The sequence below is a fragment of the Anomaloglossus baeobatrachus genome, chromosome 3 (genome assembly GCF_048569485.1).
Source record: "Anomaloglossus baeobatrachus isolate aAnoBae1 chromosome 3, aAnoBae1.hap1, whole genome shotgun sequence".
In the NCBI taxonomy this organism is placed as follows: domain Eukaryota; kingdom Metazoa; phylum Chordata; class Amphibia; order Anura; family Aromobatidae; genus Anomaloglossus; species Anomaloglossus baeobatrachus.
In genome coordinates, this window is record NC_134355.1 from 494,367,710 (window position 1) to 494,439,798 (window position 72,089).

The window sequence follows — 72,089 nt, forward strand, 5'->3', positions numbered from 1 at the left end:
TTTATAGCAAACAGTGCTGCCAGTTTTAGGGCCATAGTTGCATTGTCAGGGATAGTCAGTGTTGATTCTTCAGCTGTCAATAAAGCTAGACCACCTCTGCAATCTACACAACCTCTCAATTTTTGATACCACATTTTAAGTGTCCAATCTTGTCGCTAGCAAAAAGAGTGGCAAAAGGACAGATGCTGGTAGAAAGGGGAACAGGTGTGTTGGAAAAGGAAAAAAAGTTTGTGTCCGTGGGGAAGGTGGGAAAGGTACATTAACATCTGCTGAAGATAGGCCATCTTCCAGCAAAAGTAAGATGTCTACTACTTTTCGTGGACAATCTGATGTGCTCTCTTTTTTACGGAACAAAACAACTGGAACAAAGGTAGATGATGCACAAAAAAAACACATGCTTGAATGAATCTCAAGTGCTCCAACAAGTGGCCTCTCCTCCACCTCGACTTCAAAATCCAAAAAACAACATTCTTCTCAGTTGTCATCCCAATCGCACTTGCTTTCTCCTAGCTCTCAAGTCTCCATCCGCCCTGCACAGTATGGTGTAACAGAGATGGCTGAGTCTGCAGAGCTGTTCAGTCACACTATAGGCTGGAAATCAGAGGTCTGCTCCCAAGCTACAGTGAGTACAAACCAGGAAATGGTCAGCAGTGATGCCCAGAAGCTTTGTGAGTCAGATTCAGGCCCTGATGACCAAGTTTCTGTGCATAATGTAGACCCTCATTCCCAAACTGTAACACCTGTTGGTGGAGAGAATGATGAACATACTGATGACGATGAGATGCAGATACCAGAGTGGGATGACAACTTAACTATTCAGTCAGGGCAGGAAGAGGTTAGGTCTTAGGGTGAGGGGAGTGCAAACACAACGCTTGATGATGAAGTTCTAGATCCCACATACTGTCAACCCTCAGTCGGGCACTCGAGGAGGTCACCAGAGGAGGTAAAGGAGGATGCAACTGATGACAAAGTTACCTTGCGCCTTGCCGGACAGAGTCGGAGTACTGTAAGCATGTCTACAAGTGCATCCTCAGCCACCATTCTGCCTCTGAGCACAAGTCGGGTAGCTCTGCAGGTCACATGTCCTCTAAGCCTTGCCTAGCCTGGTCCTTTTTTGACCTTGCAAAGGATCTCCCAAATCATGTGATCTGTAAAATTTGTTGGCAATCTATAAGTAGAGGCCAAAACCTCACCAGTTTGACAACTTCTTCCATGAATCGTCACATGAATAACAAGCATAAGTCCCAGTGGGAAGCTCCCCGTGCTGCAATGCGGCCTAGAGGAGTGGGCCATCCACCGCCTGCCTCTTCCAGTGCATGCGCGCGCTCTTCATCTTCTATGACTGTGGGGACAGCTGTCAGACCTGTTCTTCGACGCAGACCTTTCACCACTTTAACCACAACAGGCAGTTTGCTTGGAAGGTTGTCATTTGGTTTGGAAGGGGAAACAAGTGCTGGTGTACAGCTCTCTCAGACATTGAGAGCACCAACTTTGGATGAAGTCAACATCATGTCACCGCCTGCACTTTCCTCACAGTCCTGCAGTATTTCAGGGACACCCTACTCACCACCGTCTACACACAGCAGCCAGATCTCGGTCCCTCAAATGTGGACAAATAAAAGGCCATTTCCTCGAAGCCATGACAAAGCTAAGAGGTTGACTTTATCCCTCTGTAAGCTCTTGGCTACGGAAATGCTGCCTTTCCGCCTGGTGGACACAGAATATTTTCAAGACCTTATGTCCGTCGCAGTGCGCCAGTACCAGATGCCCAGTCGCCACTACTTCTGTAAGAAAGGTGTGCCTGCGCTACACCAGCATGTCGCGAACAACATCACCGCTTCCTTGAAAAACTCTGTGTGTGACTGGGTGCATTTCACCACCGATATTTGGACAAGTAAGCATGGACAGAGGAGTTTCATGTTGCTGACTGGTCACTGGGTAACTATGGTGATAGATGGAGAAGGGTCTGCTGACCAAGTCTTGCCGTCCCCACGACTTGGGCATCAATCCTCTGTCTGTCCAAGTTCCGCCACTGCTTCTGCCTCCTCAACCTCATCTGGGTCCTCCACCTCCACCCCAAGCCTGCCTGGTCAGGAAACCCGCGTTGCAACTGCGCACAAGGAATCCTGCACACCTCCTTACTATGCTGGCAGCAGAGCTCAATGGCAACAGGCGGTCTTTAGCTTGAAATGTCTTGGAAATAAGAGTCACACAGCGGATGAGTTGTGGTCAGCTCTGCGGTCTGAGTTTCGTAAATGGTTGTCTCCACTCAACCTGCAGCCAGGGAAGGCCGTGTGTGACAATGCTGCAAACCTGGGTGCGGCCCTTTGCCGGGGCAATGTGACACACGTGCCTTGTATGGCTCACGTTTTGAACCTTGTTGTACAGTAATTTTTAACCCCCTATCCCAGCCTAGATGAGCTTCTGCACAGGGCACGGTCACTCTCTGCTCACTTCTGCCATTCAACCGCTTCAGCTGAGTATCTTGCAATGCTTTAGAAGTCTTTCGGCCTGCCGGTTCATCGCCTGAAATGCGATGTGGCGACATGCTGGAATTCCACTCTCCACATGTTACAGCGACTGTGGAAGCACCGCCGAGCCCTGGTGCAATACGTTATGACGTATAGCCTGGGCCAACGAGATGCAGAGGTGGGGCAGATCACGTTGATGGAGTGGTCTCAGATCAAGGACCTATGCACCCTTCTGCACAGTTTATAGATGGCGACGAATATGTTTAGCGCTGACAATGCCATTATCAGCATGAAAATTCCAGTCATTTACATGCTGGAGCACACGCTAAACACTATTTGGAGTCAGGGGATGAGATAAGAGGAAGGAGAGGAAGTACAGGAGGATTCATATGCGCAAGGGAAACCAACATCTACAAGGTCCAGACGTTCATCATCACCAAGGCGGCAGGCATGGGACGGTGGGGGAGAGGGATTAACAAGGGAGCATGGTGGCATCCAAAATGTTGAGGAAGGTGCAGGAGACCAGGAAGAAAGGGAGGACAAACTCTGGATGGACATGGAAGACTCGGCAGATGAGGGAGACGTTGGTCAAATTTCTGTTGAACGAGGTTGGGGGGAGATCTCAGAGGAAGAAAGCACGGTTAGCACCTCTATGCCACAAACACAGCGAGGACTTGGTCCGCATGGATGCGCAAGACACATGAGCGCCTTCTTTCTGCACTACCTACAACATGACCCTGGGATTGTCAAAATTAGAAGTGATGATGACTACTGGGTTGCCACACTATTAGATCCCTGGTACAAGTCCAAATTTTGTGACATAATTCCAGCCATAGAAAGGGACGCACGTATGCAGGAGTATCAGCAAACGCTGTTACTCGATCTTAGCTCGGCTTTTCCAGCAAACACCAGTGGTGCACGGAGTCAATCTCCCACTTGTAGCTTGACAAACATGGGACTGACTCGTCATCAACAGTCTAACCATACCAGCAGCACCGTTTCTGGTGCTGGTAACAGCAATTTTATTGAATCGTTTCATAATTTTTTTAAAACTTCCTTTGCAAGGTCACCAGAGACAACAAGTCCGACTCAAAGTCAATGGCTGAAGAGGATGATACAGGAGTATCTCCAAATGAAAATCGATGCCATGACTTTGCAACTGGAGCCTTGCTCATTTTGGGCTTCAAATCTTGAAAAATGGCCTGAGCTTGCCACTTACGCCTTAGAGATCTTGTCGAGTCCCGCAGCCAGCGTTGTCTCTGAACGTGTCTTCAGTGCTTCTGGGTGTGTGCTGACAGATAAGCGCACGCGTCTGTCCAGTGACAATGTGGACAGAGTAACATTCATCAAAATGAACAAGTCATGGATCCGCAAGGACTTTACTACCCCTGTGTCATCCTGGAGTAAAGGCTTGTGGATTTGGAATGTGCTTGATGCTAATGTACTTGTCAAGTTTGCAACTTGGACACAAGTGCTGCCACTTAAGTGGTGTCTGTGTGGCCCAATTTTTTTGAAAAAAGGGAGACTCTGCTTGGAGTCTCCTTGCAGTGTTTTTAAAAATGATCCAAGATGAACAGATCAGGGATCAGCAAAGACTTTGCTACCTACCCCGGTGTCATCCCGGGGACTGTTAAGGCTGGTGTATTTTTGAATGTGCTTGATGCAAATCAACCTGTCCAGGTTGCAACTGGGGCACAAGAGCTGCCACTGAAGTGGTGTCTATGGGGCCCAATTTTTGGAAAAAAGGGAGACTCTGCTTGGCGTCCCCTTGCGGAGTTTTTAAAAATGAGCCAAGATGAAATAGTCATGGTTCAGCAAAGACTTTGCTACCTACCCCGGTGCCATCCTGGGGACAGTTAAGGCTGGTGTATTTTTGAATGTGCTTGATGCAAATCAACCTGTCCAGTTTGCAACTGGGGCACAAGTGCTGCCACTGAAGTGGTGTCTGTGGGGCCCAATTTTTGGAAAAAAGGGAGACTCTGCTTGGGTCCTGCTTGGTGTGTTTTTAAAAATGAGCCAAGATGAACAAGTCTTGGTTCAGCAAGAACTTTGCTACCTACCCCGGTGTCATCCTAGGGACAGTTAAGGCTGGCGTATTTTTGAATGTGCTTGATGCAAATCAACCTGTCTAGTTTGCAACTGGGGCACAAGTGCTGCCACTGAAGTGGTGTCCGTGTGGCCCAATTTTTGGAAAAAAGGGAGACTCTGCTTGGAGTCCCCTTGCGGTGTTTTTAAAAATGATCCAAGATGAACAAATCATGGATCAGCAAAAACTTTGCTGCCTACAACAGTGTCATCTCGGGGACAGTTAAAGCTGGCGTATTTTTGAATGTGCTTGATGCAAATGTATCTGTGAAGTGTACAACTGAGACACAAGTGCTGCCACTGAAGTGGTGTCTGTGGGGCCCAATTTTTTTTAAAAAAGGGAGACTCCGCTTGGAGTAACCCTTGCTTGCTGTGTTTTTAAAAATGAGCCAAGATGAACAAAACATGGATCAGCAAAACCTTTGCTACCTACCCCGCTGTCATCCCGGGGACAGTTAACCCCTTAACGACCTTGGACGTACTGAGTACGTCATGGTGACATGGTGCTAAAGGACCCATGACGTACTCAGTACGTCCTGGCGAAATCGCGGTCCCGGAGCCCCGGGGAGTGAAATTTATTTACTTAAACGGTGGATTCGGGAAGGAGGAGACCTCTGCCTGACGTCAGGAGGGGTGGTGCCTCCTCCCCGAACCTACAGAGGCTGTGATTGGCTGACGAACGCCGCTCAGCCAATTACAGCCACTGTAATGTTCCAGCCATTGAAAATGGCTGGAACATTGAAATCCAGCCCTGATCAGTGCTGCTGTAGCACTGGCCATTGGCTGGAGCTGGGTGATCGATGCTTCACCCGCCCCCAGCTCTGATTGGAGAGACCGGTCTTGTGACCGCTCTCTCCAATCAATGTGGATCTGCGGCCTGTGACCGTCCCTGGAAGCCGAAGCTCTGCGGGTGCCCATCGGTAAGTTGCTGCCCCCGCTCGCCCGCCCGCCCGCCCCTGTCCCAGCCGCTCGCCCGCCCGCCCGCCCCTGTCCCAGCCGCTCGCCCGCCCCTGTCCCAGCCGCTCGCCCGCCCCTGTCCCAGCCGCTCGCCCGCCCCTGTCCCAGCCGCTCGCCCGCCCGCCCCTGTCCCAGCCGCTCGCCCGCCCCTGTCCCAGCCGCTCGCCCGCCCCTGTCCCAGCTGCTCGCCCCTGTCTCCGATCGCCCCGCCGCCACGCTCGATTTACCGCTGTCCCCGCCGCCGCTCCGATCCACCGCTGTCCCGGCCGCCGCTCCGATCCACCGCTGTCCCGGCCGCCGCTCCGATCCACCGCTGTCCCGGCCGCCGCTCCGATCCACCGCTGTCCCGGCCGCCGCTCCGATCCACCGCTGTCCCGGCCGCCGCTCCGATCCACCGCTGTCCCCGCCGCCGCTCCGATCAGCCGCTGTCCCCGCCGCCGCTCCGATCCACCGCTGTCCCGGCCGCCGCTCCGATCCACCGCTGTCCCTGCCGCCGCTCCGATCCACCGCTGTCCCCGCCGCCGCTCCGATCCACCGCTGTCCCCGCCGCCGCTCCGATCCACCGCTGTCCCGGCCGCCGCTCCGATCCACCGCTGTCCCGGCCGCCGCTCCGATCCACCGCTGTCCCCGCCGCCGCTCCGATCCACCGCTGTCCCCGCCGCCGCTCCGATCCACCGCTGTCCCGGCCGCCGCTCCGATCCACCGCTGTCCCTGCCGCCGCTCCGATCCACCGCTGTCCCTGCCGCCGCTCCGATCCACCGCTGTCCCGGCCGCCGCTCCGATCCACCGCTGTCCCGGCCGCCGCTCCGATCCACCGCTGTCCCGGCCGCCGCTCCGATCCACCGCTGTCCCGGCCGCCGCTCCGATCCACCGCTGTCCCGGCCGCCGCTCCGATCCACCGCTGTCCCGGCCGCCGCTCCGATCCACCGCTGTCCCGGCCGCCGCTCCGATCCACATGTGGGGGGAGGGTGGCTTGCAGTGCTCCACATGTGGGGGGAGGGTGGCTTGCAGTGCTCCACATGTGGGGGGAGGGTGGCTTGCAGTGCTCCACATGTGGGGGGAGGGTGGCTTGCAGTGCTCCACATGTGGGGGGAGGATGGCTTGCAGTGCTCCACATGTGGGGGGAGGATGGCTTGCAGTGCTCCACATGTGGGGGGGAGGGTGGCTTGCAGTGCTCCACATGTGGGGGGGAGGGTGGCTTGCAGCACATGTGGGGGGGGGGAGGGTGGCTTGCAGCACATGTGGGGGGGGAGGGTGGCTTGCAGTGCTGCAAGCCACCCTCCCCCCACATGTGCTGCAAGCCACCCTCCCCCCCCCACATGTGCTGCAAGCCACCCTCCCCCCCCACATGTGCTGCAAGCCACCCTCCCCCCTCCCCCCTCCATGTTCTGGGGCCCCCCCCTCCTCCATGAGCCATCTCTCTCTCCCATCAGACTCTGCCCCCCTCCCCGATCTGCTGCCTGCTCTCTCCCATCCTCTTCATCTACTGCCCCCTCTCACCCTCCTCAATCTGTTGCCTCCTTCATCTGCTGCCTCTTCTGTCTGCTGTGATCCTGCTGCCTAGATCCATCCTGTAAGGTAGGTATCCCCATCTCACCTCCCCCGCCCCCCCATCCTCTGCCGCTCCTCCACCCGCTGCGCCATTTCCCATCATCCATCCGTTGCGCCCTTTCCCATCCTCTGCCGCTCCTCCATCCGCTGCGCCATTTTCCATCTTCCATCCGCTGCGCCCTTTCCCATCCTCTGCCGCTCCTCCATCCGCTGCGCACTTTCCCATCTTCCATCCGCTGCGCCCTTTCTCATCTGCCGCCCCGCCCTCTCGCATCGCATTATCCAGCGCAGTTGCTTGCTTCCAGACTGGAGTGGATGATGCGATGCGAGACTCGTGCATTGCTCTCACGTTTGGCACTGGTCTTAGTGGCAGGCGCTCATATTTTTTTTTTTTTTATTCATTTTTTTTTTTTTTTTACTGATGTCTGTATTTTTTATTTCGCCAAACTAATTTTTTTGTATGGGGGGGGGGTCTAGTTTCCAAAATGGGATCACATGTGGGGGAGCTCCATTGTTTAGGCACCTCAGGGGGTCTCCAAATGCAACATGGCGTCTGCTAATAATTCCAACCAATTTTACTGTGAAATGGCGCTCCTTCTCTTCTGAGCCCCGCCGTATGCCCAAACAATTGATTTCCACCACATATGAGGTACCTGTGTACTCAGGAGAAAATGCACAATACATTTTATGGTGCATTTTTTCCTGATACCGTTGTGATAAAAAAAGCTACCTGGTTGAAGCAACAGTTTTGTGGTAAAAAAAATTTTTTTTCTTTTCACGGCTCAACGTTATAAACTTCTGTGAAGCCCCCAGGGGATCAAAGTGCACATCAAACATCTAGAAAAAATATTTGAGGGGTCTAGTTTCCAAAATGGGGTCACTTGTGGGGGAGGTCCATTGTTTAGGCACCTCAGGGAGTCTTCAAACCCGACATGGCGTCCGCTAATGAGTGCAGCTAATTTTGCACTCAAAAATTCAAATGGCGCTCCTTGCCTTCCGAGTCCTGCCGTGTGCCCAAACATTTGATTTCCACCACATATGGCATATCTGCGTACTCAGGAGAAAATGCACTATACATTTTATGGTGCATTTTTTCCTGATACCGTTGTGATAAAAAAAGCTACCTGGTTGAAGCAACAGTTTTGTGGTAAAAAAAAATTTTTTTCTTTTCACGGCTCAACGTTATAAACTTCTGTGAAGCCCCCAGGGGTTCAAAGTGCACATCAAACATCTAGAAAAAATATTTGAGGGGTCTAGTTTCCAAAATGGGGTCACTTGTGGGGGAGCTACATTGTTTAGGCACCTCAGGGAGTCTTCAAACCCGACATGGCGTCCGCTAATGAGTGCAGCTAATTTTGCGTTCAAAAATTCAAATGGTGCTCCTTGACTTCCGAGTCCTGCCGTGTGCCCAAACATTTGATTTCCACCACATATGAGGTATCTGCGTACTCAGGAGAAAATGCACAATACATTTTATGATGCATTTTTCCTGATACCCTTGTGAAAATACTAATTTTTATGGCTAAAGTAACATTTTTGTGTTAAAAAAGTAAAATTTTCATTTTTTCGTCTACATTGCTTTGGTTGCTGTGAAGCTCCTAAAGGGTTAATAAACTTCTTGGATGTGGTTTTGAGCAGAGTGAGGGGTGCAGATTTTAGAATGGGGTCACTTTTGGGTATTTTCTGTCGCCTAGGTTTCTCAAATCACTCCAAATGTGATGTGGTACCTAAAAATTTTTTTTATGTAAATTTTGTTGGAAAAATGAGAAATTGCTGATGAACTTTGAACCCTTCTAACTTCCTAACGGAATTTTTTTTTTTTTCAAAAATTGCGCTGGTGTAAAGCAGACAAGTGGGAAATGTTATTTAGTAACTATTTTGTGTGACCTATCTCTCAGATTTATGGGCATAAAATTTCAAATTTTGAAAATTGCGAAATTTTCAAAATTTTCGCCAAATTTCCGAAATTTTCACAAATTAACGCAAAACATATCGGCCTAAATTTACTACTGACATGAAGCACAATATGTCACGAAAAAACAATCTCAGAATCGCCAGGATCCGTTGAAGTGTTCCAGAGTTATAACCTGTCAAAGTGACACTGGTCAAAATTGCAAAAAATGGCCGGGTCTTTAAGGTGAAAACAGGCTGGGGGCTGAAGGGGTTAAGGCTGGCGTATTTTGGAATGTGCTTGATGCAAATCTACCTGTCAAGTTTGCAACTGGGGCACAAGTGATGCCACTGAAGGGGTGTCTGTGTGGCCCAATTTTAGGAAAAAACGGAGACTCTGCTTGGAGCCTCCTTGCTGTGTTTTACATGATTTTAGAAGGGCATGTCATGCCGATATCTGTGTCTCCTCTTTTTCCTCGTCCATCTGTTTAGTTTTTACATGGGTATTTGTCCTTGTCACTTTCCCATGTGTTTGTTTTGTCTTGGGAGTTGTTTGTCACCTTTTGGACACCTTTGAGAGTGTTTTCCAGGTGTTTTTAGGTGTTTTTGATTGCCTCCCATTGTTTTCAATGGGGTTCGAGAGGTTCGTCGAACGCGGCCGCTGTTCGACGAACCGAAACAAACTTGAGCTTCTAGAAGTTTGCTCATCTCTAACCATTACCTGAGTTAAATGAGGTGGCTATGCAAAATTTTGAGATTGTAAATATGTTATGGTGCGGAGTCCTCTAGATGACACACACACACATACACTCTGCATTATATATTAGAATTATAAATTAGAGCTTACTCTGTAGTATTGACCATTAGTTTGAGAATATCTCCAAAGGCAAACTGTATGCTAGCAAAGATAATAATTGCTAATTAAGAGAACCGGAAGCCAAGGATAGAAATAGATGTGGTATCATCTGGGCGCTGCCAAGGATAAATTAACACAGACCCACAGTAGGCTAAGAGACTTTATTGGACTTCCTGAAGAAGGTAACGGATTGTCCCTCAAACAAGTAGTCCAATAAAGTCCCTAAGCCTACTGTGACTCTGTGCCAATTTATCCAAGGCATAGGTCAAATGATACATCTCTTTTTCTCCTCAGTTTCCAATTTCAGTTTCATACTTCAGAAACTAGTGGTCAGTGAAGCAGCCTTGGTTGTTCCAATACAGCTTTCACAAGGGTTGTGCCTGCCCAACACAACTACTTAAGGTGAGAAGTACCAGTACTATACTCCCTTGGGTCTGCTTTCCAATACTGTTTCACATTGAGAGAACATTGTTTCTGTCTTTGGCATCTTACGAGTACTGGGTTGAAATAGTCTTGTACCCAAATGAACACTGTGTGAGCTGTCATTGTGGTTAGGTGGGCTTTGCACATGTAAGACCTGAAACTCTAAAGGCTGTTTCACACATCCGGCTTTTCGCCAGATTGCCGGATCTTGCGCACTCCAGTACAGTGTGATACAGTACAATGGCAGCGCGACAAGCTCCGGTCACATGCTGTCATGTGACCTGAGCATGTGACCCGGAAGTTTCTGCGCTACCATTGTACTGTATCCCACCGTACTGGACTGCATCGGATCCAGCAATCCAGCGAAAAGCTGGATGTGTGAAACGGCAATTAGAGATGCTTATCTAGAGGAGAATCAACATGGTTTAGGTTGTAGTAGGTCTGAATCCTGAGGTAGGTTATTGTTGAGCCAAACAGTGAACGTGTGGGCCAAATCTTTTGGAAGAAGTCTAGCAGTCCATTGTTTGTTCTTAGAATTAACCTTGATGTCATCCTTAATTGAGCTTGGTAAGATAAGTGTCTTCACAAGATATTACTTTTTATAGCAGCTTTTCTGTGAGGGCTACATCTGAGAAGAGTTTTCGAGACTAATGAGGGATAAGTTAATTCCAGTTGTTTTTTGTGATTGAAGTGAAAAGCAATGTTATAGTCCCTAAAATGTAATATCAACTTTTCATCTCAACCTTTTTTCTTTTCAATCTGGCATCAATCCTCTTTTAGTTTATTTGCTGTTTAGTTGCCCAGTTATGTCTCTTCTGTACCTATTTTAGTGAATAAGTTTAATTCAATTAATTTATTAGCACTATAATTAATAGCATCACTTTTTTATATTGTTAAAAAGATTGTTTAGAAATCTAAAATATCTCACATTCCTTTTATCTACACCCATTTATAAGAAATCTAGAAATAAACTAATAAAGGTAAAAAAATAATACAGATATGATGGTGTCTAAGATATTACAAATTTTATGTATTCCATTAATTTAGGCAGACAACTTTAGCTAAAGTCAATACAGCAGCTGTAATGTTTTATTTTATTATTCCAAAGATGGAAAACAAGTTTAGGGCAATTGTTAATGCATTTACATGGTTTGGTACATGGTGTCTAACAGAGTTAACATATGCCTCCAGTTTTAGTTCTGACTTTTGATATAATCAAATAGATTGATGACTGTATTAAAAGAATGGACAGTTTGTACTGTGCTAGTTCCCCTGGAAGAAATGTTAAAACTTTGGCTTCCTGCTGAATAAATGAAAGTAATCAACAGTGTAGGGTCACCGGCTCCTACTACACACACAGAACTACACAAAGTTCAGCATATTCTTTGAATGTAACTAATTAACATACTCTCATTTATCATGCATCAGACGAAATCTTTACAGTAAGCAAACCATAAATGGGAATATTATTATATTTTTCATTCTGTTTTTCCCGTATATTTCACTGTCACTGCAGCTACCTGACTTCACTGTTATTTATGGCTCCTTTTTACACCATAAGAAAAATGTAGCATATTATTAACACCTGATAAAATATTTCTCAATGCTATCTACGCCATTACAAATTATATGCCAGTTTCCTAATGAATTCAAGCAACGGGTTTACAATTTGTTTGAATGTAATTATGATAATACATAGTTGAGGGTCAGTGTCACAAAATGTACATGCTCAACTATTTAAAAATGTGGATAATTATCAAATTAAAAGCACATTTTTTGAATGAATAAATGAATGAATGAATGAATTAATTAATTAATTTATTTGTTAAATTAATTACACTGTATTATAAAGCTTTGGAAAATTGTTACAAATCCATACTAAAAATAGGAAAGAAATTAACATGTCTACCTTGATTTATCTACAGTAATTGCATTGCAACAAAGAGAGCCTTAGGGCGGCTTTGCACACTACAACATCGCAGATGCGATGTCGGTGGGGTCAAATCGAAAGTGACGCACATCTGGCGTCACTTGCGATGTCGTAGTGTGTAAAACCTTTTTGATACGATGAACGAGTGCAAAAGTGTCCTTATTGTATCATCGGTGTATTCTCCGACATTTCCATAATGCCGGTGCAGCGACAGGTACGATGTTGTTCCTCGTTCCTGTGGCAGCACACATCTCTGTGTGTAAAGCCGCAGGAGCGAGGAACATCACCTTACCTGCGTCCCGGCTGCTATGAGAAGGAAGAAGGTGGGCAATATGTTTACGTCCCGCTCATCTTCGCCCCTCCGTTGCTATTGGCCGCCTGCCATGTGACGTCGCTGTGATGCCGCACGGCCTGTCCCCTTAGGAAGGAGGCGGTTCGCCAGCCAGAGCGACGTCACAGGACAGGTGAGTGCATGTGAAGCTGCTGTAGCGATAATGTTCGCTACGGCAGCTATCACCATGATATCGCAGCTGCGACGGGGGCTGGGACTATCGCGCTCGGCATCGCAGCATTGGTTTGCGATGTTGTAGTGTGCAAAGTGCCCCTAAATGTTCTCTCTGGTCATCGGCTGGTCATATAGGTCACATATTACGAATATAGGGTTTATTTAATGTGCATTTAAAGCTTTATGATTGTCATTTGTCCTTCTGTTTGTCAGAACCACAAATAATCGTAGTGCAAAAAGGGTTAGTCCTTGAGAACAGATTTAAATATACTAAAACTTTGAAAATTTGAATTTGTTTGTTTTCACACATTTTCAAAGTTAATATGATTTGCTGAGAAGTTATTGTCAGTGCATTTAATGTCTCTTATTATATACTGTTGACTCTACAAACTCCACAGCATAATAAACGTAATATATAACAAATAGAAATTCTTATTCTTACTTTACCACTCAAATGTTTGGCACATTTGGTCTTCACCATCATCTGTTTGTTCCTCATTGCATCTTCTGATTTTTGTTGTGATCATTGAAATCACATCATCAAAGTCCGTATTCTCAGCCTTGTGTGAGACATCTGAGCAAGCACATGAAAGGACAAGACAGCAGGACAGTTGTCATAAAATTATGCGTACATGCGTCAAACTGTTCTGGGCCTTATCAGAACTGGCCTAGCATTTAGTCATGCTAGTCATGCTAGTTATGCTATTTCAGTGCTCTTGGTGGTGATCAGAAGATGCAATGAAGATCATATGGGGGACAGAGGATTATAAGGATTATTTTTATTTTTAATCTGTCGATGGTGGCCGCTGTTTTGTTGGCTATGCAGAGAGGCAAATTTCAAAAAATAATTTTGGTAATTTGGGATTTTTGCGACATTTGAGAAGAATTTAGGTCCACTTGAATATATTCTCTGATCTATAATTACAACAACAATCAAGGGATGATCATGTGAACACAACTTCTATAATCCACATGATGACCAAAACTTAGGGGTACTTTGCACACTATGGCATCACAAGCCAATGCTTGCAATGCCTAGCACGATAGTCCCCGCCCCCGTCGCAGCAGCGATATCTTGTGATTGCTGCCATAGCGAACATTATCGCTACGGCAGCTTCACATGCACTCACCTGGCCTGCAACGTCGCTCTGGCCGGTGAACCGCCTCCTTACTAAGGGGGCGGGTCGTGTGGCGTCACAGCGACGTCACACGGCAGGTGGCCAATAGAAGTGGAGGGGTGGAGATGAGCGGGATGTAAACATCCCGCCCACCTCTTTCCTTCCGCATAGGCGGCGTGAGCCGCGGTGACGCAGGTAGGAGATGTTCCTTGTTCCTGCGGCTTCTCACACAGCGATGTGTGCTGCCACAGGAACGAGGAACAACATCGTACCGTCACTGCAGCTAAATTATAGAAATGTCGTGCACTACACCGATGATACGATTACGACGCTTTTGCGCTCGTTAATCGTATCATAAAGGATTTACACACTACGATATCGACAGCGACGCCGGATGTGCGTCACATTCGATTTGACCCCCACCGACATCGCACCTGCGATATCATAGTGTGCAAAGTACCCCTTAGATGTGCGTGTGGCTGTGGGAGAAGGACAATTCCTTAATATAGAGCTAATAATCTGCTTGTATTGCTATATAGAATGCATAAAGCTCAACGCATACCGTAACAATACTTCTAGGAATGACTACTTCAAAACTTACAAAGTCCAATGGAACATAAAACATTTTTATTTTTTCTTTCATATTAATAGGTAATCTATCAGAAACAAACCCTCTTTGTATTCCTTAGTATGAAAAGATATAGAGATAGACATTACTTGTTTTTTATTCCACAAAAAGTAAATTTGCACAAATACAAAAGGAGGAAAGCATTTTGAAATCATAAACAAAATTTAAATAACTTTTTTGCAATATACATTGAAGTAGAAGGTATACTTCAACTCTAGAGAGGGACATTGTAGGAGTAGAGCTATTTTAATGGCTGCAAGTGACCTTGTTAAAGCTTCTTCCTGTAAACATCAATCCCTAGTGTCTTATTACACAGAGCACAACTAGGTATTGGGCCTTTTCATTTCCTACAGAGTAGATGTCAATGTTGTGTTTCTTTTACTTGCAGTATGTGCACCTTCTACTTATTTCTCTCTTGTCTATAGACAGTTTAGAGTGGTCTTTTGTATATATTAAAACATGATTTATAGAAATTGTACTTTTCAATGAATTAAACAGCAATTTATAAATCTAATTTCATAATACTACAATTGTTATCAATAATAGGAATAGATAGTCCTATATCGGTGCCTCTGTGGACAGGTGAGCTGGGTTAAAGGTATTGAACAGTAAAAAGAAAAAAAATGTTTTTAGAAAAATCTAGTTTATGGGCTACAGGTGAACCTTCTAATTAGAACATCAGAATTGATTCTTGTATGTGGTTTCACCTTGTTAGAGCTCCCTTCTGCAAGTGTCAGTCCCAGGTGTCTCTTTAACCAGAGCACAGATGCTGGGAAACACCAGGCCAAAGTTCGAAGCCCAGCAGGTACTTGCCACCAGAAGAATAATACAAATAAATATTGCAGGATAATATTTTTTTCTGTCAAAGTTTTAATGGAGGTGAATGAATTATACATTAAGAAATCACAAATAGATGATTTTGATGACATGATTTTTTGAAATAATTAGTAATAAAATGACCATGAATAAAATTATGAATTTTATATAGTACCAGCATGAAAGTGGAAAATTACATTTGAAAAGTGCATTAAAACTGAACTAGACCCTACATATACACTACTCAAAAAGTTAAGGATATTTGTCTTTTGGATTAAATTTATGGAAACCCTAAAGAGTTCACGTTACAGTGATAATTTAAAGTAGGGCATTCAAGTAGAAGGATGCAATTCTTGTTTCCTCATCTCAAATAAGTTATTGAACCAAAAGCCAACAACAGGGGTGAGTTTATCCCCCCCAAAATTTCAATGTTTCTTAACTTATCATGTGGCCTTGAACATCAATTTCTATGTGTTAACCCTTTGTTAAAGTACCCTTTGAAATTTCTACAGATTTCAGTGCATTGTGGTAGGAATCTATTAACATAACACATAGAATTGGAAATCTTTGCCTACACTTCCTTGCAGTAGCTCAAAACCTGTCAGATTGTGATGGCATGTCTTGTGTACTGCCTTCTGTAAAATACCTACAGGTTTTCAATTGGATTCAGGCCTAGGCTCTGGCTGCGTCATTGCAAAACTTTAACCTTTTCTGGTGAGGCCATTCTTTTGTTTATTTAGAAGTATGCTTAGGGTCCTTTAAACACCTCTTAATCTTTAGCTACTTCTGAGAAACTACATGATTTTTTGTTGTAAAATGGTCTAACATTTGGAACTATTTATAAATCCCTACCCTTGGATTAAAGACTCAGTTTAAATTGCTAACAAAACCAACCTTAAAGCATAATGCTGCCTCCCCCACACTTCACAGTGTTTATAGTAAATTTGCTTCTATCTAGACCATTTAATTCTAGCTCTGGCAGTATGTTAAGGGTCGTTGTCATGAGTCTCAAGTTTTTTGAAATGTCTAAAATGTTTTCCTCCAAGATTGCCTGACATTTAGCTGTATCCATTTTCATACCAACTTTGACCAGCATCCCTATCCCTGATGAAGAAAAGCATCCCCACAGAATTATGCTTTCAACACCATGTCTTGCTTTCAAAAATGGCTTTCTTCATGCCACTGTTCCCTACAGGCCAGATTTGTAACATATACATCTAATAATTGTTATGTTGACAGATTCTCTCACGTAAGCTATGGATCTCTGCAGGTCCTCCAGAGTAACCATGGATCTCCTGGTTGTTTCTCTACTTAGTTCTCTCTTTACTTGTGATGTCAGTTTAGGTAGACAGCCATGTCTTGGTAGGTTTGCAGTTGTGATATACTCCTTCCATTTTTTAATGATGGATTGAACAGTGCTCCGTGAGATGTTCAGAGCTTGGACTATTATTTTATAACCTAATCCTGCATTACTCTTAGGCACATCTTTATCCCTGACTATCTGGTGTGTTCCTTGGTTTTCATTAGGCTGTTTCATCCCTAATGTTCTCAAACATCTGAGTACTTCACAGAATAATAGTTACATTGATAATAAATGACACACAGGTAGCCTTAATTTACTAATTAAGTGACTTCTGCAGGCAACTGATCTCTCAGGATTTTATTTAGGAGTGTCAGATTACGAGAGGTTGAATACAAATGCACATCACAATTTCCAGATTTATATTTTTCAAACATTTCGAAAACCATGCATCTTTTCCTGTACAATTCACAAACACTTCCTACTGTATGTTGGTTTATTACGTAAAATTCCATTAAAATACATTTAAGTTTGTGGATGCAAATTGAAAAATATGTGGAAAAGTTCATAAAGTATGAATACTTTTCAAGCCATTGTTGGTTTCCGCAGATTAATCTACTGTATTTTACAGTCATTTGCAATTGTGACATGTAAGTGGTTAAAAAAATAAGGAAAGTGCTCTGTAACGTTATCGGCTTCTGTTGGCAGAAAGCGGTTTATTAAGTTCTTCCCGGTCCTATCAGTTAACAATATACTTGCCCTTGCAAACAAAAATGCAATCTTTTAAAAAGCAAAAAGCACTATTAATGTAAAAATTGAAAATATATTAGTCTTAAAATATGCTGACATAAAGTACATTTTTATTTATTAAAAAACATCAAGCATAAAAATAATAAATAGATTTGCTAATGTCATAATAGTAATTATTTGATGACTAACGTTACCAGGTAATCCTTACTACGCAGTAAAAGCTTTAAAAAAATGGAAACAGTGAAAACAGATGGTTTTTTTCACCATTCCACCCTATGTTAACATAAAAAATTACAAGTTATTTTTCTTGGAAGAGGGAATTAGAAAAAAACAACAAATCAAGGGGGAGGAGGTTGAGATATTTATTTTCCATGGGATGTTTTTTATTCACAAACAGTAATTTTTACACAGCTTAAATTGATTTCAGAATTTTAAACTATATTAATACCATAAAAAATATTTAATTCAAGAGCGAACTGCTGAGATGCCTTGTGCAAAATATGTCCATGGGTACTTTTTTGTTCCCCCATTGCTGGCAAAGTTATCCTTGTCTTCCACTGCTTATGTGGTCACATTAGGAAAATGTAATGCCACCACACTACAGTATGTGTGTGTGTGTGTGTATAAGCGGGTTTTACATGCTGCAACATTGCTAGCATCGGCTAGCGATAGCACCCGCCCCCGTCGTACGTGCAATATTGTGTGATCGCTGCCGTAGCGAACATTTTTGCTACGGCAGCTTCAGATGCACATACCTGTGCAGCGACGTTGCTCTGGTTGGCGAACAGTCTCCTTTCTAAGGGGGCGGTTCGTACAGCGTCACAGCGACGTCACACGGCAGGCGTCCAATACAAGCGGAGGGGCAGAGATGAGCAGGATGTAATATCCCACCCACCTCCTTCCTTCCGCATTGCCAGTGGATGGAGGTAAGGAGATTTTTGTCACTCCTGCGGTGTCACACATAGCGATGTGTTACGAGGGGGACCCGGGGAAGCGTTCCAAGATGGGAAATGGACAGCTTCTGCCGGTCAAGGTCCACTGTGCGGTGTAAGGGACCGCTGCTATGGTGGGTGAAGAGTGAGCGGATTGCTGCTAGCGATCGTCTGGAATGTCACAGACGATCTATGTACACCGGTCTGCCCTAACCCGTGAGGGTTGTATGGCACGGATCTCACAGCTCAGTGTACCTGTTGCACAGGGAAGCACAGAGGTGCCCACGCACGTGTGCCAGTGGAAGTCACGAGAATATGGCACGAGGGTAGCACAGAGGTGCCCACGCACGTGTGCTTTCAATAACCAGGTGAGTCCGGTGGAGACTTGAGGAGCTCACCTGGGACAGAAACACGGCCTGTTGAAGGGGATACTGCCAGAGCAGCAAGGCAGGAACATGGCCTGCAAACCAGGTGCTGCCTAAGCAGCAAGGGCCAAGCCCACAAAAGACAGTAATGCCTGAGCAGTGGTGTGGCAGCACACTGCCAGACATCCAAACATAGAAGGACGGTCGCGCACCGCCATGATGGCAGGGGGAGCTTTTAAGGAGGTGTAGCTCCACCCAAGGGCGGGCGCGAGGCGGAGATGACGGACTTGACCCAATCAGGGTCCACGACGTCCCAGCCTGGCCAGTCAGGATTCACCACGTCACCAGCCTTGTCATCAAGCCGTGTGACGTCAGTGGGCGAAGCAGGACCCACCACCCATTGCACATGCTCACCCTCCTGCCTCTGGGAAATAGAGGCGGGATCCTCGGTCTCACAATGTGCAGAGATAACGGGAGTCTCACTGCTTCCCTGAGCAGCAAACCTCTGCACATTGCGCAACCTCGCAGACCTTCGGGGCTGCTGAGCAGGAGAACCCGTGGCAGGCCAGGAATGGGAGACTGCTTCACTCCTTGTAACAGGAGAACCACTAGTGTCACCCTTCTGCTGCCTCTCTGAGAAGGTATCTCCTGCGCAGTCTGGCAGACCTTCGGTGCTGCTGAGCAGGAGTGCTCGTGGCAGGCAAGGAATGGGAGACTGCCTCAGTCCTTGCCTCAGGATAGCCACAAGGTGTAACATTACCCCCCCGTCTAGGCCCCCTCCCGTGTCCGTGCTCGAAGGCCGCTATTAAACCCGGGGTGCGGATATGATCCTCCAGTTCCCAGGATCTATGCTCCGGCCCACTCCACGAGGTAGTACCTCTTGCCCCGTATGACTTTTGTCTCCTCAAGCTTCGCCACCTCAGGGTCGTCAGACGGGGAGTCGGTTTGAGCCGGCAGGGACCCCGAGAACTTATTAAGTCGTACGGGTTTCAGGAGGGACACGTGAAAGGTGTTGGCTATAGCCCAGCGTGGAGGGAGCTGGAGTCGGTATGCCACCGGGTTTACCTGCTGTAGTACTTTAAATGGACCCAGGTACCTAGGGGCGAACTTGGCTGCCTGTACCCGTAGGTTAACATTCTTAGAGGACAGCCACACTAGGTCACCAGGGGTGAAGGATGGTGGAGGGCGGCGGCGAACATCAGCCGTTGTCACCATCCGGTCTTTAGCCCTCTTAAGAGCCTTTTGAGTGTTATCCCAGATCTCCCGGGACTTGGTTGCCCAATCCTCCACTCTAGTATCGGGTGACGTAATGGGCATTGGAACCGGGATTCTGGGATGTTGTCCGTTATTGAGCAGGAACGGAGTCTGGCCAGAGGAGTCATGGACCGAATTGTTAATGGCAAATTCGGCCCAAGGAAGGGGGTTAGCCCAGTTGTCGTGGTGCGTGGAGATAAAATGGCGGAGGTAAGTTACCAAGGTCTGATTAGTCCTCTCCACCAGTCCATTGGTCTCGGGATGGTATGCGGAGATGTTCAGCTCTATCTGCAGGAGCTTACAGAGCTCTCTCCAGAAGCGAGATGTGAACTGGGGACCCCGGTCACTCACCACCTTGTCAGGCATGCCATGCAACCTAAATACATGCCGAATGAACAAGGTGGCGAGAGCACGTGACGTCGGGAGTCGTGGGAGAGGCACCAAGTGGACCATTTTACAGAAGTGATCCGTGATGACCCATACGACCCTGTGCCCTGCTGACTTGGGCAGATCTCCCAGGAAGTCCATCCCTACCACTTCCCAGGGACGATCCGGCACTGGCAGTGGGTGAAGAAGACCTGCCGGTCTCTGCCGGGACGGCATGCAGGCTCTTACATACTCCTGTATGTCCTGGGGTAGTCTCGGCCACCAATAATGCCTGGTCACAAGGTCTCTGGTCCTTTTGACCCCAAAGTGACCCCCGACCTTGGAGGCATGGGCCCACGATAGCACCTCGTTCCATAGTTCAGGGGGAACGAGGGTCTTGCCAGGTGGCACCTGGTCCAAAGAAGTGGGAGTGACCATCCTCAAGCTGTCCGGGGGTAGTATAAGACGAGGCTCCTCCTCGTCCTCCTCCAACACAACCATACAACGTGACAAGGCATCGGCCCGTACGTTCTTCTCACCGGCCAGGTGGCGGATAATAAAGCGGAACAGGGAGAAGAATAAAGACCAACGGGCCTGCCTTGGGTTCAGGCGTTGTGCTGTCTGGAGGTATGTGAGGTTTTTATGGTCAGAAAATACCTCAAATGGATGCTTCGCACCCTCCAGGAGATGCCGCCATTCCTGGAATGCTAATTTCATCGCCAGTAACTCCCTATCCCCTATGGAGTAGTTCCTCTCGGCCGGAGAAAAGGTCTTGGAGAAAAAGAAACACAGATGCTTCCTTCCTCGTTTGTTTTTCTGGTACAGGACTGCACCTGCATCAACCGAAGAGGCGTCTACCTCCAGTAGGAAGGGTTTGGAGATGTCTGGACGATGAAGGATGGGAGCTCTGGAGAAGTAAGTTTTGAGAGTGTGAAATGCCTCTACCGTTTTCCGTGTCCATGCTTTGGGATTAGCGCCCTTGCGGGTAAGGGCAATGATGGGTGCTGCCACCGTCGAGAAGTTGGGAATGAACTGGCGATAATAATTGATAAACCCCAAGAATCGCTGGATCGCCTTCAGCGAGCTGGGCTCAGGCCAGTTCATCACTGTCTCCAACTTCCCCGGATCCATTGCTAACCCCTGACTGGACACGATATACCCCAGGAATGGCAAGGATTCACGTTCAAAAACGCACTTTTCCAGCTTAGCATATAACGAATGGGTGTGGAGCCTCTTAAGTACTCGGATGACATCCCTCCGATGGGTGTCAAGATCGGGGGAGAAGATAAGAATGTCATCCAGGTATGCAACGACGGAAAGATACAAATCCCGGAAAATGTCATTCACAAAGTCTTGAAATACGGCGGGGGCATTGCAGAGTCCGAAGGGCATTACTAGATACTCGTAGTGACCGTCCCTTGTGTTAAAGGCGGTCTTCCACTCATCGCCCTTTCGGACTCGCACTAGATTATACGCCCCGCGTAGATCCACCTTTGTGAAGACCGTTGCCCCGCGGAATCGATCAAATAGCTCCGTAATGAGGGGCAAAGGGTATTTGTTCTTGATCGTGATTGCATTTAATCCCCTGTAATCGATACAGGGGCGCAGATCCCCTTCCTTCTTCTGCACAAAAAAGAACCCTGCACCGGCCGGTGAAATAGACTTGCGAATAAACCCCTTTGCCAGGCTGTCCTGAATATATTTGGACATAGCCTCCGTCTATGGAGCAGAGAGTGGATACACTCTGCCCCTAGGGGGCTCGGAGCCTGGCTTCAGGTCTATTCGGCAATCATATGGCCGGTGGGGAGGAAGGGTATCTGCGGCCCTTTTGGAAAAGACATCCCTGTAGGCCTCATAAGGTGTCAGTAAATCTGGCCCCCCTGTATTCCCTGAGGACCCAACCAACCTAATGGTAGCGGGTGGTTCGGTAGTCACGAGGTGCTCTCTACAGGATCCTGCCCAGGATGAGATCTCCCCTGTTGCCCAGTTGAGTATAGGAGCATGCTGTCTCAACCAGGGAAGACCCAGTAGGATCTCATCCGTCCCCCCTGGAAGCACCAGGAAGGACACCTGCTCATGGTGTCCCGGTGGTACATCCATCCTGAGAGGGATGGTGATCTGGGCGATGGGATCGAGTAGTAGGTACCCGGACCCTGAGTGGCTTGGGCAACAGAACCAGGGGAACTGAGTATCGGGTTGCCAGGGAGGTCGAAATGAAATTGCCATCAGCGCCCGAGTCCAAGCAAGCCAGGGCAGAGAAGAGAATAGTGCCGAACTGCAACTGGGCGCTGATAGTCAACCTAGAGGGAGAGGTAGCGTCTAGAGTCCCCCCTCTGATAGAAACTGGACGCTGTCTTTTCCCGACGGTTTGGGACATCGGGTAGCTATGTGTCCCCTCTGCCCACAGGAAAAGCAGATGACACAAGACCGAGAACCTGGGGCAGAGGAGACCGCCTTGGACACCTCCATTGACTCCACGGAGTCGCCTACAGGACTGGCTGGGAGACCTGTCTGATGGAAGACGGGAGCCAGACGCTTTTTAGGCCGAGAAGACGTGGGTGCTGAAGAGACCTCGAGCCTCCGCTCCGCCTGGCGGATGTCTATGCGAGAGGCAACCTGAATCAAGGACTCTAAAGTGGCAGGCACCTAACGCACGGCCGGTGCGTCTTTGACAAACCCTGCCAGGCCCTCCCAGAACACAGGGACAAGGACCTTATCTGGCCAGTCTAGCTCTGCGGCAAGTGTCCTAAAGTGTACAGCAAAGTCCCCGACTGAAGCGGACCCTTGCCGAAGTCGTAGGAGGCGCAGCGCGGAGTCGTGGGTGACTTGAGGCCCGAGGAACACCATTCTCATGGCCCCAAGATAAGCTGTTAAGTTATTCACCACCCGATCTCCGCGCTCCCACAACGGCGTGGACCACTTCAGCGCTCTCCCTGTGAGCAGGGACTGGACGAAGGCTACCTTCGCCTTCTCGGTAGCGTAAAGAGTCGCGGACAGCTCTAAGTAGGTGGTAACCTGGTTTATAAAACCACGGCACTCAGAGCTGTCGCCGCTAAAGCGCTCTGGAAGCGCAAGGCGAGGAGACCTTCCGCCCAATAGCACAGCCTGGGTAGCCGCCTGGGTGGCGACTGTCGTCAGAGTAGTCTTATCGGAGGAAGACTGCTCCACTGCTGCCAATCGTGACTCCAACTGCTGCACATAACGCAGCAACTGCTGCTGCTCTTCAGCCATAGCCAGGCCTTTGGCGCGACCGTAATGTTACGAGGGGGACCCGGGGAAGTGTGACAAGATGGGAAATGGACAGCTTCCGCCGGTCAAGGTCCACTGTGCGGTGTAAGGGACTGCTGCTAAGGTGGGTGAAGAGTTAGCGGGTTGCTGCTAGCGATCGTCTGGAATGTCACAGACGATCTATATACACCGGTCTGCCCTAACCCGTGAGGGTTGTATGGCACAGATCTCACGGCTCGGTGTACCTGTTGCACGGGTTAAGCACAGAGGTGCCCACGCACGTGTGCCAGTGGAAGTCACGAGAATATGGCACGAGGGTAGCACAGAGGTGCCCACGCACGTGTGCTTTCAATAACCAGGTGAGTCCGGTGGAGACTTGAGGAGCTCACCTGGGACAGAAACACGGCCTGTTGAAGGGAATACTGCCGGAGCAGCAAGGCAGGAACACGGCCTGCAAACCAGGTTCTGCCTAAGCAGCAAGGGCAAAGCCCACAAAAGACAGTAATGCCTGAGCAGTGGCGTGGCAGCACACTGCCAGACATCCAAACATAGAAGGACGATCGCACGCCGCCATGATGGCAGGGGGAGCTTTTAAGGAGGTGTAGCTCCACCCAAGGGCGGGCACGAGGCGGAGATGACGGACTTGACCCAATCAGGGTCCACGACGTCCCAGCCTGGCCAGTCAGGATTCACCACGTGACCAGCCTTGTCATCAAGCCATGTGACGTCAGTGGGCGAATCAGGACCCACCACGCATTGCACATGCTCACCCTCCTGCCTCTGGGAAATAGAGGCGGGATCCTCGGTCTCACAATGTGCAGAGATAACGGGAGTCTCACTGCTTCCCTGAGCAGCAAACCTCTTCACATTGCGCAACCTCGCAGACCTTCGGGGCCGCTGAGCAGGAGGACCCGCAGCAGGCCAGGAATGGGAGACCGCTTCACTCCTTGTAACAGGAGAACCACTAGGTGTCACCCTTCTGCTGCCTCTCTGAGAAGGAATCTCCTGCGCAGTCTGGCAGACCTTCGGCACTGCTGAGCAGGAGCGCTCGTGGCAGGCAAGGAATGGGAGACTGCCTCAGGAGAGCCACAAGGTGTAACATTGATGTGTGCTGCCGCAGGAATGACGAACAACATTGCTAAAAGCAATTAACAATTTTTTGATTCAGGACGACCTCTCTGTGGCGAACGATTTTTGCAACTTTTGGGATCGACTAAGGTCGCTCGTACGTGTCACATGCTGCGATGTTAACGTCGCCGGATGTGCGTCACAAACACCGTGACCCCGACGATATTACGTTAACGATATCGTAGCATGTAAAGCCCGCTTTACTGTACATATATACTGCAGTCTGGAAAGGATAGGATTCATGCTGGCCTTACACATTATTTAGTTTTGTATTTTTTTTCAACATCCCTGTTTTGATGCTGCAAGTGCTATTTATCACTGGTATCTCAATGACGAAATGATTGAATCTTCCAGGGAAAGGAGTCACTTTTACGCTAAGTGTGCACTAGAAAGTGTCTTTTTATTAAGAAAAAAACGACCCTCTTATAGAATCCCTCACCCGCGGTAAGAAAATGCACCAAAAACGTAACGAAATCTGCATGCAGTTTTACTGCGGTTTGCTGCGGATTTTGTGCGAATTTGCAGCGGATTTACTGCGGAATTTCCGCTTGTTGGTCCCTGCAGATTTTTACCATTATTTATGGCAAAAAACGCAGGTACCTGTGGAAAAGAAGTGACATGCTTGTTAATTTCGCAGCAGAAAATCTGCGGGTAAATCTGCGGGTATAAAAGAACGCAGTGTGCGCACAGCATTTTTTAAAACCCATAGGATTTTCTGGTGAATGACTGCAGCAATGTTAGACTCATTTTCTGCAGCAAATCAGCGGCAAATACGCGGCAAAATCCGCGGTAAATCCGCAGCGTGTGGACATTGCCTTACACTTTCCATTGTGACAGAGAGCATAGCCCTGAATGAGGATTCCCTTCTAAAATGTTTATAGGCCTAAAATGACTGTGTGGATAGAAAAATGTTCAAATTGTTTAAAAAAACAACAAAACTCATCTCAGTCACCCACCGTCAATATTGTTGCAACACAAGTGTTTACTTACTGCTCCAATGTTGACATCACTGTGATAAGGATATGTGACCACTGCAACCAATCACAAGATCTTTGGAGTGATGTGCTGCAGTTCTTGAGTGACAACTGAAGTCTCATGTCATGTGTCAGATGGTTACATTATTGTGTCGAAATACCTGGAAACGTTTGGGACACTGGTAGAATTTGCCAGAAGTGAATGAGTTTACTATTGTTTTTTCAAATCTGTTTAAACCTGAACATAAGCACAACCCAAGAGAGACAAAGGCAAAGCAGTCATGGGTCACAAAAAGGACCACAGGGTCAAAAATCAGTACAACATCTTTTGCAAAAATATAACAAATATTTATTTAAATACAATACATAGCAAAAGAAGTGACAATACAAAGGCATCATCAGAAAGAGTTAATAAATAACACTGATCAGGCTAAAGTTGTCTCACTGGTGTAAAACACGGGTCCACGTACCATATAGGGAGTAAAGGTATGATTATGTCAAATGATAACTCCTCTAAGCAACTATGCAGGGACTACAGATTTGCCCTTCATGGAATACCAAAGCATATACAGGGTTAGGGGGCATTACAGTATGTGTCCAAAGTAACGGGCACTCATTCAGTAAAAAGTTCCCAGTGCTCAGAGGAGCCAAATCCTAGACCATATTATAAACAGCCAGATAGGGAGTAAACAAAAATGAAGGCAAATGGAAAAACTCCCATCTTACACTCACCCATACTGGTTGCCGTGGAAGCCGAGGAAAACGGGGCACGTATATGTAAAACGGCTGAGTCTCGCTAATGTGAGTCTATAGGCCACTTTACATGCTACGACATCGCTAAAGCAATGTCGCTGGGGTCATGGAATTTGTGACGCACATCCGGCCGTGTTAGCGATGTCGTTGCGTGTGACACCTATGAGCTATTTTGAATCATCGCAAAAACGTTCAAAATTGCTAATCAGTGACATGCCCCCTATTCCCAGTTATCATTGCTGCTGCAGGTACGATGTTGTTCGTCGTTCCCGTGACAGCACACATCGCTATGTATGACACCGCAGGAACGAGGAACCTCACCTTACCTGCGTCCGCCGGCAATGAGGAAGGAAGGAGGTGGGCGGGATGTTATGTCCCGCTCATCTCCGCCCCTCCGCTTCTATTGGGTGGCCGCTTAGTGACGTCGATGTGACACCGCACGAACCCTCCCCCTTAGAAAGGAGATGGTTCACCGGTCACAGCGACGTCACTAGGCAGGTAAGTAGTTTGACGGGTCCGGGCGATGTTGTGCGCCACAGGCAGCGATTTGCCCGTGACGCACAAGCGATGGGGGTGGGAACGCATGCTAGCGATATCGGTAACGATATCGCAGCATGTAAAGCGGCCTTATGAGTGTGAGAAAAAAATGAACGTCACACAGACCGTCTGTATGCCACCTATTTTGTGTGGATATATTACCATTCTGTTACGGAAACTACTGTGAATTGTCCTGTAAATGATTGTAGAATTATATCTGATAAGACAAAAAACACATGGCAATTTCACATGGATACTAGGTGAGAAAATAATTGCACTCACAAGATATATGGAATACCAAACAGATTTCACTGGTTCAGCTTTTTATGGATTATAATGAGAGTGATATGTTAAACGCAAGAGTGAGTGAACCCTAATATTGGTGTCACACGAGCATATAAAAAATCTGACCAAATTTCATCTAGGAGATTAAGACAAGTGAAATTCATTTGGTAATCCATATGCCATGTAAGTGCAATGCGAGTGTGCAATTTTTTCTCACCTGGCATCTGTATGACATGCGTATGCCATCAGTATGACATGTGTTTTTTCTCAGCTGCTATTATTGTACAGTCATTTATAGGACCATTTAATGTTCTATGACACAGAATGGTAATGTATCCATAAAAAATGGACAGCATAAGGATGATCTGTGTGTTGTCCGTTCTTTTCTCACACCCATAGATTTGCAAAGGCGAATCTTGTCCAATTTATGCATCCACTCGCAGCATGCTGCAAGTTTCTTTCTCCTACCGAATACACAACAGAAAATAATTGCAGATCTGCTCTGCCTCATTGAATAACATTGATCTGAGTACATTGCAAACTTTTCTAGAATTGTACTCATTCAATTTATACACTCATGTGAACGAGGCATTAGAGTGTATGTGAAGCAAGACACTCCTCTACACAAAGTTTATGTGCCCATGACTTTTGCACTATGGTTATCTCAACAGCATTTGATAAATATTCTCAAATAGATAGAAAAAGAAACAGATGGGCAGATATTGCTTAGATAGATGCATGAGATAGATACTGTAGATACATAAATAGATAAGAAATGTAGGCAGATATACAGTGTGTCCACCGCCATTAAATTGAGAACAACGGCAGCTATAGGAATAGAAGTGGTGTCTAGGTATAGTAAAGTAGCCATGCGCTACGCAATGAAACCATCTATAGCGCCACCTGGTGGATAACAACGGAGTTAGCATTTTTATCTTGAAAATGGAAAAAGATAGAGAAAAAAAAAGAATTAAAAAATTGTAGGGCATCATCAATTCAATACGAATCGACACCTTGCTTACAGAAATGCTATGATATGAAACCCATGACCCCCCCAAACCATTGAATGCTGGTCACACATATGGCGCTCATTTAACTTTGATGCTCAAAGTGGCCACCGTCAGCTGCAATGCACATCTGGACTCTGGACAGCATACTGTATCTTGCTTCACGTTATGCAATATGGTAGGTGACACGTTTGCACAAGCATCTGTGATACGTCATCGTAGGTCCTGCAATGTTCGTGAAGGGGTTGCATACACTTGCTGTTTGATGTGACCTCACAGAAAGAAGTCCAATGGGGTCAGGTCAGGGGAGCGTGGAGACCACTCCATGCAGTCACCATACCCAATGACTTGTAGGAAGGTCTCCATGAGGTATCACTTCACGTCTTATGAGTTTTACACATTATTCATTGCATTTCTGTATGCAAGGTGTCGATTTGTATTGAATTGATGATGCCCTACAACTTTGTAATTCCCTTTTTTTTCTCTATCTCGTTCCATTTTTGAGATAAAAATGCTAACTCCGTTGTTTTCCACCAAGTGGCGCTATAGGTGGTTTCAATGCTTAGCTACTTTACTATACCTAGACACCACGTTTATGCCTATAGCTGCCGCCGTTCTCAAATTAATGGCGGAGGACAGGATATGGGTGGACAAACTGTGTAAAGAGGGATACTATAGACAGCTAGACACAGACATACAATAGCTATATATGTTGACATATGGGCATATATATAATATATATATATATATATATATGTGTATATATATATATATATATATATATATGTATATATATATATATATATATATATATATATATATATACATATATATATATATATATATATATATATATGTAAAGAGAGAGAAAGAGAGAGAGAGTAAAGCGGGCTTTACACGCTCCAGTATATCTAACGATGTGTCGGCGGGGTCACGTCGTAAGTGACGCACATCCGGCATCGTTAGTGGTATTGTAGTGTGTGAAACCTACGTGCGATTGCGATTGAACGAATAAACGTTGATCGCATACACGTCGTTCAAAACCTAAAAAATTGAACTTTGGGTTGTTCAATGTTCCCATGGCAGCACACATCGCAGTGTGTGACACCCCGGGAACGATGAACTGCAGCTTACCTGTGTCCCGCGGCTCCTACCAGCTATGCGGAAGGAAGGAGGTGGGTGGAATGTTTACGTCCCGCTCATCTCCACCCCTCTGCTTCTATTGGCCAGCTGCCGTGTGACGTCGCTGTGACGTCGAACGTCCCTCCCACTTAAGGAAGTGGATGTTCTCCGCCCACATCGAGGTCGCATAGTAGGTAAGTACGTGTGACGGCAATTAATTGTTTGTGCGACACGGTCAATAAATTGAACGTGCTGCCCATACGATGGGGGCATGTCACATCGCATACGATATCGTATGCTTAATTGTAAGGTGTAAAGCCGGCTTAAGTGAGAAAGAGCAGTACTCCAATGTCAGAAAGTGATTTTTTTTTTTTTTTTTAAATCCACACCTACCTTTTTATTAATTTGAGGCAATTTTTTTGTATTTGTATACAAAATGTTTTGGGTGATAAATCTTAAGAGCTTTGTGCCCTTTATTTTTGCATGAAAAGCGATGCATATATCTATTTATATAAAGCATTTTAATGGGCTGCATGGGCTTTTCCCTCATTAAGTGGCGCTATAGGTGGTTTCAATGCGTACCTACTTTACTATACCTTGACACCACTTCTATGCCTATAGCTGCCGCCGTTCTCAAATTAATGGCAGAGGACAGGATATGGGTGGACACACTGTATAAAGAGGGATACTTTAGACAGCTAGACACAGACATACAATAGCTATATATGTTGACTAGAGATGAGCGAACCGGTCGCGGTTCGGCTCTAGGTCGGTTCGCCGAACGGAGGTCCCGTTCGAGTTCGGCTCGTCGAACGTTCGACGAACCGAACTCGAACTGCATAGGAAACAATGGCAGGCAATCACAAACACATAAAAACACCTAGAAAACACCCACAAAGGTGTCCAAAAGGTGACAAACAACTCACAACACAACACAAACACATGGGAAAGTGACAAGGACATATACTCATGCAAAAAACAAAAGAGCTGGACAAGGAAAAAGAGGAAGACACACAGATATATGAGTATATGCAAGGAAACATCGATGCCATTACTGTGCAACTTGAGCCCTGCTCATTTTAGGCTTCCAATCTGGATAAATTGCCTGAGATTGCCACATACACCTTGGGGATCTTGTCGTGTCATGCAGCCAGCGTTCTCTCGGAACCTGTCTTCAGTGCTGCTGGGGGTCTGCTGGCAGATAAGCACACGCGTCTGTCCACTGACAATGTGGACATGGCTCTCAGAGGACTTTTCTTCCCCTGGGTCAGCCAGGGGAGGCGAAAGGCACGCGTATTTTTGAGAGTGCTTCATGCAAAGCATCTTTTTCCTCTTGAAAATTGGGTCAACTGATGCCAGTCAAGTGGGGTGTGTGTGGCCCAATTAGTGGAAACGAGGGAGACTGTGGTTGGAGTCCCCTCGCTGTGTTTCTAAAAGAACCAAAATGAACAAATCATGGCTCTCAGAGGACTTTTCTTCCCCTGGGTCAGCCAGGGGACAGGAAAGGCACGCGTATTTTTGAGAGTGCTTCATGCAAAGCATCTGTTTCATTTTGAAAAGGGGGGTCAAGTGATGCCAGTCAAGTGGGGTGTGTGTGTCCCAATTAGTGGAAACGAGGGAGACTGTGGTTGGAGTCCCCTCGCTGTGTTTCTAAAAGAACCAAGATGAACAAGTCATGGCTCTCAGAGGACTTTTCTTCCCCTGGGTCAGCCAGGGGACGGGAAAGGCACACGTATTTTTGAGAGTGCTTCATGCAAAGCATCTTTTTCTTTTTCAAAAGGGGGGTCAACTGATGCCAGTCAAGTGGGGTGTGTGTGGCCCAATTAGTGGCAACGAGGGAGACTGTAGCTGGAGTCCCCTCGCTGTGTTTCTAAAAGAACCAAGATGAACAAGTCATGGCTCTCAGAGGACTTTTCTTCCCCTGGGTCAGCCAGGGGGCGGGAAAGGCACACGTATTTTTGAGAGTGCTTCATGCGAAGCATCTTTTTCTTTTTCAAAAGGGGGGTTAACTGATGCCAGTCAAGTGGGGTGTGTGTGGCCCAATTAGTGGCAACGAGGGAGACTGTGGTTGGAGTCCCCTCGCTGTGTTTCTAAAAAAACCAAGATGAACAAGTCATGGCTCTCAGAGGACTTTTTTTCCCCTGGGTCAGCCAGGGGACGGGAAAGGCACACGTATTTTTGAGAGTGCTTCATGCAAAGCATCTGTTTCATTTTGAAAAGGGGGGTCAAGTGATGCCAGTCAAGTGGGGTGTGTGTGGCCCAATTCGTGGCAACGAGGGAGACTGTGGTTGGAGTCCCCTCGCTGTGTTTTACATGATTTTCGAAGGGCATGACATGCCTAAGAGGTTGAGTTTTATCATCTGCAACTTGTTGGCAACAGAAAGGCTGCCTTTACACCATTTTGAGACCGAGGATTTTTGAGACCTTATGCCCATTGCAGTGCCCCAAGAGCCGATGGCCAGTCGTCACTCCTTTTCCAAGAAGGCGTGCCTGCGCTACCACAGTAGGTCGCACACAACCTCACCGATTCCTTGAGAAACTCTCTGTGTGACAGGGTGCATTTCAACACAGATACTTTGACCAGTAAGCATGGACAGGGGAGTTACATGTTGCTGACTGGGCACTTGGTAACTATGGTGAGAGATGGAGAATGGTTTGCTGTACAAGTCTTGCCGTCCCCACGACTTGTGTGTCAATCCTTCCTCTGTATGTACAAGTTCCTCCACTGCTTCTGCCTCCTCAACCTCGTGTGGGTCCTCCACCTCGGCCCAAACCCTGTGTGGTCAGGCCACCCTTCCTTGTAACTGCGCCCAAGGAATCCCACACACCTCCTTACTATGCTGGCAGCAGAGCTCAAGGCCATCAGGCGGTCAAATGTTTACTTTGAAATGTCTGGGAAATGTGAGACACCGCTGAGGAATTGTGGACGGTTAGCTCTGGAGAGTGAGACCGAGTTTCATCAACGGTTGTCTACACTCAACCAGCAGTCAGGGGAGGTCGGGTGCGACAATGATGCAAACCAGTCTGCGACCCTTCTTCAGGGGAATGTGACACACGTGCCTTGTATGGCTCACGTGTTGAACCTGGTTGTCCAGCAATTTTTAAAACACTATCCCGGCCTACATGGCCTTCTGACCAGGGCACGGTGTAACGCCTGCCTGGATCGACACACTCAGATGGGCTGTAAAGGATAGGCTAGAGGCAAGCCACTCACCAAGCTGGACACCCAGAACCCTGAAACCCTCTAACCCCTATACAGTGATTTGGAATTACACAGGGCCCAAGTTGATCAATACCTGTGGAAGGCTGCAGTTCCAGAGAATAGTAGTCATGCAGGGTCAAAAACATTAATTGAGGAAGAGGAAAAGAATGGGATGGCCATGACTTAATCAGAAAACAAGCAGAGGTGAAATGCGGATCGGCCAACGAGGTACATAAACAGCAAGCAGGAAACGTAGTCAGGTAACAAGCACACAAACTCATAAAACTGAACTGGGGGTAACAGTAACAAGAGGTTCATAGCTTTGTCTGGCAGTGGTCTACAGACAGGAGGGGCCTAAAAAAGGGTGTGGTGTCTTCCCATTGGGACCAGAGTACAAATTGATTGAGTGGACTACGTTGGTGACTTAACAGCCGTGTGCGGCAATGATGCAAACCTGTCTGCGGCCCTTCGTCAGGGCAATGTGACACACGGGCCTTGTATGGCTCACGTGTTGAATCTGATTCTCCAGCAATTTTTAAAATACCATCCCGGCCTACATGGCCTTTTGCAGCGGGCACGCTGCTATGTGCTCACTTTCATCCTTCGCACCCAGCAGCTCAACAACTTTCATCGCTCTGGAAGTCTTAGGGTCTGGCAGTTAAACGCCGGAAATGCGATGTTCCGACACGCAGGAATTGGAATCTACACATGTTGCAGGGTGTGTGGCAGCACCACAGAGCCCTGCTGAAATACGGTATGACGTATACCCTGGGCTAACTTGATCCAGAGGTGGTGCAGATCACGCTGCTGGAGTGGTGTCAGATCAAGGACCTATGCACCCTTTTACACAGTTTACAAATGTCGACAAAGATGTTTAGCACTGGCAATGCCATTCTCAGCGTGACATTTCTGGTCATCTACATGATGGAGCACACTGTAAGCATTATTCGGAGTCAGCTATTGGTCCAAGAGGAAGGTGAGGAAGTACAGGAGGAGTCATATGCAGAAGGGATAATAAGATCTATAAGGTCCATACGGTAAGCGGCACCTAGGCAGCAGTTATGGTGGGGGATAGGGATTAACAAGGGCGCATAGTATCAGCAAAAATTGGTGAGGACGGTGCAGGAGCCATGAAGAAATGGAGGACGAACTTGCGATGGGCATGGAAGACTCAGCAGATGAGTGAGAGCTTGCTCACATTTCGGTTGTGCGAGGTTGGGGGGAGAGAGCAGAGGAAGGAGGCACGATTCTCACCTCTCTGCCACCAACACACCAAGGACTTGGTCCTCCTGGATGCACAAGACACATGAGCGTCTTCTTGCTGCACTACCTACAACATGACCCTCGGATTGTACGAATTCGAAGTAATGCTAACTACTGGGTTGCCACACTGTTAGATCCCCGGTACAAGACAAAATTTGGTGAAATAATTCCTGCCATAGAAAGGGACGCACGTGTACAGGAGTATCTTCAGAAGGTGGTACGCAATCTTCGATCTGATTTTCCACTAAACACCAGTGCTGCACAGAGTGAATCTCAACGCTTTGTCATGGATAGGAGGAAATGGTCTTTTACTTGTCCACATCTGAGGGACCAAGGGCTGGCTGCTGTGCTGAGATGGCATTGAGTACGGTGTCCCTGCAGAGTTGCACTTTTGGTCATATACAAAATGAGTTGAAAAAGGACAGATGCTGGTGGAAAGGGGAACAGGTGTGTTGGAAAGGGGAAAAAAGTTTTGGTCCCTGGGTTTGGTGGTTAAGCAAGAGTAACATTTGATGAAGAAACACCATCTGTTACGGTGGGACTGGCAGATTTGGATAAGGTGGTATATACTATGTTACCGCTATATAACGAAAATTAATAAGAAAAGAAAGAGAAAGGTATATATCCCCATCAGCAGTAAGTGTCCACCGTGCTCCCAGATGGAAAAGGAGAGGTTGGCAACTGGAAGGTTCGGTGGAGGATACAGAGCTGTGTGGCTATGAAACTAATAGTAGCCTGAACCAAGTTAGACGCCATTCGGATCTTGAGACTGGGAGACCTGTTAGCGTCACAGGGTCCACACGCCCACCCAGCCCAGGAACTCCCTGTTAACATCACAGGGGCCATTCAGTACGCTGACCGTGTGCATTGGGGCCACACCTGTGGACAGCAGGCGCATCAGCAGCAGCAGGCCTGTTAATGCCACTGGGCTGCACAAGCAGGACTTGTAGGACAGGACCTGGTCTTAACCGTTCTGCGTTACCAACTGTGGTGGCGGCCTGCATCGACGCCCTATCCCTGCCTACCTCTGGCCTAAAGCCGCAATGGGTTCAACATATGGAGGTGTGCTCTTTCGGAGCATAATAGAAGACTGCGCACCTCCTTGTTTTCTCCAGCCCCTTTTATAACCTGGGTCCGCCCCAAACCAGGGTGGACCACAATGCACCTCCTGGAGACAAAAGCAGAGTGATACATCATGAGTGGCATAACTAGCATCCTATTTGGAACTGCAACTTCAATGATGACCTCATGGCTGTCATGACCCAAACACCTCACCAGTCATCGTCTGACCATCATGAATGAGGTGACAAGTCATAGGGGCGGGCCTCTGCAAGCCATTTGGGAGTGGCCTGGCCACATCGTCAGGACACCTGATGCCCTGTGGTCTAAATGGGCCCCCCACATCAGGGGCAGGGCCAAAGAGTTCATTACCGGACCTAGTTTCTGATGCAGTAAGTGCCTGACCATGGTCAGTTGCATGAAATACAGTCTCTGAAAAAAGACTATCAGCTTTAGCATGGTGTCTAGGCACAACACAGGACTTAGACCCGGCACAGAGTGCAAGTACCTGTGCAAAGAGGCTTTTCGCACTAAGTGTGGGAGCATGCGCTGTAGCCCGAAATGAAGACTTAGCCTCAGGAATGGCACAGTCAGGCTGAGCATACTCACTAGGCGAAACACTGGAGTTAGGCTGCGGCTGGGGTAAATCGGCACACGCATGCACACTAGCTGCCTCTCCACACTTAGACGTGGAGGAGAAAGCAGCCAGCTGGACAACCCGAGGCACAGGCCTAAATGGCAGCTGAAGCCTGGGTGCAACTGAAACCGCAGCAGGCTGCTTGCATTTAAGGCGTCACCGTTTTGTAACAACAAATACCATCCAAAAGAACAGGTGTACTTCTTCCCATGGATAATCTGATATGATCCCTTTTTTCATGGACACGACCATCGCTAACAAATGTAGATGAGGCCAAAACAGCAGCTGCTTCAATGGATCTGAAGTGCTCCATAAAGTGGCCTCTCCTCCACCCCAATTAAAAGATCCCAAATACTCCATTCCTCAGTGGTGTCAATCCAATCGCACTTGCTTCCTAACAGCTCTCAAGTTTCCACCAGCCCTGCTGAGTATGGGGTGACAGAGATGGTTGAGTTTGCATAGCTGTTCAGTCGCACTATAGCCTGGGAATCAGAGGTCTGCTCCAAAGCTGCAATGAGTACAGACAAGGAAGTTATTATTATTTTTATTATTATTGATTTATAGAGCACCATTGATTCCATGGTGCTGTACATGAGAAGGGGGTTACATACAGAATACATATACAAGTAACTATAGACAGACTGGTACAGAGGGAAGAGGGCCCTGCCCTTGCGGGATTACATTCTAAAGGATTTTTGGGAGGAGACAGTAGGAGTGGTTTAGGTTGAGCGTCAAGTACGTATGGTGGTGGTGTCATTGAAGGTTATAGTCATTTCTGAACAGATGAGTTTTCAGATTCAGTTTGAAGCTTGCGTGTGTAGCAGATAATCTGACGTGTTGAGGTAGCGAGTTCCATGAGACAGGGGAAATGATCTGCGCAGATGGCCAGAAGCTTTGTGAGTGGGATCCAGGCCCCGATGAAGAAGGTGCTGAGCCTAATCTACACCCTCATTTCCAAAAAGTAAATCCTCCTGGTGGAGACAATGGGGAACATGATGAGGAGCACAGATACCTGATTGGAAGGACAACTTTACTATTCGGTCAGGGCAGGAAGAGGTTGTCTCGGAGGACTCAGGACGAGGGGAATGAAAACACACAGAGTTATTGATGAGGTTGGAGACCACACTTACTGTCAAACCAAAGTCAGCCAGTCGATGAGGTCAGCAGAGGAGGTGGAGGAGGATGCTACTGATGACGAGGTTACGTTGCGTCTTCCTGGCCAGAGACAAAGTACTGGAAGCACGTCAACAACTGAATCCTGGACCACAACTTTGACTCTGAGCAGAAGTCGTGTTGGCTATGCAGGTCGCATGGGCTGTAAGCCTTTCCTAGCCTGTGAATTTTTGGACATCGCAAAGGATCACCCAAGTCATGGAATCTGTAAGATTTGTCAACAATCTGTAAGTAGAAGGCAAAAACTCACAATTTTGAGTACTTCCTCCATGAAGTATCACATGGATATGAATTGACAGCATGAAAGTGTATTGCTCAGCTTTAGCAACTGTCAACGCAATATGCTTATTTGCCGTTCATTGCATGCATTGTTGCAGACTACACACAAGGGACTGCTGTTTTTTTTTGGATCTGCCTTTGGTCACTATAGCAATATAAAATTGCTCTTCGGGTGTGGACTTGGAGATGCTGTCTATGAACAGAAGGAAAAGCTAAAGGTGTGTGTTACAGCAAGGAGCCACCGCGGAAACACTTCGTTCAATTGTCAGGGGAGTCATGTTGTACTTTGATGATGAGCCCCGTAATGCCAGTGAGCAGCATCCTGTGCCACAGATCAACATTCTTACAGTACTGTCTATACTGTTTACCGTGAGAGGAGCGTAAAGTCTGTATTTCTGGAAACTGGACATCACAGTACCCGGGTACGGTAGGCTGTGCCCAGACAATAATGCGGGCACGCAACACTTTGTTTTATTAGTAAAACACATATCTGTTCTGGGTAGGCCGACTATATAGACAAGAAGACTTGCTGCCTCTGCACTGTCAAATTGTCACATACAGTTTAAATCATAGAGGGACAGCAACACATGTTTGCATTGACTGTTGCTTTTCAAGATTTCCATGACTGTGTTGCAGAGCTGTGTGGTTTGCATTCACACTGTTATCATCTGCATTATCTGTGAGGCTTCAGCTAACAAGGGTATTCAGGGGGGGTAATGTGTTTTGACTATGTTTAGGTAGATAACTTGGAAGCTCTTGGGATGCGCCACTGGTAAGTCGTGTTCAAACACACACACACACACACACACACACAAACACACAATTACTGCTACACAGAGGGATTAGCAGGTAGTAGGCAACAGAAAAGATTGTTCAATTATTTAAATTGTATGCATGGTTCTTATTGTTTGTTTTGGTAAAGTTAAACAATCATTTATCAACCCAACTGCCTAGAGTCCTTTTCCTGTTGCCTGGTTTTGCTACATACTGGGTAGCCCACCCTGTACACAACTTAAAATGAAGCATAAGTCGCAATGTGAATTTCACTGTGCTACAATGCAGCCTAGCGTGCCTGTGCAACCACCGCCTGCCCCATCAAGTGCATCTGCGTGCTCTTCATCCTCTGTGACTGTGGGGACAGCAGTCACACATGGTTTTTCACACTGAACTTCCACTCCTTTACCAGCAACAGGGAGTGTGATTGGCAGGTCATCACTTGTTTTGGAAGTGGAAACAGAAGGTATTGTTGAGCTGTCAGACATCGAGAGAACCATCATTGGATGCAGCTGCATTATATCCACGCCTACACCTTCATCACAGATTGGCTGGACTACCTGCAGTTAATAATTGCATTCCAGAAATGGAAAGGAGAGTAGAATGCACATGTGTTGTACCTTGCTTGGTAGCAAAGGAACACTAACTTAGTATTCCAGACAATTTTAGGATGGCTGAAAAAGAGTCAGCTCTTTGGGCAAATTAAATAGTGTGGCAAAAGTGGACAGATGGGTACAGTGGCCGTGTTCTGTGGGTACCAGAACAGTAAAAGAAGCCTCACTTTCCATCCCTCCTAATGATCAAATGCAGCAAGGAATTCCCTGAGTTTGCTATAAAATTACCATAGCTAAATGTGCATGAGGGTAGAATGCAGAGGTGCTTGAGATTGCTTGGCACAAGTGGCAAAATAAAGGAGTCCAACAGCCACTTTTTGTATGCCACTAAATGGCAGTATTTTTTGCTATCATTATAGCTTATTAAAAACAGAGCAGGAGGGTGTCCTGCACAGGTGCTAGAAATAGCTTGCCACCAGTGGGGCACTAATGGAATACAACAGCCAGTTCTATGATGCCACTAAATGGCAGTATTTTTTGCTATCATTATAGCTTATTAAAAACAGAGCAGGAGGGTGTCCTGCACAGGTGCTAGAAATAGCTTGCCACCAGTGGGGCACTAATGGAAGACAACAGCCAGTCCTATGATGCCACTAAATGGCAGTATTTTTTGCTATCATTATAGCTGATTAAAAACAGAGCAGGAGGGTGTCATGCACAGGTGCTAGAAATAGCTTGGCACCAGTGGGGCACTAATGGAATACAACAGCCAGTTCTATGATGCCACTAAGTTTACTCAATTTTTGGTATTATAACGTCTTAGTAAGTAACAATGAGTTTGAGTGTGCAATGCAGGCAGACGTGCTGCAAATATCTTTGCACTAGTGGGACTATACAAAAGTCCAATAGCCACGTTTAGGATGCCACTAGGTTCACTGAGTGTTTGCTAGTATAATGGCTTAGTAACAATGAGTTTGAGTGTGCAATGCAGGCAGACGTGCTGCAAATATCTTTGCACTAGTGGGACTATACAGAAGTCCAATAGCCACGTTTAGGATGCCACTAGGTTCACTGAGTGTTTGCTAGTATAATGGCTTAGTAACAATGAGTTTGAGTGTGTAATGCAGGCAGACGTGCTGCAAATATCTTTGCATTAGTGGGACTATACAGAAGTCCAATAGCCACGTTTAGGATGCCACTAGGTTCACTGAGTGTTTGCTAGTATAATGGCTTAGTAACAATGAGTTTGAGTGTGCAATGCAGGCAGAGGTGCTGCAAATATCTTTGCACTTGTGGGACGATACAGAAGTCCAACAGCCATGTTTTGGATGCCACTAGGTTCACTGAGTGTTTGCTAGTAAAATGGCTTTGTAACAATGAGTTTGAGTGTGCAATGCAGGCAGAGGTGCTGCAAATATCTTTGCACTTGTGGGACGATACAGAAGTCCAACAGCCACGTTTAGGATGCCACTAGGTTCACTGAGTGTTTGCTAGTATAATGGCTTAGTAACATTGAGTTTGAGTGTGCAATGCAGGCAGAGGTGGTGCAAATATCTTTGCACTTGTGGGACGATACAGAAGTCCAACAGCCATGTTTAGGATGCCACTAGGTTCACTGAGTGTTTGCTAGTATAATGGCTTTGTAACAATGAGTTTGAGTGTGCAATGCAGGCAGAGGTGCTGCAAATATCTTTGCACTTGTGGGACGATACAGAAGTCCAACAGCCATGTTTAGGATGCCACTAGGTTCACTGAGTGTTTGCTAGTATAATGGCTTAGTAACAATGAGTTTGAGTGTGCAATGCAGGCAGACGTGCTGCAAATATCTTTGCACTAGTGGGGCGATACAGAAGTCCAATAGCCACGTTTAGGATGCCGCTAAGTTCACTAAGTGTTTGCTAGTATAATGGCTTAGTAACTATCAGTTTGAGTGTGCAATGCAGGCAGACATGCTGCAAATATCTGTGCAGTACTGGGACTATACAGAAGTCCAACAGCCACGTTTAGGATGCCACTAGTTACACTCAGTGTTTGCTAGTATAATGGCTTAGTAACTATCAGTTTGAGTGTGCAATGCAGGCAGACGTGCTGCAAATATCTGTGCACTACTTTGACTATACAGAAGTCCAACAGCCACGTTTAGGATGCCACTAGGTACACTCAGTGTTTGCTAGTATAATGGCTTAGTTATAATGAGTTTGAGTGTGCAATGCAGGTAGAGGTGCTGCAAATATCTGTGCACTACTGGGACTATACAGAAGTCCAATAGCCACGTTTAGGATGCCACTAGGTACACTCAGTGTTTGCTAGTATGATGGCTTAGTTATAATGAGTTGGAGTGTGTAGAGGACAGGAGGGTACAGTGCCAGGATTGTGGAGCTCTGGGTAGAGGAATGGAAGCCTGCCTTTCTATTCCCTCCTAATGGGGAAATGCAGTGAGGAAATCCCTGACCTTAGCTACACAGACGCTGTCTCTGTTTTCAGGACCTGTCACCTATGGCTCTGACCCTGCCGGTACGAGCCCTTAAAAGGACTGATAGAAAGTGCTCTCCCTAAGCTGTCCAGCGCTGTGTATGGAGCGCATACAGCAGTATCGGCGATAGGACAAAGGACGGAGCTGCGCCAGTGATGTCTGACACCAAGGACGCAGAAGAGATAATGGCGTCCGGACGGGCAGATACTCGTTTTTATAATGCAGGGACATGTGACATGGACATCCTATCATACATACCGTTGCTTCTCTGGCTAAAAGTCCACTTAGCTGTGTGTGTGTCTGGGATTGGCTGACATAATGGCCCTCCCCACTACACGCGCGCGCTTAGGGAAGGAAGACAAGGAAAAAAAAAAAAATGGCGATCGCCATTATACAAACAGCAGTGATCTGAAGGCGCTGTTCCCACACACTATACACTGAAATGTCATAATAGTGTGAGTCACAGAGTGACTTACACTATTACAGCGGAAAGCCAGCTAGGAATTAGCTGTTTTTTTGCTGCTAGAACCGTTCTCGAACGTTTCTAGAACTATCAAGCTTTTGCAAAAAGCTTGCGTTCTAGTTCGATCTAGAACAGGCCCCAAAATCACTCAAGCCTAGAACTGGAGAACCTCGAACCGCGAACCGCGCTCAACTCTAATGTTGACGTATGGACATATCTATATATATTTAATATATATATATATATATATATATATATATATATATATATATATATATATATATATGTAAAGAGAGAGAAAGAGAGAGAGAGTAAGTGAGAAAGAGCAGCACTACAAAGTCAGAAAGTGATTTTTTTTTTCTTTTAAATCCACACCTACCTTTTTATTAATATGATGCAATGTTTTTGTATTTGTATGTAAAATGTTTTGGGTGATAAATCTTAAGCGCTTTGTGCCCTTTATTTTTGCATGAAAAGTGATGCATATATCTATTTTTATAGAGCCTTTTAATGGGCTGCATGGGCTTTTCCCTCATTAATCCTTCACCAGTTAAGCAGGTAAAAGGTCTGGAGCTGATTCCAGAAGTGTCATTTGCACTTTGAACTTGTTGTCGTGAACTCACGAGATGGTAAAGGCATTGTGCTGTGGCATAGAACTGCACATTTTCGAGTGGCCTTTTATTGTGGACAGCCTAAGGCACACCTGTGCAATAATCATTCTGTTTAATTATCATCTTAATATGCCACACCTTGGAGGTGGATGGATTATTTCAGCAAAGTAGAAATTCACTACCACAGATTTAGACACAATTTTGAACAATATTTTAGTGAAAATGCTTTTTGTGTACATAGAAAAGTCTTAAATGCCTGAGTTCAGCTCATAAAAAATGGGAGCAAAAACAAAAGTGTCGCGCTAATATTTTTGTTCAGTGTAAATATATATATATATATATATATATTTATATATACAGAGAGAGATATGCGATACATGCAAAGATACGGAAAGAGAGTTAAGACATTTGGTAATGAAGACAATGCAACATCTTAAAAATGTGTTAACACCATTACTGGTTGTGCTGCAGTAGGGGAATCTCCTGACTCTACAAGATCAGAAACATTGTTGGTATATTTCCCACAGTGTGGGAATCTAATCTCATGCATCCAAGAACCTCCGGATCTTCTCATAAACAAAAAAAAAATATCAAATAACACATCCACCATAATGGGGGATTGTCTCACATTAAAACTTTTCTGTAAATCTGATTCATAGATTTAGGGAAGAATAGAATACCATTGTTCATTGTTGGCAATAGCGTTTGCCTTGTTGTTTGATTATAGTAATTTTTTTTTAAATCTTTTATTGTTTGTATATTTAAAAAATAGCTCAGCTTTATTGAAATTTACTGCTCTAAAATGCAAAAACACACAAAATGCATGGACTATAACTATATTTGTAAGAAAGCAGTCATGCTTCGTGCTTTCCTTAATCAAGAATCAGCAAAAACACTATTGCATGCCCTCATCATCTCCCGTCTCGACTACTGCAACCTCCTGCTCTTTGGCCTCCCTTCCAACACTTTTGCACCCCTCCAATCTATCCTAAACTCTGCAGCACAATTAATCCACCTCTCCCCTCACTATTCCCTGGCCTCACCACTCTGCCAATCCCTTCACAGGCTTCCCATTGCCCAAAGACTTCAGTTAAAAAAATTATCCATGACATACAAAGCCATCGGGGGCGCCCAGTTACGTTAGGGTGTCATACCCTCCGTTGATAGGCAGGGGTCAGAAACAGTGACATATTAGGGTCACTGGAGTGTAGGTGTGTATTTAATTATTAACTTTCACACCATTATGACCTCTGTCTACAATTATTCTAGATTCGACTACCCCTTATCTATATGATCTCTCCCTTATTTAATTTTTATCTAATTTCTGTGTTTTGATTTTGCGGGTTCATTCACCTGGGCGATTTTAATATTATTAATAAAAATGATTTTTAAAGGGATTTGTATTTTTCACTTGTAAGTCTATTTAAACTTTCCCATAAGTATTTATTGGTTGTTAATTATACAACCTGTCTCCTCCTTACATATGCGACCTAGTCTTCTGCTACCTACCTGCATGCAACCTCTGATCCTCACAAGATCACCTTTTCTATTTCTCTCTTATCGCCTCTTTCCACAATTGCATACAAGATTGGTTCCGTGCCTCCCTCATACTCTGGAATGCTCTACAGCAGCATGTCAGACTATCTCCTACCATGGAAAGCTTCAAAAGGAACCTGAAGACCCACCTCTTCCGACAAGCCTACAACCTACATTAACCCTCAGACCAGTACACCACTGTGCAAACAGCTCTGTCCTCACCTATTGTACCCTCAGCCATTCCCTGTAGACTGTGAGCCCTCACGGGCAGGGTCCTCTCTCCTCTTGTACCAGTCTGTTTTTGTAATGATCATGATTGTTGCATTTGTTTTTTATGTATACCCTTTTCACTTGTAACGCGCCATGGAATAAATGGTGCTACAATAATAAATAATAATAATAATGCTTTTTTAATTTTACAAACTGTTTTAATGGTTGAATTTTGGATGTACTTTTACTAACTCCAATTGTAGTTTATAAGATAAAAAAAACCAAAACTATTGAAGCTATACAATTTCTATCCACCTCTCCGGTCTATGCTTAATGCATTCTTTTGTTTGTTTTCTTGGACTTTTACAGGTGCCATCAATTATAATGTACTTCTGATATAGATTTTTATCTCTGTTTTTTATAGTATTGGTTTTCATCACAGAGTGTATTTTATCAAGAAGTAAATACACCAGTATCACACTGCAAAGATCATCAATCATTCAACTTGGTTTAAAAAAGGTAATCATGCTTCAGATGACCCCTTTGTCAGAGACGGAGCATTGTCATTACATTGAAGGAACTGCGGCTAAACATCATATTGTTTCTTGCTTATTAAAGCAGAAAAGGAAATGGAACACAAAAATCGCTGATAGATTATTTTATATTTGTATTTAAAAAAGTGATCTCTGATGATCTCAATTTAATTGTAGAAATAAAAACGGTCCACTAAAAAAATGAATACTTTTCCTATTGTTATATTTAGTTGAAAATTTCAAAATCAATATGGTATATAATTGAATGTAATGGCAAGTAATAAGGGTTTTTTTCTGTTAAAATATTAAAGGTTTTCTTATGAAGATCAGCCTCTTTTTAAATTAAAGTTTGCATGCAATCAGGGCATAAGTTGGGTTTGAGAAATGCCAAAATGCCTCAGCCCGCTATACATGTGGTCTATGTATTACATGTAAAGTGCTATATCTAGAGTACGCTCACACAAGTGTACGAATAGGATGAGGGCAATGCGAGAAAATCTCGCATTGCACTCGGACCAATATTAGTCAGTGAGGGAGAGCAGATGGTCAACTTTTTTCTCATCCAAATTCTGGATGCGAGAAAAGTCGCAGCATGCTACGATTGTCAGCTAGAGCCATGTCACCTGCACCCATACAAGTCCATGGGTACGAGTGAAACACCAGACTGCACTCAGATGATATTGGAGTGCAGACCTAAAATCACATCAGCTGATAATGAAGGATATGGGGAGATTAACCCCTCCCTCTCTTCCGCAGCTGTGATCCAATCAGAGGATTGGATTACAGTATAATGTCATTCGGCTTACGACGAAAGCAGAGAGTCATTACCATATCACATCCGATGCACTCACATCAAATGCCATACCATCGTGTGAATGAGCCTAAAGTTGACCTTTTTCTATAAATTGGGGGCTTAGACGACTGCAGTAATCACTAGTGAAAATAAATCGAGACATATGAACATCACCCAAAGGATATTAGAAAACGTTCACTTTAATTAAACCATATGTAACTACTGATAACAAAGTTCATCTAAAATGTCTGAACGTGCGCGTACACATCAAACCTTGGAGAACTGTGGTTAAAAATCATGGTTATTCCACAAAATATTGATTTCTTAACTCTTCTGGAGTTAAAACATTAGTGTTGTTGTTTCTAAATAATTATGAACTTGTTGAGGTCTGAAAGCAATGCATTGTTTTGTTATTTTGACCATTTCTCATTTTCAGAACATAAATACAAAATGTATTGCTTGGAAATTTGGAGACATGTTGTCAGTAGTTTATAGAATAAAAAAAATAATTAAAATTTTACTCAAAACCATACCTATAAAGAGAAAAATCAGAAAAACAGACAATATTGCAGTGGTCTCTTAATTTTTGCCAGAGCTGTATATATATATATATATATATATATATATATATATAAATCTAAATCTAAATCTTTATATATATATATATATATATATATATATATATATATATACAGTACAGATATATATATATATATATATATATATTTTTTTTTTTACCCATGTATCTTAAAATCAAGCAGTAATGTAAAAGAGTAATTTGTGATCATAGTGAAAGTAATTGAAAATGAAAAGCCATGATTGTAGGATGAAATTACAATTAACAGGTGAATCCATGCAAAATTACTGTTCATAATTAAAAGAATAACTTGTGTTCATGATTTATGAGCCTTAAAATACTTAGTATGCGATAATGAGTAGAAATAAGCATTTTCCTGTCTCTTTTTTAAAAAAAACAGTATACCGTATTTTTCAGTTTATAAGACGCACCGAATTATAAGACGCACCACCAAATTTGGTGAAGGAATAGAGAATTTTTTTTTAATAAATGGGGTCCGTCTTATAATGCCAGTGTCCGTCTAACAAATCATATAGGGTATATGTCCCTGATAGCCCCCCCATCCTAAAATTAGCCCCCTTAATCTTGATATGGCCACCTTATATTGAATATAGCCCCCTTGTGCTGGCACACGCCCCCTGTGGCTGCCACACACTGCCCCCCTGTGGCTGCCACACACGCCCCCCCCTGTGGTGGCCACACACGGCCCCCCTGTGGCTGAAACACACGGCCCCCCTGTGGCTGACACACATGCCCCCCCCCTGTGGCTGACACACACGGCCCCCCCTGTGGCTGACACACACGGCCCCCCCTGTGGCTGACACACATGGCCCCCCCTGTGGCTGACACACACAGCCCCCCTGTGGCTGCCACACACGGCCCCCCCTGTGGCTGACACACATGGCCCCCCTGTGGCTGACACACATGGCCCCCCTGTGGTTGCCACACACGTGCCCCCTGTGTTAGATATCGCCCCCAGGCTGCTACTTTTAGTAAAATAAACTCCTTCCTTACCTTCTCCAGCACTGTGCTCCCTCGTGTCCCCCTCCTTGGGGTTGAGCTCCGGCCTCCTGCCTGCATTTCCTGGTTCACGGTCCGGTCATGTGATCGGCACAGCAGAGTGAAATCCCTGCGTGCCTGATCACAGCACCAGGAGGGAGACACGCTGGAGGGGGTAAGTAAAGAGATTTTTATTTTACTATGGGCAGCACCTTGGGGGCCATAGCTAACACAGAGGTGCATGTGCGATCAAAGGGGCGCAGGCAGGTATAATATGCGCCGCTGCCGCGGTGCGGTTTCAGCGACACAGCTATGGACAGCAGCTTTGCATATTATATGAGCGGAAAAGGAGATCAAAGATTCCCTCCCTCAGCTTCACCAGCCTCCACCAGCCCCCCCAGCACTGCTCCAGAGTGTCCCCCACCTCCCCTGGACCCTGCAGTATATAATCCATATATTCGGTTTATAAGACGCACCCCCTACTTTCCCCCAAAATTTGGGGGAACAAAAGTGCGTCTTATAAAGCGAAAAATACGGTGTATATATATATATATATAAATATATATATATATATATATATATATATACATTATTACCTTATACATATGCCTTGATCATATTGAAGAGGTTTTACAACAGACAAAGAAAATATTTTTCCAGAAACAGTGTTAGGGGCACTTTGCACACTACGACATCGCAGGTGCGATGTAGGTTGGGTCAAATCGAAAGTGACGCACTTCCGGCGTCGCTCTCGACATCGTAGTGTGTAAAGCATTTTTCATACCATTAACGAGCACAAAAGCGTCGTAATCGTATCATCGATGTAGTGTCGGTCATTTCCATGAATTGGGAAAGACCGATGTTACGATGTTGTTCCTCGTTCCTGTGGCAGCACACAACGCTGTGTGTGAAGTCGCAGGAACGAGGAACATCTCCAACCTGCGTCCCGGCCGGCTATGCGGAAGGAAGGAGGTGGGCGGGATGTTTACGTCACGCTCATCTCCGCCCCACCGCTTCTATTGGCCGCCTCCTGTGTGACGTCGCTATGATGCCGCATGACCCGCCCCCTTAGGAAGGAGGTGATTCGCCGGCCAGAGCGACGTCGCAGGGCAGGTGAGTGCGTGTGAAGCTGCCGTAGCGATAATGTTCGCTACGGCAGTTATCACCATGATATCGCAGCTGCGACGGGGGCGGGGACTATCGCGCTCGGCATCGCAGCATCCTCTTGCGATATCGTACTGTGCAAAGTGCCCCTAAATATTATTCATGAGTATTAATATGCCCTCAACTAATAGATTGCTCTATTTAGCATTGATAACATTAAAAAATTAGTAATGATTGATGCTCATAGGGCAGTTGCCATCTTTATAGTTCAGTTGGTGCCTGCAATTTATGACTCAAGCTCTGCATCTAAGGGGTTTTTTGCACGCTGCGACATCGCAAGCCGATGCTGCGATGCCGAGCGCGATAGTCCCCGCCCCCTGTCGCAGCTGCGATATCCTTGTGATAGCTGCCGTAGCGAACATTATCGCTACGGCAGCTTCACATGGACTCGCCTGTCCTGGGACGTCACTCTGGCCGGCGACCCGCCTCCTTATTAATGGGGCGGGTTGTGCGGCGTCACAGCGACGTCACACGGCAGGCGGCCAATAGGAGCGGAGGGGCGGAGATGAGCGGGATGTAAACATCCCGCCCACCTCCTTCCTTCCGCATATCCTACGGAAGCCGCGGTGACGCCGGTAGGAGATGTTCCTCGCTCCTGCGACTTCACACATAGCGATGTGTGCTGCCGCAGTAGCAAGGAACAACATCAGACCGTCGCGTCAGAGTAATTATGGATTACTCCGTCGCTGTACCGATGATACGATTACGACGCTTTTGCGCTCGTTAATCGTATCATCGAACCTTTACACATTACGATGTTGCATGCGATGCTGGAAGTACGTCATTTTCAATTTGACCCCACCGACATCGCACCTGCAATGTCGTAGTGTGCAACGCCCGCCTAAGTCTACACCATGCATCCACACTCATGTATGTGTCTTACAGTATACAAATGTCAAGTTAAGGTGAATTTAAATTTAATATTAACCACCAAAAATTTCAAAGGCATAAGGTAAAAAGGTTTAAATTCATTACCTATATAAAAGACATCAAAAACAAACACAGAAATCACATAAAATCACAATAGATCAAGGATGTATAGGAGGAGCAAGATCACCACAGGGGGCTATATCAATACAAAAATGAGATATAAAGGTGAGTATCATAAAAACACACCACAGATGATAGACCAAGCTACTATATATATATATATATATATATATATATGTATATATATATATATATATATATATATATATATATTTTTATTATTTTATTTTTTTTTTGATCAAATGAGTTACATAATGAATATAAAATATATTGCAGACATTGACTAGGTTAGACATAATGATTTTTCCTTGAAATAATAATTTTCTCCTTCACACTTTGCTTTCAGCACAGAATGCTCCTTTGCAGAAATTCCAGCTTTGCAGACCTTTGGCATTCTAGCTGTTAATTTGTTGATGTAATCTGGAGATATTTCACCCCATGCTTTAAGAAGCCCCTCCCACAACTTGAATTGGCCTAATGGGCAAGTCAAGCTGCTCCCACAACAGCTCAATAGGGTTGAGATCTGGTGACTGGGCTGGCCACTACATTACAGATAGAATACCCGCTGCCTGCTTCTTCCCTAAATAGTTCATGCTTAATTTGGAGGTGTGCTTTGGGTCATTGTACTGTTGTAGGATGAAATTAGCTCCAATCAAGCGCTGTCCACAGGTTATGGCATGGCGTTGCAAAATGGAGTGATAGCCTTCCTTATTCAAAATATTTTTTAACTTGTACAAATCTCCCACTTTACCAGCAGCAAAGCAACCCCAGACCATCTTATTACCTCCACCATGCTTGACAGATGGCCTCAGGCACTCTTCCAGCATCTTTTCAGTTGTTCTGCATCTCATAAATGTTCATCTGTGTGATCCAAACACCTGAAACTTCAATTCATGTGTCCATAACACTTTTTTCCAATCTTCCTCTTTCCAATGTCTGTGTTGTTTTTGCCCACATTAATCTTTTCCTTTTATTAGCCAGTCTCAGATATGGCTTTTTCTTTGCCACTCTGACCTGAAGGCCAGCTTCCCGTAGTCGCTGGCATTTTGCGGGTACTATTTAATGAAGCTGCCAGTTGAGGACCTGTGAGGCGTCGATTTCTCAAACTAGAGACTCTAATGTACTTGTCTTGTTGCTCAGTTGTGCAGCGGGGTCTCCCACTTCTCTTTCTACTCTGTTTAGAGCCTGTTTGTGCTCTCCTCTGAAGGGAGTAGTACACACCGCTGTAGGAAATCTTCAGTTTCTTGGCAATTTCTCGCATGGAATATCCTTCATTTCTAAGAACAAGAATAGACTGTTGAGTTTCACATAAAAGTTGTCTTTTTCTGGCCACTTTGAGAGTTTAATAGAACCAATAAATGTAATGTTCCAGATTCTCAACTAGCTCAAAGGAAGATCAGTATTACAGCTTCTCTAATCAGCAAAACTGCTTTCAGCTGTGCTAACATACTTGCACAAGGGTTTTCAAGGGATTTCTAAACATTCATTAGCCTTCTAACACAGTTAGTAAACATAATGTACCATTAGAACACTGGAGTGGTGTTTTTTGGAAATGGGCCTCTTTACACCTATGGAGATATTGCATTAAAAAGCAGTTGTTTAAAGCTAGAATAGTCATTTACCACATTAACAATGTATAGAGTGTATTTCTGTTCAATTTAATGCTAGCTTCATTGAAAAAAAAGTGTTTACCTTTCAAAAATGAGGAAATATCTAAGTGACCCTAAACTTTTGAATTGTAGTGTACATGACTTTTGTATTATGTAAGCCAAACAGTGCAACAGTGAACTGTATAAATGAAATCATTGAATATGTGAAATCTAAACTCTGCTACTGCTAAAGAGAATATACAGATAAAATGAAGGTACTTAGCGCACAAGTTGAACAATCATGACAAGCTGACCATTTTTTATGGGACCTTAGGGATTATGAAAATGTGAAAAAGTGCCCAAAAAGCAAAATTTTAACTATAAAAGCCAAATATTGTACTCTTCATTCTGTGTCTTGTAATGTGCCCAAGTTGTAAGGTACAACCACATGTATACATTACTCAGTATTAGAGATGAGCAAAGCTCAGGCTCGAGGCTCGGGTTTTGAGCTCGGAAAATGACGTGAAAAATCACCGTGGTGAGTATCGCACTGTGCTTGTTCATGAGTGATGCCCTGCACTGTGCGCTTTTTTAATTTCTCTGTGAACATTACATCTTAGAATGCAGAATGCAAGTCAAATTTGAGTCGATCACAGGGCATTACTAAGATACCAGCACAGCGCAATACTCACAAGGGTGATTTTCACATACTTTTCTGAGCCCAAACGCCAAGCCTCGAGCCTGAGATTTGCTTAACTCTAATCATAAATTACAGAGAACTTTTTTTTCTTATTAGCCATTGATAAAAAAATGAAAAATATTAAGCTTCTTGCTGTTGTAACAATTTTATTTTTTTCATTTTTAAGCTTCACAGCCCAAAGTTAAAGAAATCTGAGAAACACCTCAGACGTAAAAATGCTTATCACGTCCCTACTCCCTAGAATGATAGTTTTTACTAATAAACCCAAAACATATAGTCCTAATTTAATTATTAATATAAAGTACAATGTGTCATGAAAAGACAATCTCACAATTCATTTAGTATGTAAAACACGCTAAAGTTATCGTCATTTAAATGAACACATCGGATGTGAAATATGGGACTAACGTATTGAATAGGTTACATCAAGTCCCCATATTTCCTGAACATTGAACCTATAAAAAGTGCAAACATAATTGTTTATTTTATTACATTTTATAATTCTTAGGATCCTGGATTTAACAATGAATCCTGGATCTTTGCATAGATGATGAAACATTTCAGCAGTGTCACAATTGAGGTCATTATTGCTTTGTTCAGCGTGCCGCAGCTACTGATGCAAATTTACGTACAGTACTGAAATGCAGGAAAGCAGGAAACAATTGTATACCTTGGCACGTGCATAGAATTTTATTTTAGCAAGATTTATTGACTGTAATAAGTCTCTATTGAAGTATTTTCATTTTGTGTACTGTGGGATTAGTATTTCAGATTTAGGGTTTCTTGGATATTACATCATTAAGGTATTGCTTTCCAGGAATCTTCTTTTTCTCAAAATCACAAATAGACCTGCATAACCTGCGGATGGAGGATGTAGCAAGGTTACTCTTGCTGTTTCTTTTACATGAAATATATTTTTAATAGGTTTTCTTGGCAATGATAGGTGAGGCTTCCTAGATCCATCTTCCCTAATGGCATGTAGCATTTGTAGTTGATAAATAGGGTTCATTGGGTGCAGAAAGGGGACATTGAGCCATTGTGGATTCCAATCTCATACTGCTGTATAGAAAAGTATATTAAAAATAAAAAACTGAACTAGCAGTGTTAATAATATGGCTTTAAACATACCAAATTTAACATTTATTTTTTGGCTCAAGCTTTGAATATATACATTGACTATACCACCGATTTCCATGTAACATGTTAGCTAATGTCCATTTCCTGGTTTAATAATTAATGTTTTCTAAATTACTTTAGCTCTGGACATTATATTGCCAGCTATGTATTCTGCAAGAATTTCAAAGCCTGCATATGTTTGACAGGAAAAACACAAATATTAATAGTTCTGGCCTGTTTAATATCCTTAGAGATATTGTTACGGTTGCTGCGAGCACTGGAGACTATGTCCAGATTTCTTGCTACTGCACATGTGCGAGCGCTGGAGACTAAGTCCAGATTTCTTGCTACTGCACATGTGCGAGCGCTGGAGACTAAGTCCAGATTTCTTGCTACTGCACATGTGCGAGCGCCGGAGACTAAGTCCAATCTTGGAGCCATTGCACATGTGCGGGTGACATCATCGCTGACACGAGGTCACATGTCTCTGACACCTTCTATGCCGATTGGTCGCTGGTCATGTGCTTGTGACGTCTTGCTCGGTGATAGGCCAGCGTGACGTCACTCCTGTCGTTCTGGCAGCGGATTGGCTCTGGTGTCCTCCATCTTGGATGAGGCACAGAGTCTATATAAGACCCTGACACACGCCGCATGGTGCTCAGTCCTCTTGGTTCATGCATATGAGTAGACGCTCTGTGCGCGTTCCTCTAGGCATTCCTCTGTCTATGCTAGGTGAGCGCTACCGGCAGGGTAGCGTTCTTATACCTTACAGCTTCGGCTGCTGTCCGTATCCTTACCTCTTAGGGGAGCGGACATAGGCAGGTGCCTGAGGCACATGGTCTGGCTGGGCCTTGTGATTCTACTCGTAGGTGGACGTTGCCGCTAGGGTAACGTTCCTTATACTGCGTCTGGCAGTTGTTCGTATCCTCGCACACTAGGGGAGCGAACAGAGGTAGGAGCTTTGTGCGGCTTACGCTGCTGTTCGTCTCTTTTGCACCACTAGAAGAGCGGACCTAGGCAGGTGCCATATCTAGTGGTTCGTGTCCTCGCACACTAGTGGAGCGAACGCAGGTAGGAGCTTTGTGCGGCTTACGCTGCTGTTTGTCTCTTTTGCACCACTAGAAGAGCGGACCTAGGTAGGTGCCATTTCGCACACATTGCCTTTGTCTCTGTGATTATTAACAGAGATCATTCCACACACCCTCCAAGTAAGAGAGGAATTGCTTTACTTACTTATTATATCCTTCTGTGAGTTAACAGAGGTATTGCACTCTGCCATAGTCTGCAGCAAAGTCTTTGCACGGTGGACCCTGACTGTCTGATACTCATTTCGGTTATTATCAGACAGCCCCCCGTAACAGATATTTACTTCGTCTTAGGTAAATCCAATGGGATCTTGTAAGAAACTGTAATAATATCTTTAAAACATAAGGATAATTCTAAAAAGCTGATCCCTCTGTTGTGGGGATTTAGTAATATCATTAGGCCAGCTGTTGTATTTTTTTTTTCATATGTGGGAATGTGTATGATCTTACAATATTTTTAGTAGTTAGGTCACTATATAGCCTGGAGACTCAGATGTTCTTTTATGGATAACGTGAGTTGATCTGAGAGTTTATTTCTTCTTCAAAATGTAAGGCTTAATGATTTTGATTAATATTTAAATTGTGGCTCTCACTAGTGATGGGCAAAAACTAAAATATTAGGGTTCGTATTATTCGTCTTGAATATTTTGTACTATTCAGGTATTTGTCATGAAAAACAAATCTAATTCAAGTCAATGGGAAACTCAAATCATTTTCATGCAGACCCTTCTGAGATGTCTAGGGATTCTGTAACAATGCTGATAAGGAGGGAAAAGTGCTGAAATTGAATGGGAACAGCATGGGGAAGATGCCTGAATGAATCCTTGAAACAAAGATCGCTTCTAGGAACAATGTTGCGAGAGTATTATGACACTTTGACATGCAGTGCTATGCCTATTTGTGATACCCAGTGCAAGTAAAGTAGACAGCTGCAGGCTGCAGCCCCAAGCTGTGTGCTTTATCTTGTCTGGTTATCAAAAATAAAGGTACCCTTTTGTTGGCTTTTATTTAAATATATCATTAAAAAAGATGACATGGGTTCTTGCCCATTTTTGATAATTAGCGCATTTAAAGCAGAAAGCTTGGTACTGGAATTCTTAAGCAGGGAAGGTTAATGGTTATTGGGCCCTCCCCAGCCTAAAAATAGAAGGCCACAGCCACCCCACAATTGGTGCATCTTTTAGTGCAAGCATCGCTCTGAGCAGGAGAAGCGATCAGACACTATAGGCATAAAGTCCTCTAGGGAAAGCAGTAAAATCAGTAAAAAAAAGGTTTTAAACAATATTAATAAATAAAAAAATCTAAAAGTTCAAATCTCCCCCTTTTTGCTCCATTGAAAATAAAACAATAATAATAAAAAATAGGCATATGTGTTATCACCGAGTTCAGAAATGCTCGACCTATAACAATATAAAATCAATAAATCTGATGGATAAACGGCGTAGTGAGAAAAGAATTCCAAACTCCAAAATATTTGTTTTTGGTCGCCGCAACATTGCCTTAAAATGCAATAAAAGGTGATCAAAACAATGTATCTATGCAAAAATGGCATAATTAACCCTATTAACGACTGCAGGCGGTAAAATTACGTCCTAGTGGTCATAGTGTTAATCTCCCACTGCTGCTGCCAACATCAGAGGAAGTATACTATAGAAAATACTGCGCTCTCAATGGAAAAAATGATGAAGGGGATTTTTCTTTGCAAAATCTGTGATATTTTATTTACAGGCGACAGAAAATTTGTAAAGACGTTTAGGCCCAAACGGCCTTTATCATCTACAGTTACTCCACATAAGGATTATGTCAGAAAGAAGAAGAATTGCAACAAGATGGAGGAAGGGACACCAAGGAGAATAACGAAATTGATCCCTGAGGTCTGTATATGACTTATAATTCTTTGGACTAGGAGGGGTTAATGAAGATAATTCAAAATCAATGAATTTTCCAGCTTTTGTGTATTCCCAAAAAACATGTAAGTCTATAGGTGGTAATGGGAGGATGTATAAATAGGCACCATCTGTTGATAGCTCCCTCAGACCTCTATCTAAGGGATAAGGGGTTCCTATGCATAGGTGAAGTGGATTCTGTCCATCTGTCAGCCGCTTTCCCAGGGTACAACCATACCTTCAGCTGGAAGACACACGCCACCTACAGTCAGCCAGTGGTACTGCAGGTTCCAGGGAAACCCAGCCTAGTGGATGAGCGGAGCCTGTGCTCAGCAGAGCCACGGGCACCGACTCCTCTCCCATCACCAGCACTATCCATGACGGGAGCACGGCGTCGCCTGGCGATCAGAGCAGAAGTCGCAGGAGCGGACTTCGGTGGGGACATGACAACTACTTAACGTGCTGCCAGGTAGTCCAACATATTCATCAGCTCTGCATAACTACTAGATTTGCAGCAGGAAACCATTTATTTTATCAAAAGGACAGCAAACAACTCACATCACTGGAATCAGGGTCTCTGTCTCAACATTATGCTGCTCTTAGATGAAGTAGCAAAAACCTGGTGACAAATTCCCTTTAGGGCATTGATAGTCACATTTGGGATTGGCTATTATAGGGATATCTAATGAAAGCACATGTATTGCCCAGGGAAGGGGGTACTCGGTCCCGGGCCGTTGCAAACGGGAATGTCACTTCAGGTGGCCATTGCCCGGTCCCATGCCCTGGGGTCGCTTAATAAAAAGGGGTATTTGCAGGGGATAATAGAGTTAATGTTTGTGACACCACCTGTGGGTTGCGGTTAAGAATGGAGAACCGTCGCTGCTCAACGTAGGTACTCCCAGGGATGGTGATAGTGGCAGCTATGGTGGTAGGCCCTCCGCAGGTAGGGCTGTGCCTGGGAGATGTATGGTGTATAATGATGCAGACCACACCAGGTTAACTTTAACAGTCTCTACTTACATGGACCCTCGGCTTACTGGTTCCGGTCCCAGGAGTATCAGTGCCAATGTAGTGACCCAGGTTGCTCTATCCCCGGCACTCTCTGTAGATTGAGTCCCCATAGCGTGGAGCATTTGGGAACCCTGACTGTCCCTTTTGGGGTATAGTCTCCTTCTCCATACGGCAAGCAGTGCGGACCCTGTCGGGAGGTAAGTGTCTGAACCCTGATCCTAGTTACTGCTGATGCCCCCAGATTATTTGGTTTGATGAAGTCTGTGAAGGTGTCCTCACTGTGCAGGTATTTTCCAAACCGTTTGAAACTTGACATTTGACCTAAGGCCCTGTGCCCCGTACGTGCTCCGGTCCCAGCGGTATCTCGGTACCCATCCTCACCACAGACTGACTGACCCCTCCCACCAGGCTGGCTATACCTAGGGACTCATTCCAATGGCGACCATCCCCTTACATGGTTAACCCTCTATGCCCAGTGTGGAGAGGAGAACTAGGATTTTAGATGTGTGTTGATGGAATTGGAACTGTTACTTAACTTCCCAGGGGGTAGGTCCTGCATCCTCAAGAGGATGCAGTTCCTTGTAGTGCCCTGAGGCTCTCAGGGGCGCTACACACACGATTATAGCATTATCTAATGATTTAGGTCTATTCTTTATTTGGTAGGCCATTAAAAAATGTCATGTCTATATTTGATGTAGTAAGTTATCTACTCTTTGACCTGATTCATCAACACAAGCATTTATCATACCAATCTTGATGAGCCGGCATGCTGGCATATTATGAACCCGGTTTATTTAGCGACACACGCCTCTTAATTAATCAGAAACATCAGAAAAGAGTCTGGATTAACATTGGTGATGTGAGCAACATCACCGTTCCTCACGCATTTGATGAGTGGGGGTTGCAACACCCCATCCTACCCCAGTTCCCAGTACTTTGTCAGAACTGGCAAAAATGTAGTGAAAACACCAAAAGTCAGAAAGTTGCATCAACGCCTCACATTGTGAAAACATTTTGAGACTTTTCAAAGCTTTGTCAGACAAACGTCTGCCATAAAAGTTTGGATGGCTCCGGTCCTATTTATTTTATTTTTCACAAATGGGAAGCAGTTGTTTTATTAAGTTTTTATTTGGAAATATTGTTGGGCTTGATGTGGTATAAATATATATATATTTATATATATATATATATATATATATATATATATATATATATACATATGCAGTCATGAATTTGTATATGTCTAGTGAATGTTCAGATCCTGCATACACTTTTATGTACAATTGAAACCAGGAGTTTACATATACTATCTAAAAAGACACATCTGCATGTTTTTATCACTATCCGATATGAAGTTAGAATAAACCTTTCCCATTTTAGGTTAATTAGGAACCAAAATTATTTATATTTGCCAAATGCCAGAATATTGAGAGAGAGAATGTTTTATGGCATTTCTGTTTTTTACTTTCAGCAAAGTCAAATGTTTACATACATTTCATTAATATTTGGTACAATTTCCCTTAAACTGTATGACTTTTGTCAAATGTTTTGGATATCATTCCAGAAACGTCTCACAATATTTGGTAGTAATTTGGGCCCATTCCTCCTGACAGAACTGATGTAACTGAGCCATGTTTGTAGGTTGCCTTGCTCGACTTTACAGCTTTGCCCATAAATTTTCAAAAGGATTGAGATCAGGGTTTTTTGATGGCCACTCCAAAACATTGACTTTGTTATCCATAAGCCACTTTGTAACCAGTTTGCCTCTTTGCTTCGGGTCACTGTCCATTTGGAAGACCCATTTCCAGCCAAGCTTTAATTTCCTGGCTGAAGTCTTGAGATTATGCTTCAGAATTGCCACAAAATCTTCTTTCCTCATTATGCCATTTATTTTGTGAAGTAGACATGCCTTCCTACAGCAAAATAACCCCACAAAATGATGCTGCTGCCCCATGTTTCACAGTTGGGATGGTGTTCTTAGGTTTCAACGCTTCTCCCAAATGTAATGATAGTCATTATGATCAAACAATTCAATTTTATTTTTGTCAGACCACTGGACATGTCCTAAAGGTCTTCGTTTCTGTGTGCATTTGAAAACATTAATCTGGCTTTTTTATGTTTCTTTTGAAGTAATGGCTTTTTCTTGGCAGTAGCCTTTAAGCTCATGTTGATACACTACTCATTTCTCTGTGGATAATGACACTATCTTACCAGCTTCCGCCAGCATCTTAACAAGGTCTTTTGCTTTTGTTCTTCGGTTGATACTCAGATGTCTGACATTACCATTTTGTTTGTAATTGAGAGTAATTGTTTGTACAAATGAACAAGGCACCTTCAGGCATCTGGAAATTGCACCAAAAGATGAACCAAACTTGTGCAAGTCCACAATTCTCTTCCTGAGATCTTGGTTGATATATTTTGACTTTCCAATGATGCTACACAAAGAAGCAGTGTGTTTCAGGTGTGCATTAAAATACATCCACAGGTGTGTCTATAATTAACTCACATGTTGCCAATAAATCTAAAAGAAGCTTCCAAAGACATGACATCATCATATGAGCTGTCTCATATTGTTTAAAGGCATAGTACTCTTATTGTATAAAATGCAACATTTGTGGACAGAACAACCAGATTAAATAACCCATAATAATTAAAAAATGTTAATTTTTATTGGGACATATTTAAAATGACATATAACTAGAGATGAGCGAACCAGCCGTGGTTCGGCTCGAGCTCGGTTCGCCGAACCGAGGTCCCGTTCGAGTTTGGTTCGCCGAACGTTCGACGAACCGAACTCAAACCAATAGGCAATCACAAACACATAAAAACGCATTATAAATGTACACATACAGTTAATAAACATTGCCATAACACTTACCGGTGCCAGCGATGCGTCCTGCACTCTGTCTCATGTCACTATTCCTTCCAATGATCGCTGCATCCTCCCGATAACCAGCACTGACAGGACCTTCCGTGACGTCGTCAAAATAGCCATGTGACCAGTCACGTGGCTATTATCTCATTGGCTACAGACTGGTCACATGGCTTTGATGTCATGCCCTGTCCTAGGTCCTGTCATTGCACTCTCCGGTACACGGTGCACATTTGTGTATCGCCGTGTACCAGCGACATACTCTAGCACACGGTCGACTCCCCATTCCGATAGGGACCGGCTGACACAGCCGGTCATTAACGGAGATCACCGTTGTCATAGGAACGCAGTTAGCCGTGACGTAACCGCTAACCGCGGCTCCGGGAATCACATGATCGGAGCACCGTTGCAATGGTAACGCGTCTGTCAGCGCTAACAGCCAGCAGCACTGATCTTTCACGGAGTGAAGGCTGCATGGGAAGCAGCGTCTTCCCCCATGCAGCAGTGATGGAGCAGAGCTGCATTTATTGAACAAGAAAGACAGAAGACCATGGATCATGGAGGGCTGACAGTGAGTAATAAACATGGAGTCTCTAATGTGTCTGTGTATTTATTTCTATTAAAGTATTTTTTCTCTGTGTGGTGTCTTTTTTTAACCCTTTATTGGAGATTCCTAATGGCCGGGTCAAACGTGCCTGACATTAAGAATCTCTGGCTTAATACTAGCTAGTAAAACAAAGCTAGTATTAACTCATTATTACCCAGCAAGCCACCCGGCTTCAGGACTGTTGGAAGAGTTGGATACAGCGCCAGATGATGGCGCTTCTATAAAACCGCCATATTCTGGGGCGGCTGCGGACTGCAATTCGCAGCAGAAGCATCCAGAAACCTCGGGCTAACCTGTGCTGCGGATTCCAATCCCCAGCTGCCTAGTTGTACCTGGCTGGACACAAAAATGGGGCGAAGCCCATGTCATTTGTTTTTTAATTATTTCATTTGTATCCGGCTGGGAACCAAAATAAAGGGAAGCCTTTTTTTATTATTTCATGAATTTCATGAAATAATTAGAAAACAAATGACGTAGGCTTCGCCCCATTTTTGTGTCCAGCCAGGTACAACTAGGCAGCTGGGGATTGGAATCCGCAGCACAGGTTGGCCTGAGCTTTCTGGGCCCCACTGCTGCGAATTGCAGTCTGCAACCGCCTCAGAAAATGGCACTTTCATAGAAGCGCCATCTTCTGGCGCTGTATCCAACTCTTCCAGCACCTGCCTGCTATACCTGGCTAGCATACAAAAATATGGCGAAGCTCAGGTCCTTTTTTTGTAGTTTTTTGGCAAAAAAAATAAAAAAATGCTTCCCTGGATTTTCCATTGCCAGTGAAGGTAACACCAAGCAGTGGGGGTTAGCAGCCAGTAGCTGCTTGGATTATCCTTAGCTAGCAATATAAAAAATGCAGCGGGAGCCCATATATATTTTTTTTAATTATTTATTTAAATAACTAAAAACAAAATGGGCTTCCCTGTATTTTGATTGCTGGACATCACAGTGCTGTAAAAATAAATATTTAAAAAAAATGACGTAGCGCTCCGCGGTATATTTGATTCTCAGCGCAGTTAAAGCAGACAGCTATGGGTTGCCACCCCCATCTGCCTGCCATTACCTTGGTTGGCAATCAAAATATAGGGAAGCCCAGTAATTTTTTCTATTTAAAAAATAGTTAAAAAAAAAATGACGTTGGGTCCCCCCATTTTGATAGCCAGCTAGGGTAAAGCAGACGGCTGTAGCCTGAAAACCACAGCTGGCAGCTTTACCGTGGTTGGGGGATCCAATGTGGAGGTCCCCCCAGGCTCTTTTTTATAATTATTTTATAAATATTAATAATTACACAAAAAAAGTAGGGTCCCCCCCAAATTGGATCACCAGCCAAGGTAAAGCAGACAGCTGTGGTCTGGTATTCTCAGGGTGGGAAGGTCCATAGTTATTGGGCCTTCACAGCCTAAAAATAGCAGGCGCAGGCACCCCAGACGTGGCGAATCCACTAGAAGCGCCAATCCTGGCGCTTCACCCCAGCTCATCCCGTGCCCTGGTGCAGTGGCAAACGGGGTAATAAATCGGGTTGATACTAGCTGTAAAGTCACTTGAGATCAAGCCCAGCAGTTTGCGATGTCATGGCGTCTATTAGATACCCAACATCATAAACTGTCAGTACTAACAAAAAAAGTCGACAAAAGAAATTTATTTGAAAAAACAGTCCCCAAAACATTCCCTCTTTCACCAATTTATTGTAAGAAAAAAAATAAAGGGGTCCCACGACGACTCTGGACCATCTAGAATATGGGGGGAGACAATCAGGGAACGTATCCCCCAATTTCTAGGAGTGCAGACCCTTCATGTGAGGAGTGTGGGTGCAATGAATCTGCACTCACTCTCCCCGGGTCCACAGCAGCAGAGTCCATGTCGTAATGGTTGCTACTAAAGCTGCAATGCCCTGCTCATGAGTAGAGTTGAGCGCGGTTCGCAGTTCGAGGTTCTTCAGTTCTAGGCTCGAGTGATTTGGGAGCTGTTCGAGATCGAACTAGAACTCGAGCTTTTTGCAAAAGCTCGATAGTTCTAGATACGTTCGAGAACGGTTCTATCAGCAAAAAGCAGGGCTTTTTACAGCTACAGTGTGCAGGAGCCATCGCTGGCAGCCTGCCAGAAGCTGGTAACCAAGATAAACATCGGGTATCCAAGCAAAGCGCTTTGGTTAGTAACCCGATGTTTATCTTAATTACGTGCAGGAAGCCCACACTTCCCCGCTCAGCTCGCTCCGCCCCCTCCTGCCCGCGGCATGTACACACACACACACACACACACACACTCCCCGCTCGGCTTACCTGCAGTGATGAAGTCCCGCCATCCCGACCTCAGCGCTGTCACTGTCCTCCATGGCCGCCGCTTGTCACATCACCTCTTGCTTCCGACCTGAGACTGACTAGCGGTGACGTCACGGGCCTCTCGCGATACTTGGTGTGAAGGCAGCGGTCATTGAACTCAGTGACAGGGGCTGTCAGTGTGCTGGAGATCAGCGCAGGTAATGTACCTCGCTTACAGCAGCACTTGTCATCCCCTGCAGTGACCTGGGCTGACCCATTGATGTTAGCTCAGGTCACTGCATTGCTCTCCCAGCCAATGGGGAACATTCTGCTCTTCATTGACTGGGACAGTGTGGATCGTCATGGCAACCCCTTGGATTACACCAGACCTGGATTTGTTTTTCATTCTAATAAATTGGTTAAAGAGGGAATGTTTTGGGGAGTGTTTTTTCAAATAAAAATGTGTTTGTCGTCTATTTTTTTTTATTACTGACTGGGTTGGTGATGTCGGGTATCTGATAGACGCCTGACCTCACCAACCCCAGGGCTTGATGCCAGGTGACATTACACATCTGGTATTAACCCCATATATTACCCCGTTTGCCACCGCACCAGGACGCGGGATGAGCTGGGGCGAAGCACCAGGATTGGCGCATCTAATGGATGCGCCACTTCTGGGGCGGCTGCGGCCTGCTATTTTTAGGCTGGGGAGAATCCAATAACCAAGGACCTCCCTAGTCTGAGAATATCAGGCCCCAGCTGTCTGCTTTACCTTGGCTGGTGATCCAATTTTGGGGGACCCCTACGTGTTTTTTTTTTTAATTATTTATTTTATTTAAAATAACAGCGTGGGGTGCACTCAGTTTTGGATTACCAGCCAAGGTGAGGTTGCCAGCTGTGGTCTGCAGGCTGCAGCCGTCTGCTTTACCCTAGCTGGCTACAAAACTAGGGGGAACCCTACGTTATTTTTATTTTCATTTTTTTGGCTAAATACAAAGCTAAGCACCCCTTAGTGCCACATGAAAGGCACCAAAGGGTGCTCCACTTTTTCTCCATTTTTTCTCCACTTTTTCTACATTTTTTCTCCACTTTTTCTACATTTTTTTCTCCATTTTTTCTCCACTTTTTCTCCACTTTTTCTCCACTTTTTCTACATTTTTTTCTCCACTTTTTCTACATTTTTTTCTACATTTTTTCTCCACTTTTTCTCCACTTTTTCTCCACTTTTTCTCCACTTTTTCTCCACTTTTTCTCCATTTTTACTCCACTTTTTCTCCACTTTTTCTCCGTTTTTTCTCCACTTTTTCTACATTTTTTTCTCCACTTTTTCCCCATTTTTTTCTCCACTTTTTCTCCACTTTTTCTCCATTTTTTCTCCACTTTTTCTACATTTTTTTCTCCACTTTTTCTCTATTTTTTTCTCCACTTTTTCTCCACTTTTTCTCCACTTTTTCTCCACTTTTTCCTCCACTTTTTCTCCATTTTTTCTCCACTTTTTCTCCATTTTTTTCTCCACTTTTTCTCCACTTTTTCTCCACTTTTTCTCTACTTTTTCTCCACTTTTTCTCCATTTTTTTCTCCACTTTTTCTCCACTTTTTCTCCACTTTTTCTCCACTTTTTCTCCACTTTTTCTCCATTTTTTTCTCCACTTTTTCTCCACTTTTTCTCCATTTTTTCCTCCACTTTTTTTCCACTTTTTCTCCACTTTTTCTCCACTTTTTCTCCACTTTTTCTCCATTTTTTCTCCACTTTTTCTCCACTTTTTCTCCATTTTTTTCTCCACTTTTTCTCCACTTTTTCTCCACTTTTTCTCCACTTTTTCTCCACTTTTTCCTCCACTTTTTCTCCACTTTTTCTCCACTTTTTCTCCATTTTTTTCTCCACTTTTTCTCCACTTTTTCTCCACTTTTTCTCCACTTTTTCTCCATTTTTTCTCCACTTTTTCTCCATTTTTTTCTCCACTTTTTCTCCACTTTTTCTCCACTTTTTCCTCCACTTTTTCTCCACTTTTTCTCCACTCTTTCTCCATTTTTTTCTCCACTTTTTCTCCACTTTTTCTCCATTTTTCTCTCCACTTTTTCTCTACTTTTTCTCCACTTTTTCTCCACTTTTTCTCCATTTTTTTCTCCACTTTTTCTCCACTTTTTCTCCATTTTTTTCTCCACTTTTTCTCCACTTTTTCTCCACTTTTTCTCCACTTTTTCTCCATTTTTTTCTCCACTTTTTCTCCACTTTTTCTCCATTTTTTCCTCCACTTTTTTTCCACTTTTTCTCCACTTTTTCTCCACTTTTTCGCCACTTTTTCTCCATTTTTTCTCCACTTTTTCTCCACTTTTTCTCCATTTTTTTCTCCACTTTTTCTCCACTTTTTCTCCACTTTTTCTCCACTTTTTCTCCACTTTTTCCTCCACTTTTTCTCCACTTTTTCTCCACTTTTTCTCCATTTTTTTCTCCACTTTTTCTCCACTTTTTCTCCACTTTTTCTCCACTTTTTCTCCATTTTTTCTCCACTTTTTCTCCATTTTTTTCTCCACTTTTTCTCCACTTTTTCTCCACTTTTTCCTCCACTTTTTCTCCACTTTTTCTCCACTCTTTCTCCATTTTTTTCTCCACTTTTTCTCCACTTTTTCTCCATTTTTCTCTCCACTTTTTCTCTACTTTTTCTCCACTTTTTCTCCACTTTTTCTCCATTTTTTTCTCCACTTTTTCTCCACTTTTTCTCCATTTTTTTCTCCACTTTTACTCCACTTTTTCTCCACTTTTTCTCCACTTTTTCTCTATTTTTTTCTCCACTTTTTCTCCACTTTTTCTCCATTTTTTCTCCACTTTTTCTCCACTTTTTCTCCACTTTTTCTCCACTTTTTCCTCCACTTTTTCTCCACTTTTTCTCCACTTTTTCTCCACTTTTTCTCCATTTTTTTCTCCACTTTTTCTCCACTTTTTCTCCACTTTTTCTCCACTTTTTCTCCTTTTTTTCTCCACTTTTTCTCCACTTTTTCCTCCACTTTTTCTCCATTTTTTCTCCACTTTTTCTCCATTTTTTTCTCCACTTTTTCTCCACTTTTTCTCTACTTTTTCTCCACTTTTTCTCCATTTTTTTTCTCCACTTTTTCTCCACTTTTTCTCCACTTTTTCTCCACTTTTTCTCCATTTTTTTCTCCACTTTTTCTCCACTTTTTCTCCATTTTTTTCTTCACTTTTTCTCCACTTTTTCTCCACTTTTTCTCCACTTTTTCTCCACTTTTTCTCCACTTTTTCTCCACTTTTTCCTCCACTTTTTCTCCACTTTTTCTCCACTTTTTCTCCACTTTTACTCCATTTTTTTCTCCACTTTTTCTCCACTTTTTCTCCACTTTTTCTCTACTTTTTCTCCACTTTTTCTCTCCACTTTTTCTCCACTTTTTCTCCACTTTTTCTCCACTTTTTCTCCATTTTTTCTCCACTTTTTCTACATTTTTTTCTCCACTTTTTCTCTATTTTTTTCTCCACTTTTTCTCCACTTTTTCTCCACTTTTTCTCCACTTTTTCCTCCACTTTTTCTCCATTTTTTCTCCACTTTTTCTCCATTTTTTTCTCCACTTTTTCTCCACTTTTTCTCCACTTTTTCTCTACTTTTTCTCCACTTTTTCTCCATTTTTTTCTCCACTTTTTCTCCACTTTTTCTCCACTTTTTCTCCACTTTTTCTCCATTTTTTTCTCCACTTTTTCTCCACTTTTTCTCCATTTTTTCCTCCACTTTTTTTCCACTTTTTCTCCACTTTTTCTCCATTTTTTTCTCCACTTTTTCCCCACTTTTTCTCCACTTTTTCTCCACTTTTTTTCCACTTTTTCGCCATTTTTTTCTCCACTTTTTCTCCACTTTTTCTCCACTTTTTCTCCATTTTTTTCTCCACTTTTTCTCCACTTTTTCTCCATTTTTATCTCCAGTTTTTCTCCACTTTTTCTCCAATTTTTCTCCACTTTTTCTACATTTTTTCTCCACTTTTTCTATATTTTTTTCTCCATTTTTTCTCCACTTTTTCTCCACTTTTTCTCCACTTTTTCTCCACTTTTTCTCCATTTTTACTCCACTTTTTCTCTATTTTTTCTCCACTTTTTCTCCACTTTTTCTCCACTTTTTCTCCATTTTTTCTCCACTTTTTCTCCACTTTTTCTCCATTTTTTTCTCCACTTTTTCTCCACTTTTTCTCCACTTTTTCTCCACTTTTTCTCCACTTTTTCCTCCACTTTTTCTCCACTTTTTCTCCACTTCTTCTCCAGTTCTTCTCCATTTTTTTCTCCACTTTTTCTCCACTTTTTCTCCACTTTTTCTCCACTTTTTCTCCATTTTTTTCTCCACTTTTTCTCCACTTTTTCTCCATTTTTTTCTCCACTTTTTCTCCACTTTTTCTCCACTTTTTCCTCCACTTTTTCTCCACTTTTTCTCCACTCTTTCTCCATTTTTTTCTCCACTTTTTCTCCACTTTTTCTCTACTTTTTCTCCACTTTTTCTCTCCACTTTTTCTCCACTTTTTCTCCACTTTTTCTCCACTTTTTCTCCATTTTTTCTCCACTTTTTCTACATTTTTTTCTCCACTTTTTCTCTATTTTTTTCTCCACTTTTTCTCCACTTTTTCTCCACTTTTTCTCCACTTTTTCCTCCACTTTTTCTCCATTTTTTCTCCACTTTTTCTCCATTTTTTTCTCCACTTTTTCTCCACTTTTTCTCCACTTTTTCTCTACTTTTTCTCCACTTTTTCTCCATTTTTTTCTCCACTTTTTCTCCACTTTTTCTCCACTTTTTCTCCATTTTTTTCTCCACTTTTTCTCCACTTTTTCTCCATTTTTTCCTCCACTTTTTTTCCACTTTTTCTCCACTTTTTCTCCACTTTTTCTCCATTTTTTTCTCCACTTTTTCCCCACTTTTTCTCCACTTTTTCTCCACTTTTTCTCCACTTTTTCTCCACTTTTTCTCCATTTTTTCTCCACTTTTTCTACATTTTTTTCTCCACTTTTTCTCTATTTTTTTCTCCACTTTTTCTCCACTTTTTCTCCACTTTTTCTCCACTTTTTCCTCCACTTTTTCTCCATTTTTTCTCCACTTTTTCTCCATTTTTTTCTCCACTTTTTCTCCACTTTTTCTCCACTTTTTCTCTACTTTTTCTCCACTTTTTCTCCATTTTTTTCTCCACTTTTTCTCCACTTTTTCTCCACTTTTTCTCCACTTTTTCTCCATTTTTTTCTCAACTTTTTCTCCACTTTTTCTCCATTTTTTCCTCCACTTTTTTTCCACTTTTTCTCCACTTTTTCTCCACTTTTTCTCCATTTTTTTCTCCACTTTTTCCCCACTTTTTCTCCACTTTTTCTCCACTTTTTTTCCACTTTTTCTCCATTTTTTTCTCCACTTTTTCTCCACTTTTTCTCCACTTTTTCTCCATTTTTTTCTCCACTTTTTCTCCACTTTTTCTCCATTTTTTCCTCCACTTTTTTTCCACTTTTTCTCCACTTTTTCTCCACTCTTTCTCCATTTTTTTCTCCACTTTTTCTCCACTTTTTCTCTACTTTTTCTCCACTTTTTCTCTCCACTTTTTCTCCACTTTTTCTCCACTTTTTCTCCACTTTTTCTCCATTTTTTCTCCACTTTTTCTACATTTTTTTCTCCACTTTTTCTCTATTTTTTTCTCCACTTTTTCTCCACTTTTTCTCCACTTTTTCCTCCACTTTTTCTCCATTTTTTCTCCACTTTTTCTCCATTTTTTTCTCCACTTTTTCTCCACTTTTTCTCCACTTTTTCTCTACTTTTTCTCCACTTTTTCTCCATTTTTTTCTCCACTTTTTCTCCACTTTTTCTCCACTTTTTCTCCACTTTTTCTCCATTTTTTTCTCCACTTTTTCTCCACTTTTTCTCCATTTTTTCCTCCACTTTTTTTCCACTTTTTCTCCACTTTTTCTCCACTTTTTCTCCATTTTTTTCTCCACTTTTTCCCCACTTTTTCTCCACTTTTTCTCCACTTTTTTTCCACTTTTTCTCCATTTTTTTCTCCACTTTTTCTCCACTTTTTCTCCACTTTTTCTCCATTTTTTTCTCCACTTTTTCTCCACTTTTTCTCCATTTTTATCTCCAGTTTTTCTCCACTTTTTCTCCAATTTTTCTCCACTTTTTCTACATTTTTTCTCCACTTTTTCTACATTTTTTTCTCCATTTTTTCTCCACTTTTTCTCCACTTTTTCTCCACTTTTTCTCCACTTTTTCTCCATTTTTACTCCACTTTTTCTCCACTTTTTCTCTATTTTTTCTCCACTTTTTCTCCACTTTTTCTCCACTTTTTCTCCATTTTTTCTCCACTTTTTCTCCACTTTTTCTCCACTTTTTCCTCCACTTTTTCCCCACTTTTTCTCCACTTTTTCTCCACTTCTTCTCCATTTTTTTCTCCACTTTTTCTCCACTTTTTCTCCACTTTTTCTCCACTTTTTCTCCATTTTTTTCTCCACTTTTTCTCCACTTTTTCTCCATTTTTTTCTCCACTTTTTCTCCACTTTTTCTCCACTTTTTCCTCCACTTTTTCTCCACTTTTTCTCCACTCTTTCTCCATTTTTTTCTCCACTTTTTCTCCACTTTTTCTCCATTTTTTTCTCCACTTTTTCTCCACTTTTTCTCCACTTTTTCTCCACTTTTTCTCCATTTTTTTCTCCACTTTTTCTCCACTTTTTCTCCATTTTTTTCTCCACTTTTTCTCCACTTTTTCTCCACTTTTTCTCCACTTTTTCTCCATTTTTTTCTCCACTTTTTCTCCACTTTTTCTCCATTTTTTTCTCCACTTTTTCTCCACTTTTTCTCCACTTTTTCTCCACTTTTTCTCCACTTTTTCCTCCACTTTTTCTCCACTTTTTCTCCACTTTTTCTCCACTTTTTCCCCATTTTTTTCTCCACTTTTTCTCCACTTTTTCTCCACTTTTTCTCCACTTTTTCTCCTTTTTTTCTCCACTTTTTCTCCACTTTTTCCTCCACTTTTTCTCCATTTTTTCTCCACTTTTTCTCCATTTTTTTCTCCACTTTTTCTCCACTTTTTCTCTACTTTTTCTCCACTTTTTCTCCATTTTTTTTCTCCACTTTTTCTCCACTTTTTCTCCACTTTTTCTCCACATTTTCTCCACTTTTTCTCCATTTTTTTCTCCACTTTTTCTCCACTTTTTCTCCATTTTTTTCTTCACTTTTTCTCCACTTTTTCTCCACTTTTTCTCCACTTTTTCTCCACTTTTTCTCCACTTTTTCCTCCACTTTTTCTCCACTTTTTCTCCACTTTTACTCCATTTTTTTCTCCACTTTTTCTCCACTTTTTCCTCCACTTTTTCTCCATTTTTTCTCCACTTTTTCTCCATTTTTTTCTCCACTTTTTCTCCACTTTTTCTCCACTTTTTCTCTACTTTTTCTCCACTTTTTCTCCATTTTTTTCTCCACTTTTTCTCCACTTTTTCTCCACTTTTTCTCCACTTTTTCTCCATTTTTTTCTCCACTTTTTCTCCACTTTTTCTCCATTTTTTCCTCCACTTTTTTTCCACTTTTTCTCCACTTTTTCTCCACTTTTTCTCCATTTTTTTCTCCACTTTTTCCCCACTTTTTCTCCACTTTTTCTCCACTTTTTCTCCACTTTTTCTCCACTTTTTCTCCATTTTTTCTCCACTTTTTCTACATTTTTTTCTCCACTTTTTCTCTATTTTTTTCTCCACTTTTTCTCCACTTTTTCTCCACTTTTTCTCCACTTTTTCCTCCACTTTTTCTCCATTTTTTCTCCACTTTTTCTCCATTTTTTTCTCCACTTTTTCTCCACTTTTTCTCCACTTTTTCTCTACTTTTTCTCCACTTTTTCTCCATTTTTTTCTCCACTTTTTCTCCACTTTTTCTCCACTTTTTCTCCACTTTTTCTCCATTTTTTCTCCACTTTTTCTCCATTTTTTCCTCCACTTTTTTTCCACTTTTTCTCCACTTTTTCTCCACTTTTTCTCCATTTTTTTCTCCACTTTTTCCCCACTTTTTCTCCACTTTTTCTCCACTTTTTTTCCACTTTTTCTCCATTTTTTTCTCCACTTTTTCTCCACTTTTTCTCCACTTTTTCTCCATTTTTTTCTCCACTTTTTCTCCACTTTTTCTCCATTTTTTCCTCCACTTTTTTTCCACTTTTTTTCCACTTTTTCTCCACTCTTTCTCCATTTTTTTCTCCACTTTTTCTCCACTTTTTCTCTACTTTTTCTCCACTTTTTCTCTCCACTTTTTCTCCACTTTTTCTCCACTTTTTCTCCACTTTTTCTCCATTTTTTCTCCACTTTTTCTACATTTTTTTCTCCACTTTTTCTCTATTTTTTTCTCCACTTTTTCTCCACTTTTTCTCCACTTTTTCCTCCACTTTTTCTCCATTTTTTCTCCACTTTTTCTCCATTTTTTTCTCCACTTTTTCTCCACTTTTTCTCCACTTTTTCTCTACTTTTTCTCCACTTTTTCTCCATTTTTTTCTCCACTTTTTCTCCACTTTTTCTCCACTTTTTCTCCACTTTTTCTCCATTTTTTTCTCCACTTTTTCTCCACTTTTTCTCCATTTTTTCCTCCACTTTTTTTCCACTTTTTCTCCACTTTTTCTCCACTTTTTCTCCATTTTTTTCTCCACTTTTTCCCCACTTTTTCTCCACTTTTTCTCCACTTTTTTTCCACTTTTTCTCCATTTTTTTCTCCACTTTTTCTCCACTTTTTCTCCACTTTTTCTCCATTTTTTTCTCCACTTTTTCTCCACTTTTTCTCCATTTTTATCTCCAGTTTTTCTCCACTTTTTCTCCAATTTTTCTCCACTTTTTCTACATTTTTTCTCCACTTTTTCTACATTTTTTTCTCCATTTTTTCTCCACTTTTTCTCCACTTTTTCTCTATTTTTTCTCCACTTTTTCTCCACTTTTTCTCCACTTTTTCTCCATTTTTTCTCCACTTTTTCTCCACTTTTTCTCCACTTTTTCCTCCACTTTTTCTCCACTTTTTCTCCACTTTTTCTCCACTTCTTCTCCATTTTTTTCTCCACTTTTTCTCCACTTTTTCTCCACTTTTTCTCCACTTTTTCTCCATTTTTTTCTCCACTTTTTCTCCACTTTTTCTCCACTTTTTCTCCACTTTTTCTCCATTTTTTTCTCCACTTTTTCTCCACTTTTTCTCCATTTTTTTCTCCACTTTTTCTCCACTTTTTCTCCACTTTTTCCTCCACTTTTTCTCCACTTTTTCTCCACTCTTTCTCCATTTTTTTCTCCACTTTTTCTCCACTTTTTCTCCATTTTTTTCTCCACTTTTTCTCCACTTTTTCTCCACTTTTTCTCCACTTTTTCTCCATTTTTTTCTCCACTTTTTCTCCACTTTTTCTCCATTTTTTTCTCCACTTTTTCTCCACTTTTTCTCCACTTTTTCTCCACTTTTTCTCCACTTTTTCCTCCACTTTTTCTCCACTTTTTCTCCACTTTTTCTCCACTTTTTCTCCACTTTTTCCCCATTTTTTTCTCCACTTTTTCTCCACTTTTTCTCCACTTTTTCTCCACTTTTTCTCCACTTTTTCTCCTTTTTTTCTCCACTTTTTCTCCACTTTTTCCTCCACTTTTTCTCCATTTTTTCTCCACTTTTTCTCCATTTTTTTCTCCACTTTTTCTCCACTTTTTCTCCATTTTTTTTCTCCACTTTTTCTCCACTTTTTCTCCACTTTTTCTCCACTTTTTCTCCACTTTTTCTCCATTTTTTTCTCCACTTTTTCTCCACTTTTTCTCCATTTTTTTCTTCACTTTTTCTCCACTTTTTCTCCACTTTTTCTCCACTTTTTCTCCACTTTTTCTCCACTTTTTCCTCCACTTTTTCTCCACTTTTTCTCCACTTTTACTCCATTTTTTTCTCCACTTTTTCTCCACTTTTTCTCCACTTTTTCTCTACTTTTTCTCCACTTTTTCTCTCCATTTTTTCTCCACTTTTTCTCCACTTTTTCTCCACTTTTTCTCCATTTTTTTCTCCACTTTTTCTCCACTTTTTCTCCATTTTTTTCTCCACTTTTTCTCCACTTTTTCTCCACTTTTTCCTCCACTTTTTCTCCACTTTTTCTCCACTTTTTCTCCACTTTTTCTCCATTTTTTTCTCCACTTTTTCTCCACTTTTTCTCCACTTTTTCTCCACTTTTTCTCCACTTTTTCTCCATTTTTTTCTCCACTTTTTCTCCACTTTTTCTCCACTTATTCTCCACTTTTTCTCCACTTTTTCTCCACTTTTTCTCCACTTTTTCCTTTTTTCTCCACTTTTTCTCCACTTTTTCTCCACTTTTTCTCCACTTTTTCTCCATTTTTTTCTCCACTTTTTCTCCTCTTTTTCTCCACTTTTTCTCCACTTTTTCTCCACTTTTTCTCCATTTTTTTCTCCACTTTTTCCCCACTTTTTCTCCATTTTTTTCTCCACTTTTTCTCCAC